The sequence below is a fragment of the Protomyctophum bolini genome, assembly GCF_963924005.1.
Source record: "Protomyctophum bolini genome assembly, chromosome: 10".
In the NCBI taxonomy this organism is placed as follows: domain Eukaryota; kingdom Metazoa; phylum Chordata; class Actinopteri; order Myctophiformes; family Myctophidae; genus Protomyctophum; species Protomyctophum bolini.
Window position 1 is genome coordinate 13,390,515 of NC_137871.1, and position 62,903 is coordinate 13,453,417.

The window sequence follows — 62,903 nt, forward strand, 5'->3', positions numbered from 1 at the left end:
ACCCTAAACCTAACCTCCCACGAGGAAGCACACCTAAACCTAACCTTAACCCATGTCTAACCAATGACTAGTCTAAACTAAGTATGCACCCCCTATGACGTGCTATGACTACATACAATGCAATTATAGTGCTGTCTACATAATGTTATTATGCTATAAGTCTGTATCAAATGCTATCTAAGTCTACAGAAATGCTATCTAAGGGGGTAGGGTAAAGGCTCATACATAGTCTGGATTTTCGGTGGTGGGGTGACCACCGAACTACAACATGACGTCACGAGCCGCGGTGAAGTGCAAACCACCGCCACCGCTCCAGCCCTTCTCTCTGTTTTTACTCACCACCGCTCAACGTTATTTCAGCTCCGGTGGTCAGCTCACCACTGGAGCGGTGGTCACCTCACCACCGAAAATACAGACTATGAATAGGCCTTTAGTGCTATGGGCCATGATGGAGTCTGAAAAGGTGGGTTTTCAGACTACGGCGGAACTTCTTGTTATGGTATGGGGCAGTATCTCTGTCACAGGCAAGACAGAACTTGAAGTTGTCATCATTGAAGGCAATCTCAATGCATTGAGATATCGGGATGAGATTCTGGAGCCACATCTTCAGATTCTGGGACCTAATGCCATCGCCCCCACAGGCTACAGAGTCAGGGTCATCACAGAGTAGCCTACCTCCAGAATTTGGGAGTGGACCTCAACCCAATTGAACACTTGTGGGATTAGCTTGGGAATGCTATATGTGTTCGAGTGACCAACAGAACCACGTTGGCTGACTTGCTACAAAACCTGGTTGAGGTATGGGATGCCATCCCACAGCAAAATGTGGCTAGGTTGGTTGAGCAGCATGGTGCCAAGCTGTTGCAGCTGCTTTTGGATCTTCCACCCGCTACCGAGTTCCCCAACACTGAGTGTAAAATTAATAAAGTGTAAAAATGGCCAATAACAATGTGTGTTTTGTTTTGTTCTTTTTTTACTTTTTTTCCTTATTACTGTGGGAGAGTGCAATCATCCAATCCACTAAGCAACTCAAAGCAAGGGTTGAATACCAACCACTTGCCATTTCTGTCACATTTTTTGGAGGTGCTACCCACACGTTTAGCTGTGTTGCTCATTCCATGAACGCTCGTTCCTTACAATCTATAGTACGGTACCTAGTTGTAAAGGTGAATAATCAACGATTAAAATGGTATAAAATTCAATACTGATTGGTATTATTTTAGTGGAGAAATAATGGACCAAAGTTAAGTTTCCGAACTTTTGTTGCCGAGTTTAGTTACCCCTTTTACTGAATAAAGACTTGATGACATGATGCGCATGCTGGTAATGCATGCGTTAGCTAAAGAGCCAGGCCAGGCCCGATAGGCAAGCAGCAATGCAGCACCCTACACTATAAATAAAGATATATTTAACACTTATTTTAACAAAAGCAATCCCTTACTCCACCTTTTTAAATGACATAGAAAACCCAGACGAAATACATTGTTACCAGTCTTCCTGCCGTTGTCTGTTTCTTTCATTTTGTTTAGCTGTCTGAATGTTTTTTCCCTTCTGTATCTATATAAAAGTAATTTACTTCATCTATACAGTATTTTCCTTAATTGTCCTCAAATGATTTGTGATTTCATTGTATACTCCAAGATTCATCGCACGACAGTGTCACTTCGCTTAACAAGTGTAACTGTCAAAATGTATGCGCAAATGTATAAATTATGCAATCAATTTATCAATATAGACGGTGCTGTAACTGTTTGACTTGTGTTCCATCCTAGGAGACCATAATGCAGCGCTATGGGCTGCCAGCCTGGAAGCTGAGGGTGTACATCCACTACCAGCCGTCATACTACCACCTCCATGTCCATTTCACCGCGCTGGAATACGACGCACCTGGTTGTGATGTGACCCGGGCTCACCTCATCCAGAATGTCATCCAGAACCTGCAGTTGTACCCACAGTATTACAAAACCCAGACCCTGTCCTTCACCTCGAGAGAAGATGACGGGCTGCTCAGCAAGTTCAAAGACGCTGGAAGGTTGTAGTGTACTACAGGATAAGAATGTGCTCTATAGGTATGGGTAGAATTTGGTGTTTAACTTTGTGTTTCATGAACAGTTCTTTATTGTTTGAAATAAATGTTACTAACTTTGTACAAAAAGGTTGAATTATACAGTATGTCTGTATTGTGTTGTGTGACTGTAATGCCATTTTACTTTTGTTGTTTCATTTTTTTTAAACAAACTATGTCAAATTAATGGTTTATATTACATTAGGACTAGGTCTTAATCACATGGGTCTTTATAGACTTGAGACTTCTACAAACTCACATGCTATTAAATTACACCCTTGGCTTGCACACTTGAGGGCGCTGTTGTATTGAACACGAGAATGCTGAAAAGGGTTGACCAACTTGACCATAATGGGAATGCTGGCAAATAAGAACCTAAAATATGATGGGGGTTAGATGAATGCATTTGTTTGTATAAACAAAGGCCATTTTGTGTTTATTTCTGTTTATCGGGGGTTTTAAGCATTTAAATTTGATTTTATTTGAAAATTTAGAATTTCTATTCAGTGCTCAAAAGTTGGTATACGCTATAAAATTTCTTGAAATTTCGGCGCTTTCCCCGCTTTGTTTCCATTGAATTAAAAAAATTACAGAACTCTTTAGCAGATAGGTTCTCACTTGTTAGTTGTTAGATAACATAAAGACTTAGAGACTTGTCAATTAGGCTACTTATCTGATCTGAGGTCAGTTGGGCGGTGCTACTAACTATGCACTCACTCACGGTGCGTTCGTGCAGCTACTAAACTCCACAGCAGTGTGGAACATCTAGACTAGTTCACATTTTCGGTCCCGGAAAAAAAATGCTATTTATTGCCTGAAACAGAAACAACAAGATATCGGTTAACAGACGTTTCAGTAGGCACATTTCTGACCCCTAGATATTTTTCAAACATGTCGTTTCAGGTCGTTGTCTTTTACAAGTGCGTATGATCGAGTTAAGTGTCCCCCTTGCGCATGAAACGCAAAAGTACAGAGATTTACACTTTACGAGTTTTACAGGCACGGATGAACGTTACATGGGAGAACGAGACGCCACGGACGGCCAGGCTGCAGAGAGAAATAATCTAATGATTAGCCAGCTCCACTATACTAACATCACTGATGGCTTGGTTTCAGTCACTGAGGGATGACTTCACCCTGAGACCGTTTGAAATAGGCCTAGAGGAGCAGACCTGGTAAGTACTGCCACCTTTCCACGTTGAAAAAGTATCTAAATCTCTGCGAAATTGAACTTTGTTTAGAGCCGAATGCTGCCTTATCGATCGAGAACATGTGTGCTTTGATTGATAATCAATAGTGTGCTCTGCTCACTGTGCTGTGTTTTGCTTTCGTTTCATTGACCGTCCGACAAAGTAGACTAGAGAGAAAAAGTCCTCTGTCTAGAGTCTAGACGACGACTCTCATTGAACATGATGGTGCAAATGCATGAGTGTGTTTTGCCCAATGGGATCCAATCCAACATTTGTTCATGTCTTGTAGGCACTGGGTTATTATCCCCATTGATTTTGTACCCTACCCTGGTCCCTGACTAAGCCTTTTTGATTAATTTTTGATTGCCATGAGAATGATGAGACCATGCATCATAAACTTTATAGATCCCTGCCAGGCAGCTATAGGCTGCCAGGTCCGGGAGGTCCCCACTGTCAATCATGTTATTTGAACTCTGGGTTGTCTAGTATATATTATCTAGTAGTCGTAGATTTAGGCTAGCCCATATTTTTATTGATTTATTTTTTATTTTTTTATAGACTGGGTGAAGTGAAATATTGATTATCTTTTCCCTGCGGGCATTCTGTCTATCTGTCAAAAGCTATGCATTGACAATTCCCTGACACACACACACACACACACACACACACACACACACACGTTGTGTATGACTGTTGATGGATAGTCAGGTCAAGGACAGCCAAGATTAAGGTCTGTCTTCCACTCTAATCCCTAACACAGACACTTGACTGTTGACTCCATGGCGATAGAATGATCTCAGACTACTCTATAGTCTGTCTGAATATATATTTTTTAATATTTTAATATTTTTTTATAATCCCCAGTTATGTCTCTGCATGGTGGCCTATATTTCAACAGTAGTCCACTGACTCCACTCCAGTCATTGTTTGATGCAGTTGGATTGTCATTGATCAAGTGCCAATGCAAATGTGTTGTAGAAACTCAGTGGTTCTCAACCTTTGAAGGACCACCAGGGCCCACTTGAAAATCTCCAAAGCGTTCGCCGGCCACTGATCTGATCACAGCAGCTGAATGGCTCAAGCTACCGTATCAAGTCAGATGGGCCGGCCAGTGCATTTTCAGAGCATGTTTAGGCTATTTTAATGACCAATCAATCTTGTTCCCAAAGTCATTTTTCAATGCTGTAAATACAAAATACCATGACATCTTTCTATATTACTCCCCCCCCTTATTATATTATCATTAAAATATTTGTATTGTGTAATTTGGGGGCCCATTTGTAAGATCCTCTCGGACCACTGGCATAAACCTTATGCTTGACAACAAAGTGTTTGGATAAAGTGTTGTGTGGATAAAGTATTGCGCTTCGATGTTGTTGACTGTCCTCATCTTCATAGTAAATTGATTTGTACAGTATGTGCACAGGACATTTGGCATTGATTGGTTCAGTGGTTTGTGACACACACACACACAGTCACACACACACACACACACACACACACACACACACACACACACACACACACAGTCACACACTAACCTCCTGCAGAGCCATGCCATAAAAAGACTGCACCTGATCTCTCTTTCAAGTAGAGTCAGAGTACATAGGGTTGATGGAGGGCATCGCAGCTGATAATCTAATTGATTAATGGTTCATTCGTGAGATGGAGAAAGAATTGCAAAAAGAGAACAAATAGAAATAAATTGATTAATTTTTTTTTATTCGAGTTGACTTACGACAGTCAAACCAACCTGTAAAGTGTGTGTGTGTGTGTGTGTGTGTGTGTGTGTGTGTGTGTGACCTGCTGACGGTCTGACTGTCAGTCAGCTGATAATAAAGCTGATTAGGTCGCCTGTCGTTAAGGCAACAAACGCCAATACCACACAAAACGATGTATGCACAGTTGCACACACACAATCAGTGTGTGTGTGTGTGTGTGTGTGTGTGCAGGCATTCACGTGCATGTACATAGCTATGGAGAATGGAGGTACAGTGTGCTCTCTTTTGTGAAACACAATCAACTGACCTGTGCATGCAGCTTTATCTTGATGACATGAATGATGATGAGTCAGTCCTCCGGCATGTAAAGAGATGCTTAATTTATAATGCCCCATATGATGTTGTCGGCACTGTCTGAAACTAAGCGATCTGCAAGCAATGTGTTGTGAGCTTGTATATCTGCTATTCTTAGAGCCACCAGCCTTTACCAAAGCATGAATCAGGCTTGAGAATAGCAGCGCTCTCTCTCAGCATGAGTGCACACCCTGCCTGGCTGTAGGTAAAAGTGATGTTGAAGAAAGCAGTTTCCCTTTTTATTACCTTGTAAACTTTAGTAGAAGTAGATGTGACATGGTGGAAAGGACATGTTGACAGACACACGATGGCAGAGAGAGATGTATTTATATGTAGTACTGGTAGAGAGAGAGAGAGAAAGGAGGGATACATTGAGATGTAATAAAGGAGAGAGAAAGAGTGGAGGAGGAGGAAAGAGGAGTCTGCATCTGTGCACTGAGGAGAAAAACTGTAGTTCTCTCTCTCTCTCTAACTAACTCTCTCTCTCTTACCCCCCCCCCCCCCCTCTCACATGCACAGGACCCAGTGTGGTAGGCTCAGAGCAGGGGTATTATTACAGAGCTATTCACATTACAACATAGAAGGGGAGAGAGAGAGAGAGACACACACACTCTGAAGATCACTTCCAGATGTTAGGTGGAATTCTGCACTCAAGTAGAGTGACTCCCCCCCCCCACCACCCCTATTTTTTGACTAAAGCGTTGTGTTTTGTTTGTGTGTTCGCTGAATTTTCTAGCACATTTACATGGTGTACGTCTTGTTGTCTTGCAGAACATAAGTTCAAACTGCAAAAATAGGCAGACGGAAAGAAGGTGAGATGCATTTCTTCTGCACGTTCAGAAACCGCAAATCAGAGAGCGAGAGAGAGAGAGAGAGAGAGAGAGAGAGAGAGTAGTATAGTGAATTAGAAGGGAAGGGGGATGAAAAGAGGAGAGAGAGATTGAGAGAAGGGAAAATGGGGCCTCTCGCTCGCCCAGAGATCTAACCACTAGAAATGAAGCCGCGTGATGGAAGCCATTGACTGACCATTATTAGTAGTTAGTTCTATCATTTACACATAAAGGGATGGTTGGCTCTGTTGTCCCATAGAGCATCTTGGAGTACTTGGAAAGCAATAAGCAGATGATGATGCTGAATGATGATGATGAAGGTATTGTTATTATTGATAGGAAAAAGAGAGCTTGTGATGACAGACAATCAGACACCAGTTGGTATATCTGTCTCACTTTGACTCTTCCCCTCCCTGTCTAATTTCTATCAGTCTGACATTTATTGCATTTAGACTAATAGTTTCCGTCATCATGTTTTTATCTATCTAACCTCTCTCTCTCTCTCTCTCTCTCGTTGCTGCACTTTCTACATTACTGTATCTCCAAGCTTTCTGTCTCTCCATTTGCCTCTGTCTCTTCACTATTCTCAGTCTTCTCACTCACTATACCTCCCACCCTCGTCTGTCTCCAGTTTCATTCTCTCTCTCTGTATCTGCTTCCCTCTCTTCTCTCGCTCAGTCTGTGTTTCAGTAGGGCTAGACTCGGGCTGTTTCAGGAAATACCAACATCATTTTTTTTTCTTCTTCTTTGGGGGGAAACTGACCGACATTCCTCTTGGTTCTATAAACAGAACAGTGTATGATTGATGAATGTACGTATGCGCACACGCATGCACATATGCACACACACAAGCACACTTATTCATGCTCGCACGCGCACCGTTCACATGCATAACACGTGTGAATGCCCATTGTCCAAGATTATATATTTTTTTTATTTTGCAGTGGACCAACTAAACATTAACAATGTAAATGCCCTACATTTGCTTTGCAGTCTCTAGGTCCTCTGAGCCAGAATTCTGAACCACTGTCAGTGTTAGTTGTCTCCATGTATCTGACTCACACCTGGAGCACAATTATTGCCATCACGTGACGCAACATGAAAATGGCTCATTCTGTTGAAAAGATGTATAGATATAACCATAGATGGTTATACTGTATATAATATTAAATATTGACTGAGAGTCCAGTTTGTCGTGTTATCCTGGGCCCCGGGGCCTAGAATTCCAAGCAGCATGCCTACACAAGATAGAGAATGTCTCATTGGTGTAATATTCTCAACTGTTTTGTGTAGCACTACTGTCAAACCACTGGCTTCTCCAGTGTGTGGCAACCATGCACCAGTTGTGATTGGATTGGATTGGCTGGTTTCACATGAGCAGCACCTCAGTGTGCGTTGCAGATTTATTTTTTTACTTCTTTTTTTTTATCATGTCTTCCAAATCCACAGTTTTCTGAAAAATGTATGTTAGTAGTACTGTATATTAGTGGTTCTCAAACCTTTTCATATCCAGTAGCATGTATTTGATCGCAGACCCTGTTCTAGGGACCACCAGAAGCAAAGATTTGAGTGTGTATATAAATATATGATTTGCACAAATGTTCATGATTGTTATTTAAATAACAGATCTACAAGCTCATAGTGTGACACAAAGTGGCATGCTATGAGCTTGTATATCTGCTATTTTTGAATAGCCAACCAATGTGCTATTTATATACATGTAGCTAAATGCTTTCCCAGTTTTAAATGCTGCGGTAATGCATAGATAATGATGAATTGAAAATAATGTGGGTGCAAAGTGATGACAAAATACCACCATTAGGCCATTTTGCACACAAGATCAACATATAATCAGCGGATTGCCTGGAAACTTGCATAGCACATGATCTCCTGGGACGATGGATCCTACTGATGTTGGTGAGCCCATGGCCTTTGCTCCGGCACTAGAGTATCAAGGAGAGACACGCAGCAAAGGTCGTCATGAACGGGACTCGAACACGCAATGCGCTGTCAGGCCAGAGCCTATATGTGGCATGCGCCTGGACCACTTGGCCAGCGGGCGACCCAGTTTGCTCAATTTAATTGTATTTGTACCGTAGTTCCACTGGTAAGAACATGGGGCTCTATGAGTTGGATGTAAGGAGCAACACAGCCTCTAGGGGCCACTAGTGGGACTTGTTGTCTTGTTATTTCCAGAATGGAATCATTTCTATCATGCGTGCATACTATTGGAGTGGTCGTGTTGGTAACTGCGTAGATTCTCACAAAAACATTTAAACTCTCAGAAAATCCTAAATTCATTCATCAGTTCTGTTGTATCTCTTGAAAACAGGAAACAAACATTCTCCTGTTTCAATCATAACCACCTTCACCTGGAACTCTCATGCCTCTATTTATTTAGTCCCTGGTTCAATCCCCACAAAATCTCTGGTTCAATCCCCCACAAAACAATGCGTCACTCATTTTAAGTCACCCTGGTTAGAGGAAATCTGTGGTATTCAACACTAGATCTGTTTCCCTTGGCTTTTCTGCTTTGATGAAGGGATTTGCAGAAGGTAAATTAAATCAACCAAAGCCTGTGTGGTTTTAAATCACTTGACAACAGTTTTTCTTTTTATTTATTTTTACATTTGTCATATTATAGTTTTCAGCACTTTATTTCCAAAGGTAGTCATTTTATTCATTCAAGTTAAAGATGGAGTGAGTTTGGGTGTGAAATCTCAGCATCCTGGTTCCCGGCACTGTTTAGCTAAATCAATTTAACTGTGTGTGCGTGTGCATGTGTGTGTGTGTGTGTGTGTGTGTGTGGAGAGAGGGGGAGAGAGATTGTTCTGTTGAAATGGAGCTGCTGAACTCTGGAACCAATTCTTAGGCTGTCTTTGTTTACACCATTGACTTTATATAAATGTTTACACTGGCACACACACACACGCACACGCGCACACACACATGCACACACACACACACACACACACACACACACACACACACACACACTGGAGAATTGGGCAACTTAGATGAGTTTCAGCATGTCTGAAGTGATAAATGAATCACACAGAAAGACACACAACCAGGAACACAGTACACAGTCCCACACAGAGGCCAGTGACACTGGTTTTAGCATGTTGGGATTGAGAAATTGTTTCCAGGAAGATAGTACGTGTCTACCTTGATGATCAATTGCTTGGTGTAACGTAAGCAGCGGCCAGCAAACACACCCATATCCGGCTACTACTAATATGATTTTTGGCCCACAAAGAGTCAACGAGCAAGTTGAAGCAATTCATGACAACCTGTTTTGATTTCCTGTCCCACCGTAATCGTGTTATCCAACAAGTTAACCCATAAAAAGTAAAGTCCATAATCCATGTGTGAATCCTGTTGTACTCTAACTATAGGTTTATGTTATCAGATTGATCAGTGAGTTTAATGTTAATTCATTTTATTGGAGACCTCTTCTGTGGTGAGTGAACTAAACTAACTTCATTACACTTACCTGTATTTAAGGCTAATCTGTACTTTATTGTATGACCACATTGCTTTCTGAAAAATAACAGATTTTCATATCCGTTATTTTGAGTGAGTGACACCGTCGTACATAGTATAAATGAGGTATTTAGATACTATCTGTGTTGACACATCATGTGTGTAATTTGTGTATGTTTCAACATACGTATACATGTGTCTGTGGGTGGGAACCTCAGCTGGGATCAGCCCTTATGTCCGCCGCACAAACACGCACGCACACACACACACACACACACACACACACACACACACACACACACACACACACACACACACACACACACACACACACACAAGCTGAAGCCTCGGCTCGTAGTTAAGCCTACTACCACTTAATAGTGATTAGCTTCGACAGGCTGTCGCACAACTTCTAGGCTCCATACTGAGAGGGGCGAGAGAGATAGTGTGACGTGTGTGTGTGTGTGTGTGTGTGTGTGTGTGTGTAGGGCTAGGTGGGAGGGTGAGAACTGCATCTGGCAGCGATTTCTTCACACTTGCCTCCCGCTATGGTCCCTCCTCTTTCTCCCTATCCCGCCCTCTTCAGCATACTGTACCACCAGTGGCTTGGAGGAAAGCAGAGAGACATGCAGCAGCCAGTCGGTCAGTCAGTCAATTATTCACAGTAGACAGTTCTAGAGTCCTTTACTTTTGCATCCAGCTGAGTTCTTGTGTATGGAGTGTTCTCTCAGAATGTGGACGACTCTTGGGCTGCAATTCTCAGCAAAGTTTATGGCTAGGCTGGCTAGGGAGTCAGCGAGTCTTTATTTGTAGGGTTTCCTTTCTTCTTTGTGTTAATCCTTTCTTGGCTCCTCTCCTTGGGATTGTGTGTGCATTTGAATGTGGAAGAAGTTGAGGCTGGCTTCCTGTGCCTCCACTGCTTTCCACAGGAGTTGTACGCTGTATCCTACCCTGCGCTGACAAAGGCTGTCAGAACAGTGAGCCCAGTGCCCAGTAATGGGCTGTAAGGTGTTCTGAGGAAGGTCTCAGTGGAAGCACTTTTAAGAGAGGAGCGTGGTGCAGAACCCAAGGTTTTTTGACGCACAGACGCATCGTCAGGGTCCTGCTGTGAAACCACTTGAGAGTCACTGTGCAAGAGGATGGCTTGACTTAGAAGACAGAGGTGTCTTCTCTAAATATAAATACAACTAAAAGAAAAGGACATTGGAGTGGCATCTTCGCTCTTGTCTCATCTCAAAGGACACTACCACAGTGCGTTGCATTATAGTGTTTTCTACACACTTTGGATAGACCAGGAGGGAGGACATCACCTTGTCTTGGAGAGCGAGAGAGCACAAAGAATCATCAGAGCTTTGGATTTCCATAAGAGAATTATCTGTCCTCCAGTAACAGCATGGCTGGGATCTACGGATGCTTCAGAGGCAGGAAGTAAGTCCATGGCCATGTGTTTGTTCCACAGTCAGTTATACAGAGTAGTGATGGGAGAGATTTATAATTATTATGATGGGGGAAAAAATGAAAAAGCCTTTTGTTATGATGAAGGCTGCAAATAAAATCAATGTTTTCTGGGGAAGCTTTCGAAACAAGTTGGAACATTTTTTAATTCAGATGAGCAGAGATAAGCTTTCTTTCAGAATGGCCAAAATAATTATATATTTTTTAATAATGAATGAGATCATATGGACATCAGTTATATCGGTTATCGGCCATAACAGCAATTAATTATATCGGATATCGGCCAAAATGTCTCATCGATACATCCCTAATACAGAGTGTAAAATCATGGGTAATGTTTGACACTCATGCAATTATTATTGCGTTATTCTTTCTTTATTCTCCTTAGAAAACAGCCTGAGAGGCGATGTGTGAAGATGACTTCTAATTGAAGCCTCTATTGACTAAAATAACTACCGTACTATACTAGTTGTGTGACTTTGGTCCTTGTACTGTAATTATGCAGTTTGTATTTTTTCTTGAAGTAGCAGAGCTGTATCTGTAGAGTTGGATGCAATGATACCCTCTTTCTCCTGCTGTGTGTTTTATGTCTCAAGACATTGCAACAATACAGGCATTTGTGGTATGCTCTGTTCATAGGGAGAGAGAAAGCCAAGATAAATGTAAGAGTGAAGGGATAGCGTGAAAAATGGAGAAAGAGAGATGTTCGGAGAGACACTGAACTATTTGTTTTCTGAGTGGACTCAGAGACCAAGACTAACAGGGATCTATTCTTCTGTTAAACACACACGTGCACGCATATGCACACACATACACACACACAGCCCATCCCCATTACCCAAACTGCAAGGGTGTGTGTGTGTGTGTGTGTGTGTGTGTGTGTGTGTGTGTGTGTGTGTGTGTGTGAGAGAGAGATGGGGAGTCTTTAAACTTCCTCACAACACATTGCATGGTGACGGCTTGCAAGCTTGTAGATAAGCTATATTCCGTGTGCGACATCATTCGGCACTCAACAAAGTATAAATCATGCTTAATCCCCTCTAGAAAAGTCTCCATCCCTGTTTGTTGTGTCGACATTAACAGGTTGAAGTGAACGGAACAGACAATTTGACACAAGAGGGTTCAAGCTTTACCGCAACATACTTGAATTACCGCCCTGTCTGATAACTCATTTATAAATCACTCTCTATAACAACCCAAATCCCTAAAGTATAATATGTATGTAATGTAACTGTAATATAAAATGTAAGTACATGTTTGGAAGTGATTGTATATATATTATACAGCATCTATTTTTCAATAATGTATTATTGTTATTATTGGGAGGTTAATGAGTTATGCATGTTTTAAAAATGACAATGGAGAACTACAGACAGAATGGCTAGATACTTGGTGTGTTTGGAAATATGCTGTGACAATATGCTTTGACCTGGTTTTGATGTCATAGAGTGCTCTGCTCTGATATCAGTTAATTTATGTACGCCCAGAGTGCATATTATACTTTTTGCGAATTTTTTTCATCTTTTAAAATTAATGAAAATGAGTGTTTATTCATGTTATGTATAAACAAGTTTATACATGTAATGTATAAACATTATAAACCTGTTTTGTTACGTAGATAGATGTAGACAGATACGTGTTGAACACTGTCACTGTGTACCAGACAAGTTGTAACCATCGCATTTTGGTTACTCCGTCATTGTTGTCACCAACGTTCAGACACTCAACAACCGAGCTGTTCTATTCAGAATCAGAATTATCTCTATTGTCACTTCACATGTTTACATGTGTAAAGAAGGGCGTGAAAGGGCGTGAAAACTGAATGTGATTGGATGATTACAAGCAGAGCTAATGAGGGACAGGTGAGGGGTATGCTCAGTGGCTGCATTGGCTGAGGGGAAGGAAGTTGGGTTGAGAAGGAATGTAGGACTGATTAGCACCTGAAGATCTCTGGAACGAGGCAGTGGGTGTGGTACTGTGGTTGTGACGGCAATACATTTCAGCCAGACTCTTCAAAGCATTCCACATTTTAAAATGCAATGATAACATAACTTGACTACCTCAAGCAAGTTTCACATCTCTTGATTTTCATACGTTGGTGGTTTGCCATGATGTGAAGTATCATGGGCTAAACATGCCCATGGCCAGCGGTTTCGTACTTTAACCTTAAAACCTGGCATCCCTATTTTGAGAACACTTTCAAATATACATTTTAAGTGTTTCTTCTTCAAAGCAACAGCCTGGTTTATACTATAAACTATAGTGTGTTTTGCAAAAATCCACCTGTTGGTGGCGCTATAACAGGCTAATGTGAAAAGGGTGGGATACATTCCTCAGCCTAGTAAGAAAGTCTGTGAAAGATTTTACATAAATTGCATGCTGCGTTCATGATTTTAGGCTTTTTGTTCAAAATGGGCCAATCCTGCAAACTTTGAAAGCCAATGTTAGCCAATTAGGATGGAATATGAAATATCAAACGGGCGTCTTGAACACATGACTATAGAGTTACTGTGTACCGATTTGCGGGATTTGAATCTGGAGGAGTAATAGCAATTTTTTTCTTTCAAAAGTCGGCCCCCTGGTGGCGCTATAACAGGCCGTTCTGGAAAATTTGGGGCATCGTTGGTATCCAGGGAGTGTGTGTGCAAAATTTGGCATCGGCCGGGGTAACAGTGCCGGAGATTAGCTGGTAACGGACACACACACACACACACACACACACACACACGGACGGACGGACAAAGTGCAAAACATACTCTCTCTCCATGCCTTCGGCCTGGTGGAGACAATGAATGCAGAGTAGACTGACCAGGATGAGTGATGGGAGTGTTTGTTCAGTGTCTCTTTCTCTCAGTCCTTGTATGGCTTGTTGCTAAGAGCACAGACTCTACTAAACAGCGATCTGGAGGGACAAGGAGAGGGGAGGCCAGAACAGGAAAGGAAGGGAAGAGAGGAGTGGAGAGGGAAAGGGGGGTGGAAAGAGGCGTAGAAGGTGAGGAGATGGAGAGAAAGGAGAGGAAAGATGAGATATATAGGAGAGGAGATTGAGGTGAGATGGAGCTGAATTCAGGCCTCTGACCATCCTACTGTTCTGAACCCAGACTGTAGTTCAACTATGTACATCTACACATTTCAACCTGAATGCAGGGGGAGAAAGAAAGCTCTGGTTGTTTACCTCTTATTCCTACTTGGATTAATATATTATATCGGATGCGTATTTCTGCCCTTCACATGATGAACTGACATATTTATCATATTTCCTTGCTTTAAGCATACCTGGTCCACTATGGGTCCATGTCCTTAGCAGCTTGAATCCAGATCAAAACGCATTCTTGAACATGAAGTGGAAACAAATTATTTTGTCAGTTTCTCATAACTGTACTCCATGGAGACACATGTATATTGTGACAGTAGAGTCATGAGTTGAACCCATGATGTAGCTATAGCAACTTAGGAAGGGAGCATTCCCTTTACGTCTTCATGTGTACTGATGCTGCATGGTTCTAATAAACATTGCCTGGGTTAAAGACTTTTCACCAAACAAGATATGAATTGTATGTATCGTGGGAGTTGGGATGAGCTATCATGATCCACAATTAAGCCAATTCAATCCCCTAAATTTAAATTCTTAAAATGTTCTCGCATCTGAGACTCAAGGGAGGTGAATGCATAAAAGACATGGAATTGTTTTGGAAGTTCAGCGTTTTTTCTTTGCAAACCATTTCCCTCTTAGTCATGTGTCCACATTGCAGGCCAGGCGAAGAATGGTTGAAGAGGAAATGCTGTGGTTGTGTGGCTGTGGCCTCCTTAGCTATGTGGAGTTGGATTGAAGTGGGGGTGAGCCAACGGTAGGGATACGATGGAGGGAGGAATGGGGATAACAGAAGAGGAAGTACACTGTGAAGTCATGAGCATCGGTTTAACTCTTTAAATTAGATCATATGCATACTTTTGGTGAAAAGGGACCCTTTCATTGCATTAATTCCAATTCACAATCACCAGCCAGCCGCAGGGCCAATAGCTTTCCAGTGATCATGGCAGCAGTGATTGTAGCCAGGTGAAGACAGCGTCATACCAGGCATACTCATCGCGCCTTTGATTATGACCATTCATTATTAAAATGATTGATTTCATTTTTCATACGGTGCCGACCAGTGATGTCAAATTCAGGACAGCCATGCACCACTCTGCCACGACGGGCTTCCTTCAATGTATAGTATACTTTCGAGTGGTTAAAAACCAACAATGTTGGTGAATAGTACAAGTAAAACAAATAGTAAAGACACTTCTTAGTGAACTAATGAGAACGGTCACAGACTCACAGACGAGATAGTCTAAATCTAATCTAAATCTGTAACCCAAAACGTATTTAACTGAATCTGACGAGTGCTTGTCAGCTGAGCTGTGGTTACATGAGCCACTTTCTTTCATTCTTCAATTATTATTTAGATATAGTGCAAATATAATGCTTGGATAAGATATCCTGTTTACTCCACAAGTGACATAATAGTAGTAGTAGCCTCCTCAGACTGGACAAGCACTACTACGAAAGTGTCTAACCAGAAGTACAGGGAATGCATGCAGGGCTACAGGAAGTTCCGGTATTCTGGACATCATGCCCTGGCCTGTACTTCCCGTTAGACACTTTCAGGAGTAGTAGTTCTTCATGCTTTATGTTCTTGTGAGATTGAGATAAAAACCGGGAATTAAATTAGTAGTAGTAGTAAAATTGTAAATACTAGGGTACGTAGGCGCCGGAGCGGGGGTCTATTTATTTATTTGTTTGTTTGTTTTTCCCGACCGGTGCTGCATGCTTGCCTCTCGCTGCAACGACCATTCTGGCTATAGTCTAGTGACTAGACTATACTATATGTAGACTAGACTCTAGTCTACGTGCAGTAACTGCAGATGCTCTCTCAGTCTCATAAAGGTGTCAGACAAGCTAATACACAACAATTCATCGTTCTTTGTATGCTGGCTGTAGGAGTGAGCTGCGCCTGCTATGTCAAACCAAATAAATGTTAGCTATTTGAAAATGGCCGATCTACAAGCTCTGCAACCTGTTGTGAGCTTTTGAAAGAATTCTTGACGGAGGTAGAGCAGGTCGTCCAATGATCCATGGGTCGGCGGTTCGAATCCCGGCTCCTCCTGTCTACATGTCGAAGTGTCCTTGGGCAAGACACTGAACCCCAAATTGTTCCCGATGTGCTGGTTGGTACCTTGCATGGCTTCCGCCGCATGGGTGAATGTAATGCACTATGTAAAGCGCCTTGGATAAAGGCGCTATATAAATGCACCATTTACCAAAAAACAAGAAGGCCTGCCACAAATTATAATTTCAAATGGGGGTCCGTGGACCCCCACTGAGGATGAGCAGGTTGGTGCATTCCGTGGTTAACTCCAGATGCTAGATTTTATGTTTACCAGGTCCTAGTTACTTCGTAGCGCTTAATTATATTCTTTGTTCTCTATTTATTTGCCCACTTATTCTGCCATATTTTGTTGACCAGGGATCATGCCATTTACTCTAATCTTGCATTTTGTAAATTTCCCTGGATAAGAGCACCTGCAACTGCCTACATTGTTAATTGTGTGCAGTGAGTGCAGAGAGGTGGTGGATTAGGAAGATGTCTTGAAAGGGGAGTTGTTATCTGAGCACATTCTTCTTATTGTCCTTTGTCTATATCCTTATATGGCCTTTTCATTCCAACTTAAATGTAATGCAATATGGGTCACATGCAGCGTTCTAACTCTCGTGCAAGCTTTTAAGCATGGACAAAATGTGAGAGGGGGGAAACAGAAAGATGGAGGAGGCAAGAAAGGATAAGAGAGAGGGAGGGAGAGAGAGAGAGCTAGCTTGTGGGGAAAGGTCACGGTCTGGATTTGAACCCACTAGCTCAGCAGAAGCTAGAAACTTTTAGCTAACTTTAGCTCACAGTGTATCTGACCTGGACGAGTCAGCTACTAAACTTGTAGACCACCACATCAACCAAACAGGAAATCTCATCCCAATGTGGTGAGTATAGGATGTACTAAAGCAGGATGTTCTATTTTAAGTAAATAGTGGTAGGACTGGGTTTTTACCCGCTCCATTAATATGGAGAGGGTAGCTTTCTAAAGTTTAAACTAGCTTTCTAAAGTTTAAATATTGACGCATTACTTACTGTAAGTACCAGGACAGTGAGAAACAGCTGGGTCTATTTAAATGCCGAGATGTTGTGACAGTGGGCTAGTTCATGCCTTTTAACGTGGCTTAAACATACTAATAGGAACCATAATCAAATGCAGACTCTGACTGTTCATTTGCCTCACATTCAATACTACACATCACACTGTATAAAAGACCGATAACAGATTATTGTCCCAATTTCCAGCCCTCAAAAATATCAAAGCATCCACTTAATGCTTGTATATTTATTACTACTATTAGGCATACTATACACCAACTGGAGAAAACAGCCGATCTGTAAGCTCCCAATGCATCACAACAAGATGTGTTCGGAGATCTGCTATTTTTTACCAAATGAAGGTCAGAATTGGTACGCTAGGGTATGTGGTCAACAAGATCAGCTTGTTTTGTGCAACTGCAACATATCTGACCTTTAGGATTATACCTTTAAGACAAATACATGAAGTGGGCTGCCCAGTGACAATCCCATCCACTGTGGTGGGAGAATGACACAGTTGCAGTACCATTACACCGTTTTTATTTTTAAAAGGAGAGTGGGTGCTGGGTGGTCCGTCCAGTCACCATTTTTGACAGGCAAAGGCTGGTAATGAGACAATATCAGATATCCCAGGGCAACAAGGTCCTATGTGCTTCTGGAAGGAGACCTCTTAACCAGTATGCTATTAATAGGTACACACATTGCATTTAATTTAAACCTACTATATAAAGACATGTAGAGAGACTGGAAGATGGAAAAGTATAGATTACTCTTAAGAGACTACCATCAAACATCAAAACGAATGCAACTCTTAAATCCACTCTTGGAGCATTCTGTGGCTTAGTCTGGCTCACAATCAAATGTCTCATTTCTCTCTCTCTCTCTCTCTCTCTCTCTCTCTCTCTCTCTCTCTCTCTCTCTCTCTCTCTCTCTCTCTGAACAATGCAAGCCGGGAAGTTGAGAATGCATGGCTCACTTGAGGGTACCCACTGTCCCGTTCCGTCCAAATTCCCACTTGGCACAAACACCAAGTTTGAAGTCAACCAGTAGAAAGGTTCCAGAATGATGTCCAGGGCCAGGACAGACATACAGACAGACATAGACAGGTTTCCGTAATTTATATACACATGATGACCACTGGTGACAACTTACAAAGTTGTCCCTCTGTAGGGAGAGCTAGAGAGAGAGGATTGTGTGCAAGCAAGGTATTAATATTAGGACGGTAGTATTTTGTATGTATAACCTGGATTCAAAGGTGTACCACATGGGAAACCAAACATTACCACTTTTGCAACATTACATATAGCAACGGGATGGAGGAATGACAAGAAACAGAGATCATGAGGGACATTCAAACCATCAGCACATGGTGTTTTGAACATGTATCAGGGTTGTGCATTATGCTTCATTTATACTGACAAACAAAACAATATATAAGTCAGGCTTTAGATAGTTTGTGTTTAGACAAAACAAATGTTGCACATGACCTACTTCATGTTCTGTAAACACACTTAAACGTTGAAGTGTGCGTTGTGTGACTGACTGTATACAACAAGTCACTGTAATGCTATATTTGTGTTTTAGTGGTTCATCCCACCAGGCCATGTGTGTCATTCCAACTGTCAGAGGAATCTATCTTGACTCCCTCTCTGTCTGCATTCTCTGGCTCTTATCTTTCTCTCTCGCACCAAACAACCCCTCTGTCTGTGTGTCTGTGTGTCTGTGTGTCTGTGTGTCTGTGTGTCTGTCTGTCTGTCTGTCTGTCTGTCTGTCTGTCTGTCTGTCTGTCTGTCTGTCTGTCTGTCTGTCTGTCTGTCTGTCCTTATCAAACAGGTGTGAAAGCATCTGAACAGAACGCTCTCCTGTTGCACATTGCTACGTGTGTGAAAGGCCAACCCCGGACAATGTCCCGACCTGATTCCCCAGACATCTTCCAGTGTTGATGAAATGAGAAAGCAGCTATATAGTCTCTCCGGCCTTCGACTGTCCAGCCTTTGGCCATCTGGCGGCCTGGCGGAGACGATTAACGTACCTGGTTAGACTGTTTTCTTAAGCCTAAGGCATGATGCGGCTCTATGCCGCATACCTCAGAACAATCTAAACGCCTGGCTACGTACACATACCAGTCTGGCCGGTGAATGGGTCCTACGGTGATGGATTGTACGTCAGACTACAGCATTGCTCTCATTCTCTGGGCCGGTCCATGCCACACTTAACTGTGTTCACGTGGCTTAGGTTTAGGCCTATTTTTACCATTCAGACCCAAACAGCCAATGGTTTGTTCTGTGAATCCACTGCAGCAGTACAGGGATTGGAATGCCCTGCCGGCCTGGCGGAAAATCCCTATTTACTGTACTCATGTAATCTGGTTATCTCAGAGTCGGAATGGAAAAAACAGGGGTTTTTATCACACGATTAGCACAGTCCCTGCTCTAGTAGTTAACATGCTAGTATGCAATGCATCACATGATCAATCAGTTTAGTCACTTTGGCACTTGCAGAATTAAAACTAATGAGCACAGATTAGGTCTGGAACAACAGTTTAGTTAAGGCTGACTCAAATGTTTTCTTTGATTAAAAATATTTAGATTATATGTTGAACATATTCTGAATTGGCGTTCTACAAGCAAGGACAATTTAGTAAATTCATCACCACAAGTCCCCTATTTGTTGCTGTAATGTAATCAGGCCACACGATACTAGACCACATTTACTACATTACATTACTGCATTAGGCCTGGATTGTTTCTTTATGTAAAACAGCAGTGTTCTAATAGAGGGTATGCACGTGACATCATCATTATACCCGGAAGTTATGCAGGAATGCCTACTGAGTGGCAAAAAACTACTTTCTGGCCTTGACAGCCCATACATCCAAACAGAAAAGTCTTATCTGATTGTATTAAACTCACTTTGCCACTCGATTTGCCATTGACCTTATATTATGCATGGCCACTATTATACTACTATACTACTATTATACTACTATACTAGTAGGGCTTCTATCAATTATTACAATTTCTTAGCATTTATTCGATCAAAAAGCACATTCATCATATATGTTTTATCTTTTATGTACAGTACCAAGAGATATCATCATGCTCTGTCGCATGATTTATACAGTATATACTGTAGTATTAACCACGAATTCACCCATTTTCAACCTATCTTTATATAATTGGTCCTCCCTAATGTTCATTATTATATGGTACAATTTTTGTCTATTCACTCTGTCTCAGAGGAGGACTGTGGACAGTTCAGAAACCTGCCTACCAGTGGCAGACCAAGTATTTTGGTCTAAATGTTCTGTTACTGCTTTTTCTTTTAGTTGTTACCTTGTAGGTGGTTGTACTGTTAATTAACTTGACCAATAACCCTAAAAACGCATGAAAGAATATTGTGATAATATCATGTATCGTAATACTGCTTGAAAAAATATCATATTATATTTTACTGCATGGTAGGTGGGTTTCAGAAGTCTCCACAGCCCTCCTCTGAGACACAAAAACAAGTAGGAAAGAATTGTACCATTTTATCATGGGGCGCCAGCCAGATGGGGAAAAAAACGTGAGGTTCCTAGTTCGATCCCGGGCTCCCGCAGAGTTGGTGTTGAAGTGTCCTTGCATGGTTTCCTCTGCCATCGGTGTACGAGTGTGTGTGAAATTGTGAATCTATGTAAACCATTTTTACACTTTATTAATTTTACACTCTGTGTTTGGGAGTGGTAGATCAAAATAACCAACAATTTTACATCAAGGTGACCAGATGTCCCTATAGTGCCCACTACCCACCCATCTTGTTAGTTGTTACCCTGGAAACACTAGTCTGCATTATAGAGATGTACCATGTTCTCCGTCCATACCGACATTACAGAGTAGTACCGATCCGATAGCATTGTGTAATAAAATAAACTCTAGGACAGTGGTTCTCAAAGTGCGGCAGCGTGGTTAGCAAGTTAGTAAAATAATAATGTAAATTGTACAGTATTAGTAAGAATATAATACAGGAGTGCAACATCAATTAAAAATATTATTGTAAATTAAATCTCATGTGATAATTTACGTGGCATTGGAATGGCATCGACTGGCATACTCACAGTCAGTCAGTCAGTCAGTCGGATACCAATACGCACAATGTTTTTTTATGCTGTGTAGCAGTCGGCTAGTATCAGTTCATTACCTCCTTCTTCACGTCTCAACACTCTGTCTCTCTCTCTCTCTCTCTCTCTCTCTCTCTCTCTCTCTCTCTCTGTCCATGCACTGTATGCTTGTCTTTTTGTATCTCTTGCCTGTCTCTTTGTTTTTCAACATTCATATCTGTAAAGACAGAGATTGTCACTCATTTACGAATATACATGATGCAATGAATGCTATGCTGCACAATGCTGATGGATCTGGCATGGATGGATGGATGGATGGATTTGGCATGTGTTGTCTACATCAGCTAAACAAGACTTCCCTGATGGCAGATGTACTGCGCCTATGTACTGCACACTAATCCTTTATTACCTAATGGAGTTAAAACACACACACACACACACATACGCACACGCACGCACGCACGCATGCATGCATGCACACACACACACACACACACACACACACACACACACACACCCACACCCACACACACATAGTGATTTCACGTTGTCCATGGATAATTATATGGTTGTGGCTGATTGCATTGTCTGTGAACCAATCTCATAATACTACATTCCTCCGCTGATCCAGAAGCCTCAGTCCTTCAATATGAGATGTCTTATTTGGATCAACTTGATATAAAACATTCGACCAATAGGCTACTGAGTTTATTTCAGCTTTCACCAGTTTTAGTTTTGCCTCTGCAATGGACTGTCAAATCTCTAGCGTTCACTTATCTCTTTAAACAAGAGATAACTAAATGTGTGGCTAGACTTTCTGAAGAACATTTCAGCTACACCACTTAGAACTTGTAACAACGCTCTAAGCGTCCAGCGTTTTTAAGTGCAAAAGATGCTTTGTGTGGATAGGCCACAGTCTCTTCGAAGGTTTATGGGTTATGCATATGGACAAGCAACTAATATGCAGTTGAAAACCACTATCCTGCCTAGGATGATCGTACGATAGCGTCCCACTAGTCACTAGTTTTTTAGTTTTTAGGACCACAATGTGTTGCATTGTAGATCGGCTGTTTTCCTCTGCTGTGTTGCAGGACACCGTTGTACCGACTGCCTATAATAAACCAGGCTTCATCGTCAGCACTAGAACGTCTTCATCCACAAGTGCTTTTCTTATTGTCCAGTTTGCCTGTCTCCTCTTCTTAATAACCGTCTATTTATCTAACAGTCTCTTCTTTTCTTTCATGCTGCTCTTTCCCACAACCTCTCTGGACTCACTCCCTCTTCATCTCTGTTTGTTCTTATCTAAGACTCTCTAATGTTCTCTCTCTCTCTCTCTCTCTCCCCCCCTATAAGTACAGCACTCTTCAGTTTGTCTCTTTTACCTCTGAATCTTCCGTCTCTGACACTTTCTGTTTGCCCTCTCTTTGTGTTCCTCTTTCCCAACCTTCACTCCCTCCTCCATTCCTTCAAAAGATGAAGCGGAGGACACCAACATGGGGAAGTCTCCACAGCCCTCTGAGACACAAAAACAAGTAGGAAAGAATTGTACCATTTTATCATGGGGCGCCAGCCAGATGGGAAAAAAACATGAGGTTCCTAGTTCGATCCCGGGCTCCCGCAGAGTTGGTGTTGAAGTGTCCTTGAGCAAGACACTCAACCCCTAAACTTCTAGTACAGTCCTCAGTCAGAGTTACAAATGAATACATCATTTTACTTTGTAGTAGTAGTATCATCTTAGTGCATTAAATCAAACTTTAATACTTCCTTTAATCCTGACACCAGATTCTACAAAATGTCTTCTAAATCACGACAGTTTTCTGAAAAACCTATGTTTCTATGTCAGTGGTTCTCAAACTATTTCATGCCAAGGACGCTGAACAGTGACACAAGCAACATGCGGTGTCACTGAATAGTATGAAAATGATGTGAATCATAAGGCTATGGACTTTGCAGTCACCAAATCTCAACCTGATTGTGGATGTTGTTCAGCACTCTCCAACACCATCGTCAAAACACCAAATGAGGGAATATATTTAGTTAGAATAGTTTCCCAGACCTCTTGTAGAGTTGCAGAGACTTGTATAATACAGTACATGCCAAGGTGCATTTTAGCGGTTCCAGTGACTCGTGGTGGCACAACACCTTACTAAGATACTTTCTGTATCCTTTAATTTGTCACCCAGTAATTTACTTTTATATGAATTCCTCAAGCTGGAGAAAATATTTTGGTACATTTTATATACATTCTAGCCACATGTGGCAGTAGTTTAAATGCTTGTATACAACAAAGAACATGAGAAAACATTTGTTACTTCAACTTCTACTTTAACTCAAAGTTTATTGCAGCAGATATCAAATACTAGACTTAGATATGGAGATCTCTGTATCTGTCAAGCCTCGTCCTATGCCCAAGAGCATGCCCCCTTTTGTTGCCAAGACTGCCAAGTGGAAACTGTCCCATAGTCTTGTTGTTTAAAATGTGCCTAGTCTGCCTGGCAGAAGCGGCATGAACAGGTTGTGGCTAAGGTTGTGAGTGTCCTATGATTCTCTCATGCACCTCACAAAGGTCTTTCGTAAATATTATGCCACTCGCAGCACCTGTGGTGACATGCAAGGGCTTGAGGGGCTGCAGCCCTGCGCACCAAGCTCTGGGCGGCACCAAACCTTGCTCTCTTTTTTTGTAAGAGTCCTGCCGCCCCTTTCGCTTCCTGAAAATAACAAAAAACAATGGAGTTTGCACAAAAAACTAATTTAACATTACACCTATAAACTGCGATGTGACAATATTGATTCAGATTTTTCTAGTATATATCGTGGAGACCACCCGCTTTGTGGTTATGGGCAGTGCAGTTGAACTTGCCATACTGAATGGTGATTGCAGTGACGAATCTACACCTCCTTCACAAGAACATCTTGGGAGATGTTTGGAGTCAGTGGAGTGGTTGTCCATAACAAAAATGAAGGTCCCATGTTTAGTCCCTACTAAAGCTGTGCCTTGGCCTTTCCCTGGCATAGACTAGACTAGAGCAACCCACAACCCTTTTGGCTAGCTGTTTATGTATTGTTAACTCTTGCTGAATAAGTGGGGCCAGTGATCAAAATGAAAAGCCTACTGAATGTGAAATGACAGGAACGATTAATAACCTTTGTGTTGACCAGTCATATATGCTAGCTAATGCCTTTGGCATTTTACATGTGTCTCTAGAATACACAAGTCACTGTAAACACTGTCCACAATAACTCTCCAGCCACTCTCTTAATGGACACTGCCTCTCCTCAATAACAAGACACTTTCCAAACACTGGTGTTCTGCAGGAAACCTTGCATCTCCAAAATGTCATTTATTCTTCTCTCCGTCTCAATCTTTCACTCTTTGTGCCTCCTCCGGCTTTGAGTGTGGCATTTATAACAATAAATGATAGTGGACATTTTTTATATATCCACTAAGATCACCCCGCTCCCCAACAATTCATCTTCATACTCATAGCAGTGATTTTAAACTGAAGAATAGGTCATTGGGTGTAGGGGAGCAGCTGATTACCAGTTACAATTCTTGAAACTGAATTCTCACAAGACATCATGTGCTGCCTTCATGTCTATTCTGGCTGCAGTGCTGCACTGAGAATAGTACTACGGTTATACTAATCTAATGCAAGAATACTACTATTACAAGCTATACTAATACTTAGTTAAATTATACTATAACACTACAAAGCTCAGAACTAGTGGGCTTAAGAAACCTGCACACAGAGGAAGCTCACAGTCTTTAGTTATGTGAGAGACATGTGCAACAACAGGCACAGAAAAGGTTCACGGCAATAACAAAAGTTGAAGCCAGAAATCTGTGAGCTTGAAGGCTTGCTGCCTCAAATACTTTCACTTGCAGGAGATGCCAGCCAGGGTAGAGCGGAATATTGGAAACTACATATCTGAGATGCCACAGTTGAGATTGTTTGGATTACAAACAGTAACATAAACATGACTAGCATAAGAACGAAGTTTCACAGCGCAAATTGAAAATGGGATTGTGTGTGTGTGTGTGTGTGTGTGTGTGTGTGTGTGTGTGTGTGTGTGTGTGTGTGTGTGTGTGTGTGTGTGTGTGTGTGTGTGTGTGTGTGTGTGTGTGTGTGTGTGTGTGTGTGTGTGTGTGTGTGTGTGTGTGGATGTGCATACAGTATGTTTGAGACATGTCTGTGTAGTGTTGGATATCATTACAAGTGACGTTGCTTTATGCAGTGAACTTAAATGATGGTTATTATCTGACAGTCAGTCCACACAGGTAGCTTGGTCAAGTATCATCAAAGGAGGTACAGTTAGAGTTATGGGGTCTGGAGCATTTCAATTAAAATCCACTCCAGATTTTGAGATATCTTGTGTACAAGTGTATTTCTTGGCCTAAAAGCAAAGGCCATGCGGTCACCAAAATCAGTAGGCATCAATGGCATCATCATATCTAAGGTACACAGCAAATTCCATGCCAATCCAGAAAGCAGTTTTCGAGATGTCTTGTTTCAGAGTGAAGTATTACACTCTAACCACAAGGCGACTGAGCGGTTTTATCGTCTTTGGTATGACCCGAGCAGGGGAAGCCACTGTTTTATAGTCTTTATATGACTCGACTAGGCCACTGTGCTATCCATTGTAACTCAAAATAATACGTATTTCTTTTTAGTTTGTTTTTTTAATGTTCTATTTATTGGGTTTTTAAATACATTCAATATTGACTCACTTTTGAACTCACTATTGGTTCACATCACCTACCCAGTTAGCATTAATACATGACACAGAAAGAAAAAGGCTTTAATTGAAATATTCTCTTTCTCTTTCAGCGCCGGTGACAGCGCTGACATGGCTTCGAGACCTCCAGATGCGACAGCCAATCAGGAGCCTGCTGAGGTTGTGGAAGAATGCTCAGGTGAGAATGTGATACAACAGGACAGGTGGCTTCAACACGCACAGGGCTAACCCATCAAGACCTGAGAACAGATTCTACACATTCTTAACCTCAGAAGTGACACAGATGGGCGCCTGCTGGCCGAGTGGTCCAGGCGCGTGCCACATATAGACTTTGGCCTGGCTGACAGCGTGCCGCGTGTTCGAGTCCCGTTCATGACGACCTTTGCTGCGTGTCTCTCCCCTTCTCTCTCTCCCTCTTTCCTGTCTATCTTCACTTGAAAGTTGAATCTATCAGTAAAGACAGAAAAGCCAAAAACAAAACAAAAAAAGCGACATACCATGGAATCGCAACGCTCACCCCAACTCCACATTCCACCCAATACACGTATCTCTCACACACGCGCACACATGCATGCTCAGACACGCACATACACACACACACACACACACACACACACACGCGCGCACACACACACGTGCACAGGGATCTACTGGCTGTGATGAGAACCAGGAAGTGGTGGATAGTGAGGTCAGAGTTGGGCTTGTGAAGCACGTAGTGTGTGGGAGATTTGGGAGCACAGTATGATAGAATACTGCTCAGCACAGAGATACTAAATCCTACCTGCTATCAGTGGTGGAAAAGTTACAAATAAAAGTCCGGATTTAAATTACTCATTGTGCAGAATGTCCCATTGCACACATTCAAAATGTATAAAATAATTAATACTACTGTAGTATACTATACAGTATACAGTAAACATCAGACAATAATGAACTTTACAATTAAAATCTCTTCATGTACTGTACAAGAATCAGGAGTTGGATTTCAAGCCTTGGCATCGGTGCCATGGACTGGTCATGTCCATTTTAACCCAGTAGCTGTGCCTGTTACTTATCTCATGTCATGTCTAACTGGGTGCATGATGAGGGCTATGCTGCATTTTAATTGGATCAGCTGTGTCTTCCTCTGCCTAGAAGAGGGATTGGGTTCTTTATATAGAAATATCCAAACCACAGGCTTACAACCTCTGTGTTTTCACTTTAGTTTAACTATGCTGTCCGTTGAACTTACACAACTGTATGGTGAAACAAAATAAATTTTCACGCGGTGTCTCTGTGCACAACAAACAGTAAACCAACTCCATGCAGACGTCACGATACAAAATGTTACAACAACAGTGCAGCGGAACAGCACAGTGGTATATCAAAGATATATGGTATTACCAAGAAAAGTATTTTGATGCTAATCCCAGTCAATCCAAGTGCAAAAATCCAGACCAGACATTTAAGTCTCTGTGTTTGGTATTTGGCATCTCATTTTCTTTCTTTCTTTTTATACTCTTGATGCTTAGCTTTAGCTATCTGTCCTTAACTAGCGGCCCTGTGTTTTCTACTGGTGCTGCTATGACAACTGAATTCCCCTTGCACGTCTACAGTGCTCCACTCCAGTGTCACTGCCACCCGTCTGGCAGCGCACCTGACCCTTAGAGTCTATATTAATGGAGACGGCACCGGGTTTCTCCTCCCATCCGCTTGCATTAAGTTGCTCAAAAGCGCATGAGGCGATTTCACTCCTCCTTCCGGGTAGGAACAGAGTGCATTCTGGTATTGATTGGGCCAAACAACAAATGAACGCGCTGGCCGTTGACTATCATTGCACTGAAACAACGTTCACGTGTCATCATGGACGTGCGCAATGATAGTCAACGGACTATCGCGTTCATGTGTTTGGCCCAGCGCTGCAATACCAAATTCGGCCACTATGTCCATTTCGCCTCAAGGTTTCCTCCGAGTGCCGTCTCTATTAATATATATACTCTAAGACCCGACCCCACTGCTTCCTGATGCAGGTGGTGGGCCCACGTGGCGGAGAGGATGTTCCCACGTTGCTTTTTCGTGCTGTGTCCGGCCGGGCTCCGTGGTAAGCCTGGCCACCAGGCGCTCACTGACGAGAATAAGGTTGCGAATACAAGCGGCCGAAATTAGTTTTCTTTGACGGGTGGCTTGCATCTCCCTAAGAGATGGGGTGAGAAGTTCAGTCACACGAGAGAGACTCAGAGTAGAACCGCTGCTCCTTCGCCTGGAAAGGAGCCAGCTTAGGTGGTTCTTATGTGTGCATTTGTGTGCTTACTTGTGCAAGTGTGTGGGTACAGTGCACTTTATACATGTGTAGTATATATTATTTATGTGAGAATGAATGTGCATGGGGTGCTGGACGTTATCGGCAGTATTTCTATAGATCTGAATTGACCTTTCACTGAGGCTACGGCCTTTAGAAAGAAACACCCAGAAACACCAGAGACCTTTTAGAGTAATGGTGTATTGTCCTTAAAATAGGTCAGCGTTCAATTCATTACAGTAGGCTGCTCACTGTTGGGTGGTGTTTCTCAAAGAGTTGATCTTTCTTCTGTGGCAGTGTGAAAACAACTCAAATGAAACAAAAGAAAAGGTTATTGAAGGTGGTGTGCCACGCAGATTATTATTACATTTCCCCCCCCCCCTGTTTTGTATGTGTCTATGGAGTTAACATTACTTTAATAGACCCCCAGGTGAGGTTATAATATTCGAATATGTCTTCCCTGTCTTCCTTTTTTGGTTTCTTCCTGAAAGCTGAAAGTCAAAAGGTCCAATCGAAATACTTTAGTACACTAACCCCTCCCCTATAAACCCCTTCCCCATTATCATAGAGACACACGGGGACTACAAATTCACGCCCCCCAAATGAGACAGCGGACCCACTTCAGGTCCGTTAGAAGTGACCGGTGTACTGCAGGCCAGCCCATAGAAGCCCATTGAAAATGTAAATGTAGTTAGCCCACGTTTAAAAGAATACAAAATGAACTGAAGACTATATTGATTTTAATAAAAATGTTTCCTAACTCCTGTACGGAGTGTCTTTGTCAACATATCTTCTTGTTTTCTCAATAGAGGACGTGTTTCACATTTAATTTACCACTTGAATGGGTTACCCATAAGCCATACGTTTGATATGTTGAATGGAAATGAAATATGACCTCAAAGTTTTGCTCTCGTCTTACTAATATACTTTAGTCACATTCATGGACGTATTGTCTTTGATATTGGCGTCCCTATTTTGGGTCATGTCACTCTTTATAAGTGAAGATTTTGCTTGTAGATTGTCACTTTGTTTAGTATAAATGATGGTGGTTTAAAAAACACAAAACATTGCTAATGTTGTTTTTCTTGTGTAGGGACAGCACTGATGTGGGGGCATCTAGACTGTAACTTAGCCTATGAAAATTATACACATGGTTTTGACATGATTATAGTCCAAACATACGCAAGAAAAAGGTACACCCTGCATTTCTCCATGAGGTTGGACGAAAACAATAATTATAGCAGAAGAGTGACATTGTCCGAGATCTTTGCCTTAAAGAACAGATGTCCTCAATGGTGATATACTGTAGGCGATGGTCTAAACTTGAGATCATGCTACAGCTTCCATGCCGTGTACTCATCATAATTCAGTGGGTACATGTGGCGCTTGTGACCCTCCGATAATTATGTTGTTGTGTTCCACATCTAAAATTAAATGTTCTTGTGGACATTTTTTCGGGGGGGGGGGGGGGGGTTTGCGTTTCACTTAACCCATTTTGACCTGAGATCAGATTCTAAAAATGTCTCCTAAATCCTGACAGTTTTCTGAAAAAGCTATGTTTCTATGTCAGTCGTTTTTTTCTCTCAAAAATAGCAGACCTACAAGCTTGTAGCGCGCCATTTAATCAACTCTTGATAATAATCCAGTAATAATGTTCAGGGCTGTTCATAGTTTTGCGATAATATGTCTAAGATCTAAGAAGTGTAAAGATGAGGATTGAAGTGTTGTGCTGTTAGTGACCCAGGCAGTAACGAATCTTAACACAACTACCTGCCTAAATTTAGATTCCAGACATTTTTTTAGGTCTGGTTATGTTCCAGACAGAAACACACTGGGAGAAGGAATGTTTAGTCAAAGGAATGAATTCATTCTCTCAATCAAGGGTTTCTTCACAGGGACATGCACATGCACATTCTACAGAACTATTTGTTAAGGTTGACTCAAATGTATAACTCAAAAGGAACCAAATGGATCCTTATGGGTCTATTCGTTTCCTTTGTACACTCTTACGGGGGGGGGGGGGGGGGCTACACTGGGGACAGAATGGAACCGTATGCAGTTAGGTGGCTGCACCGACAATTCGTCCGTCCCGCGGGGAGTTCAGTATTTACTGATTTTCCCCCCTCTAAAGGCGAGACGAAGGGCTGCGTAACACCTGTGGACACACAGAAAAATAGAGCACTGGCGTTAAAAAAAAAGATTTCACACTAAGATTCTACTAATGGAACACAGACGCACGTTCAGTGGCCACTTCTATAACAGTAGACTGTGTGGCACAAGTGATTTTCCTTGCTTTGAACATTTTCATTATCAAGTATCAAATTTACAAAAATGAAGCGTGACTACAGGTCTTTACTAGAGTGAGAACACCAGAGAGGAAGAAGTAGCTATTTTACAATTTTTAAAGTTCTGGATGAATTCCCAGCTGACTGACAAACCGTTAACGCAGTCGGTAGCTGTTTAAGTACTTGTAAAAAAGAGCTCCTGACATTTTCCACTGTAGTGCAAATGGACTTGGTCTCACGAGGGGGTGGTTTTACAAGGAGTGTGTGTGTGTGTGTGTGTGTGTGTGTGTGTGTGTGTGTGTGTGTGTGTGTGTGTGTGTGTGTGTGTGTGTGTGTGTGTGTGTGTGTGTGTGTGTGTGTGTGTGTGTGTGTGTGTGTGTGTGTGTGTGTGTGTGTGTGTGTGTGTGTGTGTGTGTGTGTGTGTGTGTGTGTGTGTGTGTGTGTGTGTGTGTGTGTGCGCGCACGTTTTTTACATTTCAAAAGTGTGTGTGTGCGCGCGCGCGTTTTTAACATTTCAAAAGTGTGTGTGTGTACATGTGTATGCAGCGTCTATGTGTGAGAGTTTTATAGTGTGTCTCCTGGGTCTTTACAGCTACCAAAGAGCTAATTGGGGTAATTACAGTTCACTTAAGGGCACAATTTAAAGATGCTCTGCGTGTGATTTGCCCATTATTAAACCATTTAAAAATTTGGTATAATGTATCGTATTAGTCCGTAACTATTTTATACTGTATCAAGAAACTAGGGCAGCCATAGCTGAATGGGTAGACTATTTCATGTACTTCTGACTTACAATTGTTTTTTTCTTTTCTCTCTCTTTCGACCTCTCTATTTCTATCCCATCTCTTCCTCTGATTTCTTTCTCTACTGTATTTCACTCTAGCTCTCTCCATTGCAGGAAAGAAGAAATCAAAGTTTCAGACTTTTAAAAAGTTCTTTGCCAGGAAGAAGAGAAAAGAGGCGTCGGTTTCTGGGGTGGAGGGGGGACTTAAAGCCAGCCAGTCAAGTGACGATGTCAACAGTGAACCAGAGAATGGCACGCTCACACGATCAGAGAAGGACAACGGGTCTGGGTAAAACTCTTCCACACGCAGACAATTTCATGCATGCAATCACCTGTGCTCGAAGTCAAACACACAGACACAAATGTTCAAACTCATGCACTCTATGCATACATTCTCAAATTCAGTTGGTCACAAAATAACACACATAATCCAAATATGATGTGAAAACGTATTTATATTCCATCCAGCATAGCTCTTTTGGAACATGATATATTGTGAATTGTCTATATTTTATTTGCCACCATCTGAGTTTTTACATTTCAAATTGACTATAATATAATCCAATGCATCAGTGAAAAATCATTATCAGAACAGGGATGATTTAAGACAGGATTAAAGTGGTTAAAGAGCCTTTGTTTTGAAGCACACTCGTGATGACATGCCTGTGGAGCTTCCTCACTTCCTGTGTTTATTATTTTTTTGTTGGGAAATGTCACTCCTCATGGAGAGTCTCCGTTTCCTGTGCATTGTAGGGTGTTAAATGCCATTTCCTGTCGTGACTACTCTTCGCTTTTACTTGCTGTCTCATTTTATTGTGTATATAAATGCACCATTTACCTTTTTATGGCAGTAAATTCACATAAAAAAGAATAGCAAAGCATAGAAAAGAACCTGCACACTGTCTTACTTGCTCAGTAAAAGAGATTTCTATCATTTTCATTTGCAACGTTTTGCTACAAGCCTTCTTCAGGCATACTTACAAGCAGTCTTTTTATAAAGACTTGTTATTGAGGTAATTAATTAAGTGTGATCATTGCCACAAGGTATATACCCCATCCTCAATGACTAGGGGTTTGTGTTGGTTCTGTTGACCCACTTTTCTGTATAAAAAGACTGCTTGTATCATTTGTCTGTATGCCTGAAGAAGGTCTTGTACCTAAAACGTTGCAACTGAAATAAACAAGTCTCTTTGTTGAGAAAGCGTCTACAGTGTGCAGGTGCTTTTCATCTCCGCCAGGCCGGAACGGCCGTCAAGGCAAAGATAATGTTTTCTTCCCTGTCTGTCTCGCAACATCCAATCCTACCCACATTGCATGTTGAGGAACACTGGTCAGTGGTTCCTAACAAAATTCAATGATTCTTTCAAAAAATAAAAGAAATTCCATAAATTGGAAAACAAATGTTTAAGAAGTAGTGAAATAGCTCGCAACACGGCGCGAAGCTGTGCGTTTTCACATCTGCTATTTTCTCTAGTTTGGGTCCCGGGTAAACGTCTAATCTCTCTTTTGGTTCTTGCACTAAAAAGTTTGGGAACCAGTGCTATAAATATGCTCCAAAACTACCATAAACGTGAACACATTGTTGTACAAATTGCTCCGCAGCATCCTCATATCATGTCCTGGTGCCTGCACGCTTTTCTAGTTTATTTGTATTCACCATACGCTAATACTCCACCAACGCACCTGGCTGTTGCCCAATCTGTTCAGGTGTGAGAAAGCCTTTGATTACCATTGAATATAAATGCAGGATTTACCATTTTATTTATTTATTTATTACAGTAGTCATTCTCCTCCTCTCACTCACTCAGGGATTTAAAACATGTATAAAATATTACACAAAAAAGTGCTGAGCTGGATTTGTGTGTTTGTATGTGGCACCGGGACATTCCGATATGCTGATGTTTGTTTATGTCTAGAAGCTGCTGTGACATCTCATTGTGTGTTTTTTTTTGTCTCTAACTTCCTTCTTCCTCTCTCCCAAGGTCAAAGGTCAGTCTTGGCAGCAAGGCCTTGTCACATGACTCCATCTTCGTCTCTGATTCGTCCGAAGCCCACGAGGCTTTGGGGGCATCTCAGGACAGCATCCCTGGGAAGGTCAAGTCACTACAGGTACGTGTGAGCGTGCGCATGTGCATGCGCACACACACACACACACACACACACACACACACACACACACAAAAACATGACAAACATGGAGGAAGACAGACAGACAGAAGTACATTACGTATACACACAGAAATAGAAATAACAGGCAAATACTGCAACACTAAAGGCTCTGCATAGCCAGTTCTCTGGTGAAGTATTCACTCAGCAGCTCCAAAGATTTGTATTTCTTGTTGTATTATCAACTTCATGTGGCTATATGCTTCACCCATTTTCAACCTATCTTCATATACTGTAATTGGTCCTCACTAATGCTCATTCGAATATGGCACAATTGTTGTCTACACTGTCTCAGAGGAGGGCTGTGGGACAGTTCAGAAACCTGCATACCAGTGACATCATTGATGGGGAATCTAATCAAATAGTAAACTGTAGTCTTTATATTCCTGGAAGGTTTTTACATGCTAGGTTGGATGCCATTGTTATTGTGTTAATAAAGATCTCAGTATATGCCCATATACAGACTCCATATTTAGACATAGATGCATTGGGAATTCCTTATGGTTATAGCTGTGTCAGTTAAATATGTGACGTGTTCCTCATGCAGGGTCTTAGAGGTACAGTAACATGGCTGTCATTAACAACAGCATTAATAATAACCTGGGCCTAGCCGGTGTCAGTCCTGTGCTCCGGCTAATGAAAAGCACCGTTGTCCTACTGTTTGTTCTGTGCCCGTGCTGGTTAAAGGAGTCCTTGAGAGACTGTTACAGGGCAGCACATAACAGATGGCAGATAACACGTTCATTAGGTTGAGTTTCAGTGATACCGTCCATGAAGCACACATACACACACACGCACGCACACACACACACACACACACACACACACACACACACACACACACACACACACACACACACACACACACACACACACACACACACACACACATGCCTACACACAATGTGTAGGCATGCACATACATCAAGCCCAGATTAAGCTATTTCTCTGCTTTGCTGTTAGTGATTGACACTTAGTTGAGTTGAACAGGACCTCATTTAACCCAATCTGTGCCAACCTCGAGATATCTTGTGAATAGCTATTTGACCCTCCTAATTCAAGGTCGCACTAACCATATTAATAGTCTGATCGCTAGAAAACTCCTGCGACCCTGGCACGACAATGGAGGATTATCACTTCCGATAACGCTGCTTCTTCTCCGCTTTTTTCATGTATTCTGCTGGCACTGGCTCCACACTCCAAGCAGTGGCGACGGGTGGTAATATTAAAGTGCTACAGAATACTGGGTGTCATTATATATCCCTAACATAAATAGTTATTTTCAAATTGTTTATTAACAGGTTACATAATTACAAGCAATTGAAATATACAGATTTTCAGTTTGTTAGGTTAAACAAGAACTTTGAAAATGGATCGACGTCTCCCAAGGGAGAAGTCCTTATGGAGTTATGCCACAATTTGGAACCTTAGTTAAGGAGAGAAGCCAGACGTTCGACTCCCAACAGCAGCAGCAGTGGGCAGATGGATTTCCGAGCATTTTTATTTAAAAGATTAATCAATTGATTTTGTTTGCGGCTTGGATCAAAATATTTTTTTCAAGGTTTCAAGCAAAGAAATACCACGATTATTATTATTTTCATCCTAAAGATTTGAGTGTTTTGGCAATTATTTTGGGGGCTATATCTTGTGCCACCCCTTATCCCTAAACTTATTTGCCATTTTTTACTATTTCGAAAAACATTTTAAAATGTCGGCTAGTTGAAATATTATATATTTAAAATATGGCAAATAGGTTTAGGATAAGGGGTAAGGGTTAATACGTATTGGTGTCTACGTGAGATTGATGAATGAGGGCCACTGTTGTTTACGTGCAGATGCAGTTGAAGCAGGCCATCCGCTTGGGCTCACCTCCATCTCTGATGTGTGTAAAGAAGATGGAAGACCCTGCGGCCATGTCTGAAGACGATGGTCTGCCCTGCAGCCCACCTGAATACTCTTCATTACACACTGTACTGGTAATAATCTACACACCAACTATACACAACACTCTACACTAGACAAAAGGCAGTTACAGATAGAGAGAGGGAATCAGGTCAGGTCAGAATGCGAAAGGCCAGAATAAACAGAAAAGCACACCGACCAAAAATATTGAGGCTCTCGCAAAAACTAGTTTTATTTACATAGTGAAAGAAGTGACACATTGAAGTCCTCGGTCCATCATCAGCACTTACAATAATAATCTACACTCACTACACATTCACTCTGTCTTTCTGTCTGTCTCTCTCTATATCTCTCTTTCTGTCTCTGACTCTTCTTTCAGAATAAAGTGCAGACAAACAGTTCTCTCAGTCTGGAAGGAACAGACAGTGATGAAGACCAGGTATGACTATGCACACACTTGCAAACGCGCGCACACACACACACACACACACACACACACACACACACACACACACACACACACACACACACACACACCATCATCATCTATGCAAGATGAGCTGTCCACTAGTGATCATCAGCTTGTTCTGTTGTTCATCTTGTGATTATGAAAGGGGGCTCAGCCCCTGCCTTTTTGACCGTCGGAGAAAAGTGAACTGCATTCCCCTCTCGGCTCCCGGGCTCTCCCCCCTCTGAGGCTCTAAGTCTGAACCTGGCCGGCGTCATCAGCACATCTGAATTAAATCTTTCTTAATTGAGCGCGTGACCGTGCATGCGTGCACATAGTGCGCACACACACAATTATAGTATCTACAATGCGTCGCAGCAGGTGACACGTTGTGAGCTTGTAGAGTGGCTATTTTGGGTACGCGCAACGAAGTCAAAGTATAGGCACAATCGAAACTAAAATGAGAACATGCAGAGATTCATTTGGAGTGGAGAGCTACACTGCATGCTGAATGCTGAGTGAAGTGAACCGTTCAGAAACAGATAGGCGGCGGCCTATGTCATGTCACGTATGTGTATAAGTGTTGGGCTTAAGTTTTACATGTTCATCTGAGGGACCGTCACCTCTCTCTCTCTCTCTCTCTCTCTCTCTGGCAATCAAGCGAATGCGATTATGCATGCGATGCGAAACTTAATATTAATAGCGTTTTTTAGTTTTTGCGGGCAGTGGGGCGGGTGGGTTGTTGATTAATATATTGTTTTGCGGGGCAGGTTGGTGCGGGCTGGCTCCCGTGGCGGGAGGCGCGGGCGAGTTATGCAAAAAAGCCGGCCCTCACAACACTATTGTCCACACACGACCACTATAACTATTCAATTCAATTCAATTCAATTTTATTATAGTGTCAAATCACAACAAGTTGTCTCAAGACACTTTACAACCAACAAAGATCCACCCAGAGCAAGCAACATTGCGACAATGGTAACGAAAAACTCCCCTTTAGGAAGAAACGTCAGGCAGAACCCGACTCTAGGGTGGGCGGCCATCTGCCTCGACCGTGTCGGGGGGGGGGGGGGGGGGGGGGGGGGGGTAGAGGGAGAGAGAGAGAGAGAGATAGACAGAGAGAAAAGACAGAGAATAGGCAGGTGGGCTCCGTGGAGGGGTCTGGTCCACATCTGGTCCAGGTCGAGCTCTGTGAGGCCGGGTCCAGGTCACACTTCTGGTGGGCTCCATGAAGAGGCCTGATCCACGGTCACACTCGGCAGTCAGTTGGGGGTTAATATTAGAGGTCCACAGAACTGCGACGGGGAGGACGAAAAGAGACTCCGGGGAGAGATTCCCCGGATGCTGGATTAGTGGCAGGCCTTACTGGAGCCTATATAGTGTATATTACAAGTACTGCTGGGAGACAAACCCACACAACAATGTACGACCATGGTATCCAGCTAGACCCGGAGACAAGTCTGGCCATAGGCTTTGTCGTAGAGAAAGGTTTTCAACCTTGTCTTGAATGTGCAGAGCGTGTCAGCCCCACGGACCGAAGCCGGGAGAAGGTTCCACAGCTGCGGTGCCTGGGACCTAAACGCCCTGCCTCCTATTGTAACTTTTGATATTTTTGGAACAGTAAGCATGTTTGCATATTGCAAACGCACTGCTGTTCTATTTGGTTTGTAGGGATCAATGAGATCCTTGAGATATTGTGGTGCCTGACCATTGAGGGCTTTGTAAGTGAGAAGAAGAACTTTGAACTCTATTCTGTATTTGACCGGGAGCCAGTGTAGGGAGGCCAGTGAAGGAGTGATATGGTCTCTTCTTCTGGTACCTGTCAACACACGCGCCGCAGCATTTTGAACTAACTGTAGGCTTTTCAGAGACTTGCCTGGGCAGCCTGATAATAGCGAATTGCAGTAGTCCAGCCTTGAGGTGACGAAGGCGTGGACAAGTTTTTCTGCGTCATTTTTGGACAGGATGTGCCTGACCTTTGCAATATTTCGCAGGTGAAAGAAAGCATTCTTTGAGATTTGTTTGATATGAGATTTGAAAGACAAGTCTTGATCAAAGGTAACCCCCAGATTCCTCACAGTGGCCTTGGAGGCCAAAGTAATGCCATCTAGAGAAAAGTTCCCATCGACCAACTTGTCTCTCAGGGGCTTAGGGCCGATCACGATAACTTCCGTTTTGTTAGAGTTGAGGAGCAGGTAATTACGTGCCATCCAACTCTTTATGTCTTTAAGACATGCTTGAAGTTTGACTAGTTGGTCCGTTTCGTTCGGTTTCATCGATAGATATAGTTGAGTGTCGTCTGCGTAACAATGAAAATCTATTGAGTGTTCCCTGATGATGTTGCCCAGAGGGAGCATATATAAAGAGAAGAGTATTGGTCCAAGCACAGAGCCTTGTGGGACTCCGTATTTGACCTTTTCACGTGTAGAGGAGCCATTATTGACCTCTACAAACTGAAAACGATCAGACAGATAGGACTCGAACCATTTCAGTGCGGCACCCCTGATGCCAACCAGATGTTCCAGTCTCTGTAGCAGAATGTGGTGGTCAATAGTGTCGAATGCAGCACTAAGGTCCAGCAACACCAGTACGGAGAGGAGGTTATTATCTGCTGCAGTCAGGAGGTCATTTGTAACTCTCAGCAGGGCCGTCTCAGTGCTATGGTTAGCTCTGAAGCCCGACTGAAAGCCTTCTAATATATTGTTGTTTTGTAGAAAGTCACACAACTGTTTGGCGACCGCTTTCTCGAGAATTTTGGAGAGAAACGGAAGGTTCGATATAGGTCTATAGCTAGCTAGAATGCCTGCATCAAGAGTAGGCTTTTTGAGTAGAGGTTTGATTACCGCTACCTTGAAAGATTGTGGCACGTAGCCTGTCACCAAAGACATATTGATCATATTGAGTAGGCATGTACCAACCGGAGGCAGGACCTCTTTGAGTAATCTAGTCGGAACTGGATCCAGGGTACATGTTGTTGATTTTGAAGAAGATATCATTGAAGTGAACTCAGAGAGCTCGATTGGAGAGAGACTATCCATATATATATTTGGGTCTGCGGCCACCTCTGAGACCACCATATTTGGTGGCAGTCCAGTGGGAGTCGAGAGTAGTTGTAGATCAATTTGATCTCTGATAGTTTCTATTTTGCCATTGAAGAACCTCATGAAATCGCTACTATTGAGAGTCGTAGGAATCCGTGGGTCCGTGGAATCACGGCTTTTTGTCAGTTTTGCCAAAGTATCAAAAAGAAACTTTGGGTTACTTTTGTTTCCCTCTATTAGGGATGAATAATAAGTGGCTCTGGCCGTGTCGAGAGCCTTTTTGTATATTTTGAGGCTATTCTGCCAGTCTATACATGATTCTTTCTGTTTGGTTGAACGCCATTTCTTTTCGAGTTTGCGAGACGTTCGCTTGAGGTTTCTAGTTTCCGAGTTGTACCATGGGGCTAGCCTTTGTTGCTTTATTACCTTCCTTTTCAGGGGAGCAACAGAGTCTAGCGTAGTTTGAAATGAGCATGTGACACTATCAACAAGTTGATCGAGTTGATGAGAACTATATGTGTGAAGGTCCTCTATTTTGTTGAAATATACCGAGTTGATGGCTGATGGAACCATTTCCTTGAATTTGCTTACAGCGCTCTCGGATATACTTCTGCCAAGGACATTTTTGTCCAGTGGTGTATATAATCGATCAATGTAAGATCGAAGGTGATCAGATAATGATCAGAGAGATCACGGTTTTCTGGAAAAACTGTGAGGTGCTCTATTGCAATACCATAGACCAGAATGAGGTCAAGGGTATGGTTGTGGATGTGTGTAGGTTTGTCTACACATTGAGAGAAACCGATTGAATCAATCAATGAGATGAACGCTCTATTCAAGCTATCAGTTCCTATGTCCGCGTGAATATTGAAATCACCAATTATGATGATTTTATTAGACTCGAGAACTAGACTTGATAGAAATTCTGAAAACTCTGATAAAAATTGTGTGTAAGCGCCGGGGGGGCGGTACACTGTAATGACTATCAGCGGTTGTATTGATTTCCAGCTTGTGTGTGAAAGGTTGAGAATCAAGCTTTCAAATGATTTGTATGTAGCTCTAGCTCTAAGACTAATTGCTAGGCCTGTATTGAAGATAGCAGCCACTCCACCTCCAGTTTTCCCATTGTCTCTAGGTATATGTGCATTGGTGTGACTTGGTGGGGTGGCTGTATTTAAGCTAACATATTCTTGCTCACCTAGCCAAGTTTCAGTCAGAAAAAATATATCAAGACAATTGTCTGATATAATTTCATTGACTAATGTTCCTTTTTTGCGTAGAGATCTAATATTTAGAAATCCACATTTGATATTTGTGTCTTGTGGTACAACTGTATTGGTCTTGATTTGTATCAAGTTTGTATGTACAGCTCCTATTTCCTTTTGCTTTTGTTTGTGCAGCCTATATGGTTTGTTCAGCCTGTACAGAGACTGTATAGTTTGTATAGTTCTGATTTGTGGGACAGGTTGGGTAGGCGGCTGCACTGGAGGAAGCACAGAGAGCTGTGTAGGACTGCAACTCTGTTTCCTGGTCCCAACTCTGGGTGGTCATGATAATCTATCTATAAAATCGTCCATATTTCTAGAGATGAGCTTTGCACCGTCCCAGGTTGGATGTATGCAGTCTCTCTCTATCAGACCAGTATTCCCCTCAAAGGTTTCCCAATGATTTACAAAGCTCACGTTATTATCTGGACACCACCTAGACAACCAGTTGTTGAGTTGGCGCATACGGCTAAACATGTCATCATTGCTCATGTTTGGCAGGGGACCAGAGAAAATTACAGAGTCCGACATTGTCTTTGCGTATGTGCAAACTGACTCAATATTTATCTTCGTAATCTCAGATTTCCGAAGTCGAGTGTCGTTGCCCCCGCAGTGAATTACAATCCTATCATAGCGATTACATTTACTTTTAGCAATAAGTTTCAGATTTGACTACAGACTTCAGACTACAAAGATATAGTTATAAACATTGTTCTAAGAGAAGTGGATGGCATAGTATATTACAAATATAATGATGACAATGGTGAACACTATAAACTAGTTAGGCCTGTAGTGCTTTTTGTGGACAGCCCTTTAGTCTGAGGCTTTCTGCGAGATTGTGCTTTAACTATTTGTATTTATTGTTCCAACTGTCTGTTGACATTTAATGTTCTCTCTGTGTGTGTGTGTGTGTGTGTGTGTGTGTGTGTGTGTGTGTGTGTGTGTGTGCGCGTGTGTGTGTGTGTGCGTGTGCGTGTGGTTCTACTCATGTGACTGGTATGTTAGTTAAAACATCTCATGATCATGATCTAATCACTGCAACCCAGCATACATACTGTACATAACCCTCGTGGGTGTGTGTGTGTGTGCGTGTGTGCGTGTGTGTGCGTGCGTGTGCGCGCACGCAAATTATGTTCAGTGTTGATTTATTTTCGTAACTCCAAGAGTACGCTCTCAGAGAGTTAAGAAAGACACTTTGATAGAAGGGTCAGACTAATTTAAGAAACAAACAAACAAGCACATTGACATACATACTCTACACACTTCCCACATGATCTAAGAACTGGAGACAGACTTCTTGGAGTCACTGGAACTGGAGTTTTTCCCAGATTGAAAAATCTGTTCCAATGTACTTTTATTCATTTCTTTTGTAGTGTAGTCAAGGACTGCCATTGAACCATTCGGCCATACAGTTTGCAGTTTGCCCGGCCGTCTCCCTCCATTGTAATCCTATTATTTCCACCGAGCCCAATGCCGGGCCGGAGTCGAGGTGCTGCCTTCAAACATTGTCGCTGTCGGATGGAAACATCATATGTCCCAAAATGTTTCATAATAAATGTCATAATAAAAAGTTGTTTTGACATTCATGTGCTGTTTGAGAACACATGTCCTGCATTGGCAATTCAGTAGATTGTCAGTGTATTGTCAGAAACAGAACATGCTGTCAGTGAGAAAGGGGTGCATTTTCCAAGGTGTCATTGTATGTTAATTCTACAGTTCCTCTAGAGTTCCTCTGCTGGACACTTCTTCTCTAAGCAGTAGAATTAGCAAGTGAATAAAACCTACAGGGAAAACATGCATTTTCAGAAAACCTTCAGGAAAAGCTCTTTTCAATCACTGGAACATGGTGTTTTGGCCCCGACGGCCTTCATCAGATTCAGAACACAACCAGACATCTATTCCTTTTAAAAGAGCCTCATTGAAACAGACAAAGCAGACAAACTCCTGCACCTTTGTAACACACACACACACACACACACACACACACACACACACACACACACACACACACACACACGTTTGTAAAATAAAGGTACCATGGTAAATAGTTGTCATGTGCTGTGTGTGATTCCTACAGCTCGAACTGTGTGTGTGCGTGCGTGCGTGCGTGCGTGTGAAGAGAGGGAGAGAAAGAGAGGTTATGCAGTAGACATCCTTCAGGATTGAAAAGCAGCACACAACTATGCAGCTACACACACACACACACACACACACACACACACACACACACACACACACACAATCTATCTCTTTACTTTATCTATTTGTTTCCATAACGTTCATTGTTGAGATGGTGTGTGTCAGTGTTTGTGTGCATTTGCATGCGTGTGTGTGTGGTGTACATTTAAAGAAATACATGCATGAATAGTTTGAATGACGAGAAGGGAGGGAGACATGTTGAGACACAGATTGATAGAGAGACTGCACAGACAGACAGGAAGAGAGACATAGTTATGGACAGAAACAAACAGTCCAAAAACAGACAGGAGGAGACAGAAATACAGATGAGGACAGGCGGACAGACGGAGAGGTGTATGCATCATGGGTTCAATTTGTAAAAACAACCGCTATGAATCCTTGAATTCATGGATATTTCTTTTGATAAGCCTAAGCCAGTCATTTGATGACTGGTGGAGACACAAATTAGGTCATCAAATGATTGGCTCAGGAATGCGTCAAAAACTAAACAATCTCCATACTTTGTCGTAAAAAAATAAATAGAAATGTTGATTTACAAGCTCAATGCATCGCAAAATAGAAACATTTTTGAAAGATTTGACAAATCTTGAAACGTTAGGACACAGAGGTTAACATATCTGTAATCATATATGGATTGTTAAATTGTGCTATTATCAAACATAAAGGCATCCGTTTGACCGTTTCCCAAAATAGAATGCATGTATTTTATTCAGTCTGACCAGATGAATGCATCAAAAGCAGAGGCATGGGTGTATCACCACTTCACCAGTGATGTCAGAGAGAGCTGATAAGGAGTGCTTATATTTATACAGCTGGAAATTCTCTCTCTCTCTCTCTCATGTCACTGCCATCTGTCCCCCTCCTTTTTCTATGGTTAAAGTGCTTCCTTAGTTAGCTGCCGGTTAAGTGGAAATCCAACCTTTTGACGAAATCACAAAGCTGTAATCCAGCATAACAATCTTGATCTGTTTAGTCTATCTCAAATGCAGGGCCCAAGACAGCTCAGGTTCTGAAGTCTGCTCTGTCACCGAGCCACCAGAGTATTTACAAATGGAAGAAAAGCTGTGAATATATATTGATAGGTGTCCATGACCATGATGGTGATTTCTGCTTTGGGGTCTTTACACTGGAATGGAGCAAATGTGCATATTGTTGTCACTGCAGGGCAGAAATGTTATGACCATAACCATACCTTTAAAGGAAATGGAAAAAATAACCTACGTTCCAATGGATCCAATCTAGTACCGGTAATTATTTAGTCACAAGCCCTTGTTGGGTAAATCCTACAAATGAACAAAATCTCTGTCCATCTCATATTCTGTGTCAAGGACCTCAAATTCGTTCTATGATAAGCTTCAGATTGAGTTATCCTACCATTGGTGTTAAATGTATTTATTTTTTCCTCCCCAGTTATCCTGTGCTGCTTCCAGTAGAGCGGTGAGCCCCCTGGTGGTGGTTCCAGGTGACTTCAGTCAACCAGCCAGCCCGAATGTCTGTCTGGATAACTCTGCAGCCAAACACAAACTGGGTCTGCGACACAAAGCCCACACCAAGAGGAAACCCGCTAGTGTAAGACACAAATACAGAGAGGGCGGAATAACGTCCATGGTTGTACTATGGTTTGAACTATGGTTTGCATTCCAACCAAACAGGATACCCACTGCGTTAATTATAACTCGCATAGCCAGACGATCAGAGAACTCCTACTACTGATACGTCTGGGGAAGGTTTGAATGGGCTTGGACGGCGGAACAACAAACCTACACACACACTGCTTTGAAAAGCAATCCTGATTTCATTCCAATTTGAAGGACCACCCTATTGTGCATTATCCACACATTTCACACAGATAATGATAATGACCAATTAGCACTGATGTAGTGTGAATTAAAAGCCTGCATGTTCCTGGCCCTCCGTGGCCTCAACGCAACAGAGGGCACATTGATAACCATATAGTAACTATACTGGTTAATAAAACTCATTCACAACTTGTGGCTGGGTAAACCAACAACCCTACTTTCTTACCCACTTTCTGACTTAACACGTTGCGACATCTCTCTAAATGAGTACAGTATGTAGAATAAATACAGCACATTTTAGCCATTGACTACAGTTTTGTTGTGCACCGTTTTTAGAATTGCAATACTTGTACAGCAGGCCTTGTATGTTGAATATGAAATGGTTGCTAATGGCATCAACGTCTTTTCTCCGTGCAGAGGGTGGAGCTGAGACTTGAGGGAGACTCATTGATGGACGAGACACTGAGCACTTCCATCGCTGAGTCAGTTGAAGAGAGAGATGAGCGGGGAGGTCTGTGCTTCAATCAAATCATTTATGTGTTTCTCTGGTTTTTCTGTAATAGCAAAAATCTATATTTGATCTGAAACTGTAAAGAAAATACAATCCTGTAATTGTGAATACCTTAACACATTTTATGGAAGCTGTCAAATCTGGAACTGTCCCAGCTGCAAATCTGTAGACACCTTCAATTCTAATTCATGCCATTCCAAGGACCTAGAAACCTACCTAACCTAATTCTATTACAAAGATTACAAAACTGTGTGGGACTCTCTGGAAATGTCCTTGCGTGGTTCGTTCAAGGCATATCTTCACGACAGAAAGTGTCCGAGCAGATGACCTGCAGGGTTGTTCCAGGTCTATATTTCCTTTAGGCCAAGTAATACAACACAATAAAGCCTAACCTACCATAATTATGCAGCTATTTGTAGCCACCAAAAATGACTAGAAACTTGTCTTCCTATGGAATGATAGAGCTTCTGTTCTGTTCTGTGTTCTATAGTCTTCTATCTTGGTTTGTTTTGTTCATGTCTGTTCAATTCTATTCTATACTGTCATAGCCAATGACATCTATTTTCATTTTCATTTTTTGTTCTCCTCTCCGCTCAAATTTCAAATATGAACCCTGCCTATTCTTACCGTATGTTGACCACACAGTGACTCTTATATCTTGCCTGGTAGATTTGAATGGGGAGCAGCTGAGAATGACAGCGGAGGAGGAGAGGGAACGACCAGAGCATTCCACGAGATCCCCGTTGAGAGACGCAGAGGAAGACGAGGGAGAGGAGGATGAGTTAGGAACGGGACCGGATGTTTCTCACGCCCCAGACGCTTCCTCTGCTCTCCTCTCTGACGGCGAGAAACGTCTCCCCGAGGAGGAAGCTCCAGACGGCCAGCCCCCGGCCTCACCCTCCACCAGGGCCTCAAGGTGATTCAGATCAGGTTGTGTTGTGCGTTTGTGATGCAGAGAAGACACCCATAACTCTTGAGAGTGTACATTTTCAGAGTTACAGGCATGTAAGGGTCAAATTTTAACCCTGAGGGTCACGGGACCCCACTTTGAGGACCAAAGTGGTGTCCCGTCACCAACAGGGCTGGATGCAATCTCTCCCGATCCCGACGACCTTTGCTGCGTGTCACTCCTCATCTCTCTCTCTCCCAATTTCATCGGTCTACTGTTCTCTAAATAAAGGCATAAAAGGGCCTCAAAACAAAAGAATGACATGAGTTTGAATGTGCGGTGGGGGGGGGAGTGAGCTAGCTACACCTCCTGCCTTCTGTGCTTACCTAAACTATCGCTACTCTCGATTACTTACTTTTTAGAGTAATCATGAAAGTGAGAGGGGGGAGAGATTGCACGCAGCACTGTTGGTGAGGTGGGAATTGAACCCTTGAGACACAAGAGTCCAACATGTTTAGTGAAAATGTAACCACATGTGTGCAACATTCATTTGACCCGTCTTGCCATTCTCCACTCCCAGCAGTGTAGTCCGGCAGCCGACAAGCTTCTTTTGTTTAAAGTGGGACATTTCAAACTAGGGGGCTTTCATGATTCTGAATCCATTCCAAGCATTAGTTGTGCATAAAAAACACTCCTTGGGCTAAAAACGGCCATTGCAATCATGACAAATGTGATGAGGTCAGCTGATTTTGGGCACATTTGGGCAAGTGGCTATGGCTGTTTTTAGTGTATTTTGTGCAAAACTAATGCTTGGAATGGATTCAGAATCATGACAACCCCCTAGTTTGACATGTCACATGCAAAAGGAAAGTTTGACATTTTTGATCTCTTTGCCTGCCAGAGCTGTTAGGTCACAAGAAACGCCTATAAAAAACAGCCGGTCAGCAAGTGGATTCATGAATGTATGTATATAGACAATATTTTAGGCCAATAAAAAAGACTATATACCAAATTTCCCACCCGTCCACCTCGGCTGCCGGACTAGTGTGACAATTCCTTGTTCTCTTCTGCACCCTGTAGGCTCACCCCAGAGCCCCCTACCTGTCGGAGAGAGTATCTGCTGGACGGGCCTGAGAGAGACTCCCCACTGGGGCTATCTGAGGGGGAAGATGACGATGGCGTCCTGGGTAATATCGGAGGGATGGAGAGTGGGCAGGAAGAGGAGAGTTCCTTCTTACAGGAGGTGCTGAGCTCCTTGAAGACCCCACTCACCTCCTGCTCACTGGGTCTGGAGGCCGGCAGCATCATCCTACGTGTGGATGAAGAGAAACAGGAGAGTGAGGAGGAGGAGGAGGAGGGGTCGGAGGATGCGCTGGAGGTGCTGGAAGCAGAGCATGACGTGGAGATTGAAGAGGATGGGACGGTGAAAGAGGTTGATGCTGTTTTCCCCAGCTCCCTGACCTCCACTTTGACCCCACCCGCCCAGGAACAAGACGACGTGGTTCTGGATGGGACGACGCCTTCCTGTCAAGCTGTTGGGGAAGAGGAGGAAGAAGAGGACGGTGCCAAAGAAGAAGAAGAGAAAGCCTTGGTGGGACATCATGTAAGTGTTGCTGAGAATCATCCGTAATATGATATAGTGGTTAGTCTGGTCAGTTAACCCAAGGCGGAGATCTCCGTCCTATCACATAATTACGTCCGATGCACAGGACGGAGATTAATCAGAAGGTGATTAGAGTGTTAACAGCGTATTTATATTGTATACTTGTAATCTTTAATGATTTTGTTTTGTTTATGTATTGTTGTACCAAAATTCTGGCAAGTCAATAAAATCTCCTCAACTCTTGTATTTCTCTCTTGTTTTATCTCCCGCTTCTTGCTTCTCTGTTCCTTCATTTTCTCTTTTTAGGAAGAAGAGGATGAAGAGGAGAAACCGGAGGCCCGGGAAGTCACCCCTGGGCATGACACCAGAGAGGAAGAGGATGACCCGTTTACGACGGGAAGTAACGGAGCCGAGAGCGACGGAGAGAATGAAGTGAATGAAGTTTCTGATCCAGAAAAAGAGTCGGAGGAGGAGGAGGAGGAGGAGGAGGAGGAGAAGAAGCATCAGCGGCAGGAGGAGGCGGAGGAGGCGGCAGCTTGGGAAGAGAGGGATGGGAAAGAAAGTGTGGAGGAGGATATGGGAGTTGAGGAAGATGAGGGTGAGGAAGAGGAGAGGGAAGAGCAGAGGATGGAGACGGTTCCTGATCAAACGATGGTCGGAACTCCAATAGCAGCGTCGGTGGCAGACGAAGCGCTGGACGGCGCGTGGGAAGAGGACACTGCGGCGGCCACAGAGCACATGGACCAAACCCTGATCCACCCGGAGCCGTGTGACCAGCCCTCCTCCACAGGACCAGAGCACCAAGCCACTTCCAACAGGAGCTCTGCGGATGAAGAGGAGGGAGACTATGAAGGAGTGGAGATGGAGAGAGGGATGGAACAGAAACCAGAGATGGACATAAACCGACTGGATGTGGAGCCAACTGACCAGGCAGGTCAACAGGATGCGGACCAAGCGAGTGTGGGAATGTCGCATCCAGATATGAACACCCTGGAAGAAGACCAAAGTGATCCAGAGCAACTTTCTGTGGAGCCAGCAGCCACAGAGCAAGCCACTGTTTCCTCCCGACCTCCCTCGTTCTCTTTTCCAGAATCACATGGCTATTCCGAGACTGAACCACAGGAGGAAAGTGAGACCCGTGTTCCCAGCACACCCGATAATGACACCAGTAATACTGCCATTGTCGATACCGATTCTCTCTCTCCCAGCTCACAGAAAGCAGTGACTCCAGCTCAGCAGTCGACTGGAGGAGAACTCCACAACACAGCGACAGAGCGAGACACAGTAAAACGGTCCTCTAGTGGTGCCAGCATGGAGGACGACGCAGCAGGTCTCGGAGACAAAGAAGCAGGAAAACGGTCTCCCACTGATGCCGAAACCATAGAGGAAGCTCCACAGTCCTCCAGTCCCCCAACTATCACAGAAGAAATGGTCAAACAGACATCCGCTGGGTCGGACCAGAGCAAAGTTCGATTCACTATCGCCCCCGCCTGGCAGAGATCACTCTCTACAGGAGGAGGAAGCCCAGACGAGCCTGTTGTTCCTCTGTCTCCATCGTCCCCTACACCTTGTCCTTCCTCTGACTCCTCTTCATCTCAGTCCAACCCTCTCGCTAAAGTAGAGCCAGTGAGTTCGACTAAGGTGGAGGTTGTGTTGAGCCCTACCAGTAAGATGAGGAACGTAACCGCCATCCCTGGAAAAAACCAGACCTCTACCATTGCAGCCACAGAAGGTAAAAAGATTTGATTGTTTGCTCAACTGTGTTTCGTTTTAGTTAATAGTTTTTGTATTTTTGTGTTTCTTGTGTTTCTGTGACAACAATGTGGCTCATTTGCCATCAGATCAAATAATAAAAGTAGCACCACACAGTATGTATACTATAGGTCCCTTTGCCAAACTCTCATTACAGAGAGTGATGTTTCGACGCTATGGTCTTCTTCAGACTCACACACAGTCTGAAGAAGAGCATGAGCTCAAAAAGTCACTCTGAAATGATTTAATAAAGTTTGGCAAAGCTATAGTGTGCGGTTCTATGATGGTCACAGACACGCTTGTGTTTGTATTTTATACACTTAAACCTTACATTAAACCTTTTTCCAAATCTCTATCCCAAAGAAAGTCCAGTTCAGGGGGAGAGCCCATTTGGAGTTCGGCTGAGGAGGACAGTAGTTTTGCACCGCTTCAGCTCAGACGAAGAGAACACAGAGGTAATAATGATAATCACAATAATACAACACATGAATCAAATTAATACAAAATAAATATTTGCAATGAATATAAAATGAGCAATACATTTATTTGTTTTGGTGATGAATGGATCTGTTTTTCGGTGCTCCGAGGGAAAACACTGCATCTCCAATACCAAATAAGAGGCCTTCCCATACGTGCATAAAAGCAAATCCAAAAACAATAGGTGGTAGCTGGGGTTGTGGAAGGTGAGAAATAGTTCCTAGGATAGCAACAAAAGCATGAGACAACACAGCAAATTGTTTAAATAAGGCATGTGTGGCCCGGGCGGCTGGCATAGCCGTCTGGGCACCTTGGCTGGTAATCCAGTCTGGCAGTGTGCTGCGGGTTCGACTCCCGATCCCGACGGCCTTTACTGCAGGTCACTCTCCCCACTTCCCGTCAGCCTACTGTCTCTATCCCTCTATAAAAAAATATATAAATTAAGGCGAAAGCCACATTGTTTAGTGTATGTAATTGATTGAGAATAGAAGAGTGCAGCTGAGGCTGACCAATGGCCGACCGCTCATTTGTACCCGGGCATCACGCGTTGTGAGCTTGTAGATTGGAAAGAGATTTGTGTAGATGGGAAAAAGCTATCCGAGTGCAGTTGTAAGTTGTAACCCAATTCCGTTTCTCTAAGAATACAGGGTTTAAGTGGTTAATTGGTTGGAGAACTTTTGTGGTATTCACCAATGGAGGGTGAGGTTTCATTTCTGTATTTTTTACTGATTTTACTCTCACCTTCAGCCTGCTGTTGAGCTCCCAGCACAACCAGCTACAAATAAGGCTGCTCCGCCGCATCCAGTCAGTGCTAAGCCTTCACTGAGTCAGCCAGTCGCCATCAAGCCTGCCCTACCACGGAAGCCAGAGGTACATGGAGAGAAACCCAAGTGTACCCCAGGTATGCACACGCGCATGCACACACACACACACACACACACACACACACACACACACACACACACACACTGTAAGGGTTGAGAATTTTCCGCGGTCACAAGAGCGGAAGTGCTGACCAGGTGTAACCTTTAGCTTCAGGAGGAGTATAGTCTTTCTTGACTAAAGGCTTACAGAGTAGATTTCGGGTTTAAAGATGGACAAGTTAAAAGCTAAGCTTAGTTTTAAGGCTTAGGTTTATATTCTTATACGGACTTGACTGTAGTTTATATTCCGACAAAGAATGATTCTGGCACGATGCCTTATTTTTTTTTAACAATATATTTATTGCATTCTTTTTTTTTTACAAACAGACAATACAACAAACAAAACAATACACAATACAGACAATACAATTACCCAAAATGAAAAACAAACAAAACAAAACAACAACATACAGTACGTACATAATAATAATAATAATGGCACTCGAATGGCAACAATAACAGAGTCAAACAACAAACAAGACCAAAAACAAACGGCTGCAGAGAACAAGATCAAACAATTTCCCCCATTAAATAAGACAAGTCATTAACCGTAATATACTGAATAAACTTTCCCCATATCCTATCAAATATCTTCTGTTTATTCTTTAAAGCATACGTGATTCTTTCCAGAGGAAGACACAATGACAACTCCCTAAACCACTGAGCAATACTGGGTTTGCCTATCTTTTTCCACGATAAGGCTATAGCCCTTTTGGCTTGTAGTAAACATAAATCCATAAATCTTTGTTCGCTACTCTGAATCTTATGGCCAGGTGGGCAGAGACCCAATAGAAACAGTTTTGGGTCAAGCTCAATATCTATCGACAATATCTTCTGAATCTCCCTCCTCACTTCTTCCCAGAATTCTTTCACTCTTGGACATGCCCACAGACAATGGAAAAGTGTACCTTTGTCCCCACCACATCTGATACAAGTATCTGGAATATCTGCACTAAATTTATTTAGTTTCTCTGGAGTGATATAGACCCTCATCAGCCAATTATATTGCAACAGTTTTAACCGAGTGTTACCGCTCTGGGATTGAGCATCCATACAGGCTGAGCTCCACTCTTCCAATGTCAATTCCTCTTGTAGATCAGCATTCCATGCATTATATTTGGTTTCAGAGGATTCAGGAGAGAATTCTACTAACATAGAGTATAAATCAGAAATGATGCCCCTATTAAAGGGGTTTCTGATAAGCTCTTTTTCTATTATTGACAGGGGAGGGAGTGTCAGAGAATTCACCTGTTTAACCCCTATAAAGCTTCTGAGTTGTAAATACTTAAAGAAGTGTGTACGGGGTAAATTGTATTTAGCAGCTAGTTCATCAAAAGAGAATAGATTCCCCTTTTTGTCAAAAACATCCTTCCATTGTTTAATCCCTTGCTTGGCCCATATCTTGAAGCCCCCATCCGCCCTTCCTGGGGTGAAGTATTCATTTCCCCAAATTGGGCTGAATCGAAAACTGGGTTGGATATCCAAAAGATAAAGTCTGACATCCTGCCAAACTTTAATCATGTTTTTAACAATAGGATTAGCTGTGTATTTTATCAGTTTTTTACTCGAATTAGAGTAAAGATATTCGGGCAGTGGGAGCTTCAAAGAGTATGATTCAATGTTCCTCCATGTGGGGGATCCCTTCTCTGTATAATAGAACATTATAGTTCTCAACTGAGCTGCCCAATAGTACCATAACATATTAGGGCACTTTAGCCCTCCTCTATCATAAGGTAAATATAACAAAGATAAACGGAGCCTGGGGCGGCACGATGCCTTATAAAAGGAGGAGGTGACGTAACGACTAAGTAGTCGTGACGTCAACCCTGACACACACACGGTTCTCACTTTGCTGTGAATTGTTTTAAAGGCCACATTGTGCACCTCGGTATACAGTGTTCTTGACTTGATTTATTTTTTGCTGTGTTGTTGTTTTAGACGTGACATCACCTCGTGGTGTTCCTGGCGGTTCAGATCCCCCCAGCTGGATCTCTGTGGCCAGACAGAAACAGAGGATCTACAAAGACGGCTCGCTGGAAGAGACCACGCTCAGGAAGGTCAGGCGCTTTCACAATCAGAAGCAGAAATGTTTGGCAGAGTCAACCCAATGTCAAATGTCACTTAACAAATTCAGGACTGAGGGTGCAACAGGACACTCTACTTGGTAGAACTTAAATGATGGTTATTATCTGACAGTCAGTCCACACAGGTAGCTTGGTCAAGTATCATCAAAGGAGGTACAGTTAGAGTTATGGGGTCACAAATAATCCTGGTTATTAATTAGCGTTTTGCTGTGTGGTTCTGCTACCATGAATCTATCACGGCACAAACGAAAGCCAAACCTTGTTGTAGACGAATCTCACTTTCGTCCCTGGTGGCCTGGAGATTTTCTGGTTTTTATTCAAGCTGCCTAATTAGGGACTGTTTGGCACACCAGATGAATGCGGTAAGCTACTGTACCTGGCAGAAAAGAATACCTAGCAGCAGTCTGGGTCAACAGGACCCCGGGGAGAGTTGAGATCCGTTTAGAACACCGGCACACACCTTTCTACATTTGTACCTGTCTGATTAAGTGCCGAGTAATGCCTTCTTGATTTATTTGGAAAAGGGAAAGTAGAACATATAAATATTGAGGGGAAAATACTGGCCCTGCAGAGGTAATGTTATGAATTGAACACTAGCACTCCATGGGCTGGGCCCAATTTATTTAAGTGAACTGGTGCACCCCAAGGTGAATATGAGACACCTTAGGTCTTCAGACAAAGGTCTTCTCATTATCCCCGCCACTAAGCTGCGAACCAAAGGAGATCGAGCTTACGCATTTGTTTCACCTACGCTGTGGAATGACTTACCACTCTACTTGAGAAATGCTGTGTCTGTTGACATCTTTAAAAATCTACAAAAAACTAATTTGTACCGCAAACATTTTGGTTTGCTCCAGTGATTGCTTCAATCTTTTGTTGATTTCTATGTACTGTTATATTTTTATCTATTTCTAGGTACTGTCTTTGCTGCTCTGTTTCTTATTTCATTGTTGGTTTATTTTTGATTGTTCTTGTTTTATTCCTATTATTTTATTGTACAGCACCTTGTAACAACTGTTTTGAAAGGCGCTTTTTAAATAAGATTACCTTACCTTACCACTGTCTCCGGAGGTGAGAACCACTGCCGGACAAACAAAAGGCGCACGCCGCACGCACACAACAATAACCTGCCCAAGCTGTGGTTCAAACTGGTTCATTATGTTTCCAGGAGGAGCCAGAGAGGAAATCTTCCTTGCCGCTGTATGTCAGCTCAGCTGCCTGCAGGGACCACTCCAAGACACCAGAGCTCGCCAGCAAAGGTTAGGATGTGCAGCACACATGGAGTACACCACATAAACATCCTGTTTTGGGGCAAGTAAGACCCGGAGAGACACAGATCAATCACTTTGCTAGAGTGACATGACGAGCTTGTAAACAGTGACTTTTCCATACTAGTACTACTTTAATGGTGCAGATTTGCTCGGTTCATACTACATAATAGAAGGACTTGAGAAGGAAGGATTTTATTGTCTGGACTTTCTATCAAACAATATAGTATCAAGCAAATGTGCACGGCTGACGACGCTGATGGTGCACAGACAGCCAATGTTGCATAACAGCCAAGCACTGGTCATTTAATTAAGCCACATACACATTTATATAATCTATGAAGTTTCAATTTTAATTGGGTGTCTAGCTGGTCATGTCATGATTTGATTTATTTATTTATATATCACTAGTAAATTGTAATCCATCTACAACCTAAGCTTGCAGATCAGCTATTTCCAATGAACAGATTTAACAGTTAAAAACCAAAATAAACATGGGGCATGAAAGATTTCTGCAGATGTTTCGCTAAGCAATTAGTGTACATAGTTCGTTCTTTCAATAAGGTAGGCTACTGCATTGCATCACTTGTAGCCTTGAAAGTGGGGCAGTAGCTCTCAGAATTATCTTTCCATTCTGTGTGTGAGTGTGTTGTGTTCATAATATCCCCGATTTAGCAGAGATAAAGCTCTCTTTCTACGTGTGTTGAGCACAAGCCTCGTCTTCCCATTAGTTTTCCGTTCAATCTTTAGACGGCAAATGAGTAATTTCACAAACGCAAAGCGTGTGAATTGTCATTCACACCATTCAGCTATGGTTCAGTTTGCCCCACAACACGGCGAGGGGGCAGAGATTAGAGAGAGGGGGCTCTCTATGACGAGACGTTGCTGGAAACTATACACACACAAACACAGGGAAATAATTTATTCTTTCATAAACATGAGGTCGTTTACATAATGTCCTTCCCTATAAACAACAAAATGCTTTTGTTGCAAACACAAACTCTTTATGATAAATATGAAATGAAATAAAATATACAGAATGTATATCTTAGGAGGTTGTTCAGATGGGGGGGGGGTCATTATGTTAACAACTTACTTGTGCCTGATACGGCAGTGGTGCCAGATTACATACATTACATACACCATCGAAAGCCGTCACTCATGCGTAGGTATGAGTAATGACTACTTGTGTTTCATAATGGCAGTGGTGTCAGATTACATGCATGTATACATGGGGGCATTACCTTTAATCTTCCCGACACTAAAACATATCGTCCTTGTCCTCGTCACCATTGAAAACCAATTACACTCTATGTCAATTACGTCATCAGTGAGAGTTGGTTATGCCAGTTATAGAAAGAGTAGAACACGTATGCCTACATGTAAAAGAAAAAGATCTATATATCATTCTCATGTACAGATCACCTAAAACAGACCTTGAAGACATTTCTCGAAAACTTGATAAAGTATCTACCCTCTTCGACTTCTTCTATTATGATACTAGGAGATTTAAATGATGACCTGTATAGTGAGAAAGATGGAAGTATAAAGACCTTCATGTCCAGATTAGGTTTTAAACAATTAATCACAAATCCAACTACAGATTACGGAAGTATTTTAGATCATGTATATTTATTATTTTAACAAATGTGAATATTATTACAGAAATTGAAGTTAGACACCTATTACTCTGACCATGATTTAGTATTAATATCACTATAGTCCAAGATTAAGTACATTTAAAGCAATGTTATTGACAATTTAAAAATTTAAATAATTATACTGTATACGTGATAACATATTTTCTTTCAGTTTATATACCTTTATACTATAATGTGTCACATGAGAATTTGGTCTCCTGTAGCAAATAATTCTGTAAACAATATATGACTTACAGTCCCACATATACTGTAGGCAGGTATAATGTCCAATCTGCCAGAATGCTTGACAGGCACAGACAAGCATGAAGCAGACAGCCGGGGGGCGCTGTTGCTCTGAACTCCTCATAGTGAAATCAATTGATGGCATGAGGCCAGGCAACTGAGTAGGATGAAATCAGAGCTCTCTTTTAGGCTACAGTATATACCTTATACACAGTTTCTCTGTTTAAAAGAAGAGACCTTGAACAATGAAAGAGATCCTATTCTATGAAAAAGCTCTTGTTTTCTGTTTGAAAAGAGAGCACGACTGTTTCTAGTCTCCAGATAACATTTTATAATTAAATGTCCTAAAATGCCACCAACATTCAAGCATAGGTGACCTGACCTGCACAAAACAATACAATAATTTCTACCGGCACGTGGCACCTGTAACATTTGATTATACCTATTATGCAGTTGTCCAATGTCCACTATGAATCACAGCTGATGTATTTAAGCAGTCACTGAGTCACACCTTGACTGAGTCCAAACTTAAATGGACTTTGAGCTGGATGTGACTGCACACTTGTTATCGAATGAATCAACACACACAGAATAAGTCAATCATCTCCACACACTGAGGCTGTCATGACAGCAATTTTCCTTGAGCAAGATACTGAACCCCTAATTGCTCCCGATGTGCAGGTTGGTGCCTTGTATAGTTTCCTCTGCCATTGGTGTATGAATGTGTGTGTGTGTGTGTGTGTGTGTGTGTGTGTGTGTGTGTGTGTGTGTGTGTGTGTGTGTGTGTGTGTGTGTGTGTGAATTGGTGAATGTAATGCACAATCTTTGTGCATTACATTATAAGCGCTTTGGACATTACAAGCGCTTTAGATAAAAGTGCTATATAAATGCACCATTTACCATTTACACAAATCTGCACAAAATGTATAAAACTCAAATTTCTATACATTTTATAGCAATATAGTTGTATTGTATAAGGTTGTCTGTCCAAGTTCCAGTTCTTAAATTAGCCATTGGTTATGTTCTTGGCTTAGAAAATAACTGGTCTAAGACCGCACTTGCTGACCCATAATTCTAATTGTGTGTGTGTGTGTGTGTGTGTGTGTGTGTGTGTGTGTGTGTGTGTGTGTGTGTGTGTGTGTGTGTGTGTGTGTGTGTGTGTGTGTGTGTGTGTGTGTGTGTGTGTGTGTGTGTGTGTGTGTGTGTGTGTGTGTGTGTGTGTGTGTGTGTGTGTGTGTGTGTGTGTGTGTGTGTGTGTGTGTGTGTGTGTGTGTGTGTGTGTGTGTGTGTGTGTGTGTGTGTGTGTGTGTGTGTGTGTGCCCGCCCCATTTCCATCGCCCACAGGGAGCTCATTGGAGACCACCAAGCCCACAACACCTGTGGAAAAAGAAGGGAGGAGAGCTTTCTCTTCTCCAACACCTGTGCCACCTCAGCCAGCCAAATCCCAGTCACACCCAGCCCCCATAGCTCCCAAACCCTTGTCCCAACCTACCCCATCCCAAAGAGTCCTCTCTGCCCCCACTCCGGTCCCAGTTTCCCCTAGAGTTTCTCCCTGCGTAAGCTCCCCATCCCTCGCCAAACCCCCCCCTTCAACCAAGACACCACAGCCTCAAACCTCCGCACAACCCAATCAAAGACCCCTAGGCCAGTCGAGTTCTACACTTTCCTGCCCTCCTTTTTCAAACCGATCAACCCTGGCACAATCTGGTACAATTCCATCCAGAGCTGCAGGACACTCCAGCCCTACCCAGCCGTCCCAGCCTCAGGATGAGCCTCCCTGGATGGCCCTAGCCAAGAAGAAGGCCAAAGCTTGGAGTGAGATGCCTCAAATTGTCCAGTGATCACTTGGTAAAAGTTATGTCCAATGTTAGACTGAACTCTGGCACAAGTTTGCAAAGCAAAAGGCCTCAGAGGGTCAAATTTGGGCTTAAGTGATCAAGAGGAACAGGAAAGCAGAACAAAATAATTGTACTCTTATGTAACCATACACAAGATGTAACGATTAAGAAACCTTGAACCTTGAAAGAGTCCCGAACCAAACTGATTTGCACTCCTATAGCGTTTATATCTGTTAATATCCACTTATTTACTTTTCTACTATCTTCAGAATTCGTCTGATTGGTACCCAGTACCTGCCTAACCCCTCAGTCACATGACTGAGCATACACCTAAAAAATTCTGTTTCTTTTATCACATTGTACTTTATTTGATAAGATTACATAATAGGGTCGATGTCATTTCTGAAATTACCTGCCAGGACCCAAATTGCCTGCTTGTGTACATGCGTGACAAAACTATCAAAACGTTGTTGTGTGTCTGAGTGAGAGACTACATTCTGACTGAGTTTTGAGGTGTGAGAACCCATGGCCAAATGCATTCTCACACACCTGAAAATGTGTTTATGTTTCAATAATTATGCACAGTTCACAATGTTTGAGATTAGCACAGATTTCACAGAAAGAAGGATGGGAATCATTATTTTGTACAGAGTATGTATTATTCACACTGAGTTTTTAGAATGACAGGGAACTTGAAAATGAGATGATTTATTGATTCATCTTTGACATCAGAACGAGTTGACAAGAGGGCACGTGTCTTTCCTGACTGTCTTCTTCTTCTACAGTATGTAAGCCTCTCTTTATCTTAAGGCCATGACACTTGGACAACATTTTAAGGAAAATGTTGTCCACTTTTCCAATTGCCACTGGCATCATGGATGGGGTTTATGAAAGGAAAAGAAGTCTTTAACTTTCCTATGATTTTATTATTATTATTATTATTATTAAATGTATTGTATTTTTTCACAAAAAAACAAAACAGAATATTTCAAAAATTCAAAAAATAATATTAAACAATAATGAAAAATATTTGAATTAGCTCATCTACAAGCTCAAAGCGCTTCACAAACCTATTTTCCCTATTTTTGAAATACAGTAAAGTGATTAATTGATCATGTCAGGTTTGGTAGCCTCTGATCCACAACAACTGAAACTTGTCCTTGCACAGTGGTACTTTAATAGAAAATATTATTATTCCATAACTCATCACACGTGACAGCCGAGAGTAGACTAAACTATTGATATCAATCATCTTAATGATGTGCTGAGTATTCAGAACACATTTCAGACTGTCAATATAAAGTATGTTCTGTTTCTTTGTTGGCTTTTGGTTGGACAACTATGTATGGAATAGTTGTCTGTGGGCCTGCAAAACATAATTGAAAGTGCAGGTTTAACATTGATATTGTAAAATGTTTTTTATTTTACTATGATAATTTGCTACATGTGGACAATGGGAGACATCTGTTACAACTACTACTCAATTATAAACAACCTAAGTAATTGCATTTGAAAATACAAATTGGGGCAATACAGTAGTTTGGTGCAGGGTCCAATTCATAATTTAAGGAAAGCCAATTTAATAACTTAATTCTGTAAGTAGGCCTATCTCTGTCTCTATTACAGGAACTAGTATGTTTTATGCATTTTAATTGTTTTATTTTTATATTGCCTTTGATATTTTTTCTTGTACATAAAATGTTCAGTAAAGAACAAATTTCAGCATATTTTTTTGTTTCCCTTTATAATTCCAGACCTACTGGGAATATATATATATACAGTATATATATATATATCTGTCCGGTGGTAAAAGTTAGTCAAAGATTGTAATAACTTGCAGTAAATGTTAATGTACTCAAGTGAGTTTAACTGTCACACATGCAGAAGAACTCTAATGCACTTAAAGCCTCACTATGTAACTTTTTAATCAATACAATTCTGTCCAATCTGTATAGTAGAATGTTAATACAATATAATTTATAAGATAAATAATAAAATATTCCCCTGAGCAAGCAGGCCGGCTCTATTAGCTCAATGGTAAAAATGACAGCACAAACCATGGTTCAGGTTCAAATTCGGAGTAGAAGAGGAAAGTTATACATATAGGTATAGTACTGCTTTAACCTTTGGAAAGAATTTTGGAAGGATTCACTTATGCATTGAAGACAGCTACCTGTGTTTTTGGATCCAAGATGGCCACAGCACCAGGGGGGGTGGAGCAGAGGTGAGCGGGCGGGGTCGACATATGACCTTACTGGGCTGCATTCAAGACACCTGACTTGTGTCTGAACACAGCTTTGATGGATGTGTTCTGCCCCCCTCCCCACCATCAAACAAAATGTTTGGTCAAACCATATGGGGTTCCATTGGAAATGCATTGGAGTGGCCATTAAACACAGACAAACGCAAGACAGGCGTCTTGAATTTGTGAACGCAGCCCAGTAAGGCCACCCCCTCCTGGTGCTGCAGCCATCTTGGATCCTAAAACACAGAGAGAGAGGTGGGGCCGAGAAAGGCCCTTAATGACTGGTGATGAGTTTCAGGTTTGGAGGAATTCTTGACTGACATTGAGCATAAACACATGTACTAGTGAATTCAAGAACTGGAGACACAAGGAGACCCCAATACTGAACAAATACACTAGAAAAGACTTACTGCACCATTAAATGAGAGCCCATGAGAGATTGACCTGTAACACTAGTCACAACAAGACGCCAATTAATGTCATCTGTTGAATCTGCTGGTGGTGGAATAGTTTTTTATTTTAGCCGCTGGAGTCTGTGCCTACTGGTTGAACTTGAGTCACGTCTTTAAAGGTAAGCATAGATTCGATATAAGGACAAAATGTACATGGGGCGCCCGCTGGGCTAGCGGTCCAGGCGCATGCCACATATAGGGTGCGTTCGGAAATGCGCACCGGGAATGTGGTCAGTTTGTTGTGTGGTGGGCGGTGACGTCACGGAGTGCGTTCAGTGTGCCTTATTTACGAACGACCACCACAGCTGTGACGCATTCACACCTTCGACACCGGACAACCCCAGCTTATAGGCTCTGGCCTGAAGGCGCGTCACATGTTTGACTCCCGGTCATGACGACTGTTGCTGCATCTATCCCTTTTATTCATTTATCCCTCTTTCCTGTCCATCTTCAGTTCACTAACTATCAATAAAGGCACAAAAGCAAAAAAGAAGGATAAAATGTGACCTATGCTTGATCATCATAGATAAAATATTCTGGACTATACTAACATATTTAATATAAACTGTAAATCTATAGGGTGTGGGGGTGGGAGAAAAAAAATCACAGTAGCTCCAAATATTACTATACCAAGCTTTGGAAAATAAAGGTTAATTTGGGTCCATTTGTACACTCAAATTAGTTAAATGAACACTGAGGATTTGTACATGGGTCTGGACTGTAAAGAAAAAGTAGGCTATGTCAAGTAGAACTAGTCGCAACCTAGAAAACAAAAGTAGGTCATAATGACATGTACTGTATAATGGTTTCCTTGCCTTCTAACTTGTAGGTCATTTTAAATAAGCAGCCTTCCTACTCTTGATTTTCATGTTTCTGCTCACTGTTGCTATGTTTAGTTGTGTGTGTGACGTGTGTGTGTGTGTGTGTGTGTGTGTGTGTGTGTGTTTATAAATGAATGCCACAGACAAAAAACAGTCTAAGTCCACACTATTGATCCATAATGTATAAATGATAGATACGGGTTCAGGACAACGAGGCCTTTTCGTGGAGGGGTCAGAATGAAATTTGGACTTAGACTGTTTTTCGTCTGTGGCATTTTAATGTACTTATAGTTACTGTAGTGTAGACCACTGTATTGGTGTGTGTAGTGTGTTTCTGCTTGTGACATGGCTATATGTATATAGCTTCAAATGCATGCATTTGTCTATGCAAACAAAGCAAACAGACGTTTCCTGCTCTTTTTGTGTTTATAGTGGATGTGTGTGCAGGGAACCTACATGTAATCAGTGAGAGACTATACTTCAACTCCAGATGTCTTTTCTGGGTGAGTTAGGTAACAACGCCAATGCCCTACTTCTGAAAAGCTACAAGTTTCGTGTGTGTGTGTGTGTGTGTGTGTGTGTGTGTGTGTGTGTGTGTGTGCGTTCGTGCGTGTGGTTTTACTTGTAAGTGTGCCAGGTATCCATAGCCATGGTGGCTGGCCACTGACCTTCTCATTTACAGTTTATATAACCAACCAACTTGCATGCCAGAAGAGAGAGAGAGAGAGAGAGAGAGAGTGTGTGTGTGTGTGCGTGTGTGTGTGTGTGTGTGTGTGTGTGTGTGTGTGTGTGTGTGTGCGTGTGCGTGCGTGCGTGCGCGTGTGCATGTGTGCGTGCGTGTGCGCGTAAGAAAGATGGTGCAGAAGGAGGTCAGGGTGAGGGCTAAAAAGAGGGGAGAATGAGACAAATGGAGGGCAAAACATCAAGAGATGGACAGAGCCAAAAAGAGGCAGTGAGGACTGAGGAGATATGAGTTGTCTGATTGGAGTGTTGATGTGAAAGCCTGAAGACATGCTGAGGGGGAAGCATTGGAGGCTTGTATAATGCAGACTTAATATAATTACCTTATATTTGATGATGCACACTTTTTGATGCACACTTTTTTTTCTTCTCAAACTGTAACTGTACTGAGAGAGTCTGTACGCTATGTAAAGCTGTAAAGTGCTCCTACCATATCAGTATCAGAGTTAAGTAAAATGTTTCACAATAGGACTTACTTGTGGTTTAAAAACACTAGGACAACGATGTAAACATTAGGCTTGAAGATGGATTATTTGATAGAGAGAGAGAATGTTTTCTTTAGTTGTTTTGGCCAGCTCACTGGATATCGTGTGTGTGTGTGTGTGTGTGTGTGTGTGTGTGTGTGTGTGTGTGTGTGTGTGTGTGTGTGTGTGTGTGTGTGTGTGTGTGTGTGTGTGTGTGTGTGTGTGTGTGTGTGTGTGTGTGTGTGCGTGTGCGTGTGCGTGTGTGTGCGTGCGCGTGTGTAGGCACTAGCAGTATACACAACACAACGTGTTTATTTGTGCATGGGCAATTGGGCACTGCAGTGGCGGGAGAGGTTAATAAGCCTTACACTGTATAATGATGTGAACAACAAGTGTAAAATGAGGTTACAGGAGACAACAGCAAGCCACTTCGCTCAACTTTATAAACCTTCTGTTCTGCCTGTAGTTTGTATGGCTTCATTATAGCCTAACAGCCCTCAAGATTATTAATAAAAAGGTTATAAAACCCTTAGGGTCCTGCGACTGTTCCCTGGCCTTTACAGTAGTGAGCAATCTTTGTGTTTATGCAGGCTATAATACGCAATGAGATCAGACTGCTTCATTAGGTGTGTAGTAATTGTGCCATCTGCTAGCACGTCTGGCGATCTGGCTCAGCCTCAG

General features: G+C 42.3%; 2 protein-coding genes across 7 annotated transcripts in view; both read left to right on the top strand.

Moving 5' to 3' along the window:
• The window catches only part of dcps (decapping enzyme, scavenger), an 8,847-nt gene extending 6,620 nt beyond the window's left edge, over nt 1-2,227 (top strand). For 2 of the 3 annotated variants that reach the window (XM_080773750.1, XM_080773751.1), the window contains exon 6: nt 1,773-2,224. In XM_080773750.1, the coding sequence (XP_080629876.1) occupies nt 1,773-2,039 (267 nt within the window). In that variant the 3' untranslated portion in view covers nt 2,040-2,224. Of the gene's footprint in view, nt 1-1,772 lie in introns of all 3 variants that reach the window. The other variant, XM_080773749.1, reaches the window with a different exon arrangement.
• Nucleotides 2,228-3,090: 863 nt separating this feature from the next.
• LOC308322420 (uncharacterized protein) lies at nt 3,091-59,226 on the top strand. 4 transcript variants are annotated; one of them, XM_080773683.1, is made up of 16 exons: nt 3,091-3,240; nt 26,197-26,282; nt 31,551-31,740; nt 33,434-33,560; nt 35,453-35,593; nt 35,899-35,958; nt 43,883-44,041; nt 44,689-44,782; nt 45,452-45,698; nt 46,752-47,274; nt 47,581-49,006; nt 49,390-49,481; nt 50,251-50,404; nt 52,365-52,483; nt 53,679-53,769; nt 57,006-59,226. In XM_080773683.1, exons 1-16 carry the CDS (start codon nt 3,167-3,169, stop codon nt 57,500-57,502), a joined length of 4,080 nt encoding a protein of 1,359 aa, XP_080629809.1. In that variant the 5' UTR covers nt 3,091-3,166; the 3' UTR covers nt 57,503-59,226. The 4 variants fall into 4 exon arrangements, with proteins under 4 accessions (XP_080629809.1, XP_080629810.1, XP_080629812.1 ...); XM_080773684.1 differs by having other exon boundaries at nt 35,453-35,587; XM_080773686.1 differs by lacking the exon at nt 3,091-3,240 and adding an exon at nt 6,948-6,971.
• Nucleotides 59,227-62,903: the final 3,677 nt, after the last annotated feature.

Coding starts and splice junctions, on each gene's coding strand:
- LOC308322420 (XM_080773683.1), top strand. CDS start 3,167: ATGGCTTGGTTTCAGTCACTGAGGGATGACTTCACCCTGAGACCGTTT. Junction 26,283..31,550: donor GGTTGTGGAAGAATGCTCAG/GTGAGAATGTGA, acceptor ATTTCACTCTAG/CTCTCTCCATTGCAGGAAAG. Junction 53,770..57,005: donor ACCAGAGCTCGCCAGCAAAG/GTTAGGATGTGC, acceptor CATCGCCCACAG/GGAGCTCATTGGAGACCACC.